Here is a 72089-nt window from a genome sequence, read left to right on the forward strand (position 1 = left end):
TGATCACTGGATTTTGTAAAGGTCCCTCTATTAATCCACCCGCAGTGATAACCTAAGGCCCTCTCAGCTATGGCATAGAAATAACATCACCGAATCGGTCAGTTCTAACTCTGCAATTCTCAGACCCACGTATTTTTCGGGTTTCCTGAAGTAAGTGAGAACCGGCTCCCAGCCTCGCTGTGCTCGCTTCTGGCAGACCTTCGGAAGAGGTACTTCTGCCCGCTACTGTCCTGTTTGTACCAGTATTTGTCGTAACCTGTATCTTCAGTCGAGAAAGTCCAGTCCAGTGTGACAGATTCACCTTGTACCCCGGTCAACTGTCCTTGTCTTTGAGTGACACTGTTCTTGGTACTCGGTACTTAAGCCTGCAAATGAAAAAAAAAAAGTAAATGCAAATACACTATAAAAATTAGCACCGCTGTGTCTGCTGTCAACTGAGGATCTCAAAGGGTTTTCCAATAGATATGATCTATCTATCTATCATCTATCTATCTATCTATCTATCTATCTATCCTTCCCCGCTCTGCAATATATAAGTATTTGTCTCTCTAAGGGGCTGTATTATTTCTCATTCATTTTTAGAAAGGCTCAAGCGGAGATTTTCAAAGCTGCCCACGAGATGCAGATGTTTTAAAATTAATGGGATCTGGCTGTCCAAATCCAATACGCAGCTCTGAAAATCCTAGCCCTAATACAGAATGGCATTTTTTCTTAATATTAAACGGTGTGTCCAAACATTCCCATAAATTGATAATTTATAATATTTTAAAATTATATATATTATATTATAAATATTATAAACTGTATAAATTGATATAACATTTTAGTCCCTTTTTAGTACAAAATGTGTTTGTTTGTTTCTTTTAACTCATCAAACCCCTATATGGCCTTTGGAAGCTGATTTAAACAGATTACTTGTATAGCCTAATAGCTTTCTTTAATGGGGAATACAAGTATTGTAGATGGGGGAAAGTGGTAGACATGGTATATCTTGACTTTTGTAAGGTTTTGGCTACTGTCTTGCAAGACCTTCTTGTTAACAAAGGAGAGCAAAGGAGCATAGATGGAGCTACTATAAGGTGGGTGCGTAACTGGTTGGAAAACCATTCCCAGAGAATAGTTATCAGTTGTTCACAGTCATGCTGGAAGGGCCTAACCAGAGGGGTCCCACAGGGATCAGTTCTGGGTTCTGTTCTTTTCAATGTCTTCATCAATGATTTAGATAATGACATAGGTCAGTGCTCTTCATTATTTTTGAAGTGGAGGGCACTTTGGCAAAAAAAACTTCTATCTGAGAGCCAATGTTTGGGATGCGGGGGATAAGGGCTGTGGGATGGGGCCAGGAATGAGGAGTTTGGGATGCAGGCAGGCTGCCCTGGGGCTGGGGCTGGAGGACTCCCCCCAGCCCTCTCCCTGCCAGCTGCATGGATCTATCCTTCCATGGGAAAGGGTCTCTCCAGGGAAAGGGTCTCCAGCTCCAGGGAAAGGGTCTCTCTCTTTCCCTGCTGCCAGGCAGCAGGGAGTTCCGGGGGAGAGGGGAACTTAGGGAGCAGCACTTAGGGTAGACAGTAGCCACCACTGGCTTGAGGGCCTTGCAAGGAATAACACTGGCATAGAGATCACACTTATAAAGTTTGTGGATGACACCAAGCTCAGAGGGGTTGTGAGTGCTTTGGAGAATAAGATTCAAATTCAAAATGATCTGGGAAAACTGGAGAAATGGTATGAAGTAAATAGGGTGAAATTCAATAAAGAGAACTGCAAAGTACTCCACTTAGTAAGGAACAATCAGTTGCACACATATAAAATGGGACGTGACTGTCCAGGAAGGATGTGGTAAATGAGGGGTGGGAGGAGCACCCTTTTATGGACACCTAGCCACTCAGTTAGCTATAAAAGTCCTTCTTAGTAGTGGTATTCTGCTTGTCTTACCTTTCAAGGGTTAAGAAGGCTCACTGAAATACTTAGGTAAGAGGAAGTGAGTTGGCACTTGGCCAAAAAAGCCAATGGGAAGACTAGACACTTTCATATTGGAAAAAAAATTCCCCTCTGTGGTCTGTTTGTTTTTGTTCTCTCCACTGGAGAGCCAGAGCCAGCAGGTATACTGTAAGAAGCTTGGGCCATGTATGTAAATTTCTCAGCATTCATACCTAGAATTACTCATTTGGAACTACAGATATGAAAGTAGGACAGGAAATGTTTAGTTAGCCATGATCAGGTTCATTTCTTTATTTTGAGCTTGTGGATGCTTCTGTGCTAAACACAGGTACTTTTTTTCTCTTTTGTAACCTTTAAGCTGGACCCCAGGGAAGCCATTCCTGGTGTTTAATCCTTTTCAGTTGCTCTTCTGATATCTAGCAACAACCTGATTTTCCACATGCGTTTTCTTTCTTTCTTTTTTTAATAAAAATTACCTTTTTAAAGAACACGACAGGATTGCTGTGTCTTAGGAGGTAAAAAGAACATAAGAATGGTGATACTGGCTCAGACCAAAGGTCCATCCAGACCAGTGTCCTATCAACTGACCGTGGCCACTGCCAGGTGCCCCAGCGGGAGTGAACCTAATAGGTAATGATCTAGTGATCTCTCTCCTGCCATCCATCTCCTCCCTCAGACAAACAGAGGCTAGGGACACCATTCCTTACCCATCCTGGCTAATAGCCATTAATGGACTTAACCTCCATGAATTTATCCAGTTCTCTTTTAAACCCTGTTATAGTCCTAGCCTTCACAACCTCATCAGGCAAGGAGTTCCACAGGTTTACTGTGTGCTGCATGAAGAAGAATGTCCTTTTATTTGTTTTAAACCTGCTACCCATTAATTTCATTTGGTGGCCCCTTCTTATACTTCTTATATTATGGGAACAAGTAAATAACTTTTCCTTATTCACTTTCTCAACACCACTCATGATTTGATAGACCTCTATCATATACCCACCTTAGTCTCCTCTTTTCCAAGCTGAAAAGTCCTAGCCTCTTTAATCTCTCCTCATATGGGACCCTATTCATTTTAGTTGCCCTTGTCTGAACCTTTTCTAATGCCAGTATATCTTTTTTGAGATGAGGGGACCACATCTGTATGCAGTATTCAAGATGTGGGAGTACCATGGATTTATATAAGGGGAATAAGATATTCTCAGTCTTATTCTCTATCCCTTTTTTAATGATTCCTAACATCCCATTTGCTTTTTTGACTGCCGCTGCACACTGCGTGGACGTCTTCAGAGAACTATCCATGATGACTCCAAGATCTTTCTCCTGATTAGTTGTAGCTAAATTAGCCCCCATATTATTGTATGTAAAATTGGGGTTATTTTTTCCAATGTGCATTACTTTACATTTATCCACATTCAATTTCATTTGCCAATTTGTTGCCCTATCGCTTAGTTTTGTGAGATCTTTTTGAAGTTCTTCACAGTCTGCTTTGGTCTTGACTATCTTGAGCAATTTAGTATCATCTGCAAACTTTGCCACCTCACTGTTTACCCCTTTCTCCAGATCATTTATGAATAGGTTGAATAGGATTGGTCCTAGGACTGACCCTTGGGGAACACTACTAGTTACCCCTCTCCATTCTCAAAATTTAGCATTTATTCCTACCCTTTGTTCCCTGTCTTTTAACCAGTTCTCAATCCATGAAACGATCTTCCCTTTTATTCCATGACTACTTAACTTATGTAAGAGCCTTTGGTGAGGGACCTTGTCAAAGGCTTTCTGGAAATCTAAGCACACTATGTCCACTGGATCCCCCTTGTCCATATGTTTGCTGACCCCCTCAAAGAACTCTATTAGATTAGTGAGGCATGATCTCCCTTTACAGAAACCATGTTTACTTTTGCACAACAATTTATGTTCTTCTATGTGTCTGACAATTTTATTCTTTATTGTTGTATCAATTAATTTGCCTGGCACTGATGTTAGACTTACCGGTCTGTAATTGCCAGGATCATCTCTAGAGCCTTTCTTAAATATTGGTGTTACATTAGCTATCTTCCAGTCGTTGGTACAGGAGCTGATTTAAAGGACAGGTTACAAACCATAGTTAATAGTTCCACAATTTCACATTTAAGTTCTTTCAGGACACTTGGGTGAATGCCATCTGGTCCCGGTGACCTGTTACTGTTAAATTTCTCAATTAATTCCAAAACCTCCTCTAGTGACACTTCAATATGTGACAATTCCTCAGATTTGTCACCTACAAAAGATGGCTCAGGTTTGGGAATCACCCTAACATCCTCAGCTGTGAAGACTGAAACAAAGAATTCATTTAGCTTCTCCGTGATGACTTTATCATCTTTAAGTGCTCCTTTTGTATCTCAATCATCCAGGGGCCCCACTAGTTGTTTAGCAGGCTTCCTGCTTCTCAAGTACTTAAAAAACCTTTTGTTATTACCTTCTGAGTTTTTGGCTAGCTGTTCTTCAAACTTATTTTTGGCTTTTCTTATTACATTTCTACACTTAATTTGGCAGTGTTTATGCTCCTTTCTACTTACCTCACTAGGATTTGACTTCCATTTTTTAAAAGATGCCTTTTTATCTCTCATTGCTTCTTTTACATGGTTGTAAAGCCACGGTGGTTCTTTTTTAGTTCTTTTACTGTGTTTTTTAATTTGGGATATACATTTCAGTTGAGCCTGTATTATGGTGTCTTTGAAAAGTGCCATGTAGCTTGCAGGGATTTCACTCTAGTCATTGTACCTTTTAATTTCTGTTTAACTAACCTCCTCATTTTTGCATAGTTCCCCTTTCTGAAATTAAATGCCACAGTGTTGGGCTATTGAGGTGTTTGTCCCACCACAGGAATGTTAAATGTTATTATATTATGGTCACTGTTTCTAAGTGATCCTGTTACAGTTATCTCCTGGACCAGATCCTGTGCTCCACTCATGACTAAATTGAGAGTTGCCTCTCCCCTTGTGGGTTCCTTTGTGAGCTGCTCCAAGAAGCAGTCATTTAAAGTATTCAGAAATTTTGTCTCTGCATTTAGTCCTGAGGTGACATGTACCCAGTCAATATAGGGATAATTGAAATCCCCCACGATTACTGAGTTTTTTTATTTTATAGCCCCTCTAATCTCCCTTAGCATTTCATTGTCACTATCACTGTCCTGGTCAGGTGGTCGATAATAGATCCCTACTGTTTGTTATATTCTTATTAGAGCATGGAATTACTATCCATAGAGATTCTATGGAGCATGTAGATTCATTTATGATTTTTATTTCATTTGATTCTACATTTTCTTTCACATATAGTGCCACTCCCCCCCCCCATGACCTGTTCTGTCCTTTCGATATAATTTGTACCCCGGAATGATTGTGTCCCATTGATTTTGCTCACTCCACCAGGTTTCTGTAATGCCTATTATACCAATATCCTCCTTTAACACAAGGCACTCCAGTTCACCCATCTTATTACCCATCTTATTGCACATGTTATTCAGTTAGCTACTTAGAGGAAAAAAGGGTTCCAGGTTCAGCTGGTGGCAACAGTTGATTTCTTTTTTCTCTTTTCTTTCTTGGCTTTTCCCCGGAGGAGGGTTGAAAGAGCGTGAGGTTACCCCACAGGAAGGAATTCCCAAATGTGCCTTCCTGGGCTCTCAAGGTGTTCTGCATTTGGGTGGTGTCAGCAGGAGCTGTAACCTTGGGAGTTTAATGTAAGCCCGGAGTGGCAAGTATTTTTAAGGTGTTTGTGGGCCCCCATCTTCTGCACTCGAAGTGCCTGAATGGGGAATCAGCCTTGACAAAGGAGTACTTCAGAAAGAGACCTACTGGTTGTAATGGATCACAGACTAAAGCTATGAGTCAACAGTGTAATACTGTTGCAAAAAAAAAAAAAGCAAACATCATTCTGGGATGTATTAGCAGGAGTGTTGTAAGTAAGACCAGCAGTAATTATTCTGTTCTACTGCAAGGCCTCAACTGGAGTATTGTGTCCAGTTCTGGGCACCACATTTCAGGAAGAATGTGGACAATTTGAAGAAAGTCCAGAGAAGAACAACAAAAACGATTAAAGGTCTAGAAAACATGACATATGAGGCAAGATTGAAAAAATTGGGTTTGTTTAGTCAGGAGAAGAGAAGACTGAGAGGAGACATGAGAACAGTTTTCAAGTACTAGAAAGATTGCTTTAAGGAGAAAAGTGAAAAATCGTTCCTATGATCCTCTGAGGATAGGACAAGAAAGCAACTGGCTTAAATTGCAGCAAGATTGCAGTTTAGGTTGAACATTAAAGGAAAAGTCCTTGTCAGGGTCATTAAACACTGGAATAACTTGCCTGAGGAGGTTGTGGAATCTCCCTTATTGGAGGTTTTTAAGGGAGGTTAAGCAAACAACTGTCAGGGATGGTCTAGAAGATAACACAGGGCCTTCCAGTCCTACAATTCTGTGATTCTCTAGGGGTGTCGTTTTAATGGAGCTGCTTTAACAACTTAATCACGCCAAAATCGCTGTTTTTAGTGATCACTCTCCTCAGGAGCACTGTTGGGCAGCTTCAATGTCTGCAACCTCCAGCGCTGTAGGGAAGGGAGGGTTTTGTGCAGGTCTCCTGTGTGGGTCTGTCACTGTGCTCTCTGCAGGGCGCAGTAATACACCGCGGTGTCTGCCAGCTCCAGGGCTGTGATGTTCAGAACTGTGGAGCTGTCATCGGCCTGGGAAGAAAACCTCCCCTGGGCGAAATCTGCGGTATTACTCCAAGTGAATCCCCTCGCTCCTCTGCGGAGAACGTACTGCACGGCTTGGTTGGGATAATGGCCGTACCCGTAAAGACAGACACGGGTATCGCTGGTATTGTAAGAACAACTGAGAGTCACTGAGGAGTTTCCTTCTATTCGAGACACGTAGAGTTCCCTAGGCTGGACCCAGTCTCCCAGCACTGCGCCTGCAACAAGACAATCACATCCAAGGACATCACCTCAACTGTACTTGATACACATGTAAATGACTCCAAGTGCATTGCACTTTAAGTCTGGGGATTGCAAAGAAGTCGAGGAGATTCGGATGCGTTGCTCCAAAGGAAATTAAGTTGGCATTAAGGTTAATTTTAGGATTAAGATCAAGTTAACTCCAATTATTTGGGTTAGGATTAGAGATGGGAGGTGGGCGTTGAGCAGGGCTAGGATGAGGTTTTCAATGTATTGGGAGCTGGTCGCCTAAATCTCTTCAGATCCTTTAAACATCTCAACCTGTTTACCTAAGAGATTGAACATCCAAATGCTGAAAATGAAAGAGTTCTCCATGATTTCTTTTATAGCAGCCAGGTTTGACTCGTCCCAGAAGATGCTGCGAAAAGAATCTTCAGTTACAACTTAGGAACACAGATGAGAATCCAGGCTGGGGGAAAGGGAGGAGTTTGGGTGGGGAACTCTTAATAGACATAAGAAATAGACCGGGTTCAGCTTAGTCTGCAGCTGACGTTAGTGGTGATGAGAGGGAGGGAAGAAGGATGGAGTTGTGGTGAAGAAGGCTGAGTTCTGGGACACCAGAGGTCTCAGTTTCCCATTTCTGCCACAGACTCCCTTAGCGAATCTGGGTAATTGACTCAGTTTCTCTGTGCCTTAGCTCCCCCTCTGTACAGAGGAGTGATAATATTTCTCTACCTGACCATGGGGATTCTGGGGATAAATCCTTTTCCATCACTCAGATATTAAAGTGATGAGGATCATGTAGTATTGACTAGTAATATAGACTGGGATTTAGTCGGGCTCCTAACACGCCTCCTAACTCTCTCCAGTTTTCATGAAAATCCCAGGAGAGATTCTTGGGAGGAATTGTTTAAAATTATTAGTGTGTTTCTTCCACAGCCTTTATTGTCATTCCGGCTGCAATGGGAGAACATTTAAATTCTGTAGAGCAGTGAAAGGGGTTTCAACTCGCAACACGTATCGATCCCATTCACTAGCAGATGGCGCTGCTCCGGCATCGTTCGCCACCCCCCACTCCTAGAAAGCATCGCTGCTATCGTGTGGGAATTGCGCTTTTTAAAAAACAGTAATACGAAGGCATGTCAGTTACCGAACCAATCAGCCCATCATATGAGTGTTTCTTCCCTTTGAATACTCAGGTCCCTTTGGCGGCGTGGTGCGCTGTAGCTTCTCCCCATCACACGCAGCCCAACATATGGAAAAAACAACGAGGAGTCCGGTAGCACCTTAAAGACTAACCGATTTATTTGGGCATAAACTTTCGTTGTTTTTGTGCATACAGACTAACATGGCTACCCCTCTGATACTGGCCAACATACGTATTTTCACCTTATTTTTAAAAATATTTCACCCATATTTTTTCCACAAATGGGATTTTAAACAGTATTTTTTCCATATTTGACTCACTCATTTTCACCCTAATTTTACCAGAAATAAGGATTTCGATTGTATTTGTTATCTGGATTTTTATCCGCACATTTGCACGCAGCAGTTTAGTACAAATGAGCTGTTGTTTATTTTTGTTGTTGTTGTTGTTTTTTTGTTGGGTTTTTTCTTTTTTCTTTTTCGTTTTGGTCCCACACTACACACGGAGAGGCCCGCTGGAGAACTGTGGAGAAAAATGTCTAAGATGTTTCATGATTTAAGCTCGTGCCCTTTACATTCTCCAAGTGTGACACTTGAATGTAGCACTTTAAATAAGTACTTGACTCTTGGGAGGAGCTAGAACAAATAAATTGATGTCCCCTAGTCATCCCAAAATATGCGGTTGTACAGAGTGGAAGGAGTCCCCTCCGGAGATCTGCAAACAGGATTAATCTCTGAAAATCTAGTGTAGCGGGGAAGGGAGGGTTTTTGTGCGGCTCTCCTATGTGACTCTGTCACTGTGCCACACGCAGGGCGCAGTAATACACCGCCGTGTCTGCCAGCTCCAGGGCTGTGATGCTCAGAGCTGTGGAGCTGTCATCCGCCTGGGAAGAAAATCTCTTCTTGGCGAAATCTGCGGTATCACTCTCACCTCTGGCCTGCTTCGCTCCTCTCCAGAGAATGTACCGCGGGGCTTGGTTGGGAAACTGACGGTACCAGAAGAGATAGACGTAGCCGGTAGAGCTGGTATCATAAGAACAAATGAGGGTCACAGCGTCGCCTTCTCCTCCGGAGAGATGGGGTTCCCTGGACTGGACCGAGTCCCCCAGCACAGCACCTGAAACAAAACAATCCAATTTAAGGGCATCATTTCACCTATACCTGACCCGCAGAGGTGCATTGCAGGTGTAAGACTGGCCATTTCTAAGAATCTTAAGGGGTTTATGCGCCCGATGGCGTTTAAAATAAGGTTAGGGCTAGAGTAAAGGCAGGTATGTGGCACTGCCGTTCGATGTGGGGTTCGGTTTAGGGTTTAAGGGTCAGGGGGAGAGTCAGGTTCCAGCTAAGGTTGACTGGACTTTTAACTTCCTTCGACTATCTCAGAAACCCCAGCCTGTTTACCTAGGTGATTAAATAGCCAAATGCTAAATATATAATACGTCTCCATGATTTTTTTCCTATTGTGACGAAGTGGGACGCTCCAGATACCGCGGATAAGAGGAATCTAAACTTCACTGCTCTTGAGGCAGCTACAACTGACTGGGTGGTGGGCGAGGTTCATGAGAAACCGACAAGGTGAAGGAGGGAGGGTTTTGGGGGGAAACTCTTAACAGACACAGGAAACGCGGTGAGTTGTGCTCAGTCTGCAGCTGACAAAGGGGTGACAGTGAGGTAAGAAGAGTGGGCTGATGGCTAAAGCTCTGGGCTGGGATAGAAGAACCCTGGCTTCGATTCCCAGCTCTGCTACAGAGCCCCCTCTCTGACCTTGGGCAGGCCAGTTGACATCTTTCTGCTGCTGCCTTTCCCTACCTGTACAAGACTGGAATAGCACCATCTTTCCCGCACGGCTCCATCGTGAAGCTGGATAATTTGAGGCGCTCGGATATCATTCAGAAGCCCATACAAGTAAATAGATTTTTTTTAGCAAGGAAGTCTGGAATGTTCAAAGAGAAATTAAGAGCTAGGTGCCTAATTCATCTGGGTTTCTTTGAACTTCCTAGCAGTATTTTTAGAACAATTATTTTAATTCTTGTCTCTTTCTATAGCTCTGTGTGTGGGGGTGTGTGTGTGTCCTCCTGGTTAAAATAATTTTTGCCATAGTTTTCGATTATCAAACCTCTGTTTGCCCCCAACATACATACCAACATTGCTTTAATTTAGGTTATTATTTAAAAGTAGTGCAAGGAAACACTAATATTCTAACAAACCACGCTAACATACACGTTTTCTTTTATGTTACCCAGCAAAACTAAGTCTGACAGAGGATGGTGTTCCTGGAACCTGTTTGTCAGAAGTTGGAAATGGGCAACATGGGATGGATCACTTGATGATTACCTGTTCTGTTCATTCCCTCTGGAGCACCTGGCATTAGCCACTATCGGATACTGTCCTAGACGGACCATTGGTCTGATCCAGTATGGCCCTTCTTATGTTTGCACAGGGATTTGCTTGTGGGAGGAATCGGAAGATACACCTTGAAACCACCAAAACTACTCTAAATGCTGAATTTCTTCACAGTATAACAAATCTGCCAAGGGCCCCTGCTTACAGCCTCAGTGTGCCTAACCGCAGCTGCAATAAGGCTGGAAGGGGTTTTGTACAGCTCTGCCATAAGGCTCTGTCACTGTGCCCTCTGCAGGGCGCAGTAATACATCGCTGTATCTGTCGGCTCCAGGACTGTGATGTTCAGAATTGTGGAGTTGTCAGCAGCCTGGGAAGAAAACCTCTCCTGGGCGAAATCTCAGTATGATCAAAAGTGTTTCCCTTGGCGCCTCTCTACAGAATATATTGCGGGGCTTGGTTGGGATACTGGCGGTACCACTAGAGAGAGAGGGAACCGGGATAGCTAGTGTAGGAGCAACTGAGGGTCACAGAGCCTCCTTCTGTTCCAGACATTTGGGGGTCCTTGGACTGGACCGAGTCACCCAGCACTACGACTGCAACACAAAGATTAACCTAATGGCATCAATTCAATTGTGCTTGGCGCACGGAAAGAGTTTCGGGTGTTACACTTTAGGCGGGCACTTCAAACGCGTTTAAGGGGTTTAGGCGTCCGACACCAGTGAATTGAGGGTAGGGCGAGGGGTAGAGTTGAGAGGTAGGGTAGAGGTTTAGAGTTAGCTTTTGGGTTAGGAAAAGCTCTAGAATTAGAGTTGGGTGAGCTTTGGGCGCCTGGTTTCCTTAGGATGCTCTAAAGAGCCCGAGACACCTTACCCAGGTGAATAAACAGACAAATGCTGATAATGAAACGTGCCTCCATAGTTTGTCCTCTAGCAAACCGAATCTGAGGTTCTCAGCTGTTGCTACTCACAGGAAAATTAACTTCACGCCTCTTAAAGCAGATGTAGAAGGTTCATCAGAAACCAGCCCAAAGGAAGAGGGAGTTGTTCTGGACTTGAAACACTCTGGGTTCAGATGGTCTGTAGCTGACGGCCAGCTAGCGAGGGAAGGTTGGGTTTGTGGTTAGAACGCTGGTTGGAGACCTGGTTTCCAGCTACTCCACAGAGTCTCTGCATGACTTTAGACAAGTCTTTCAATAGCTCTGTGCTTCATTTTCCCTGCAAGGTGATCGTCATATTTCTCTAGATCATTTTGATATTGTGAGTATAAATATCTCGAGTCACTCCAATTCTATTGTAATTGGGGGTCACATTAGCACACATAGATCTAGTAGGAATGAAGTCTGGGGTTCTCAAAGGAGAAATTTAATGGGATTTTCGTGCCTAACTTCCTTAGTCTCCTTTGAGATTCCCAGACAAAATTCTTGGAAGAATTGTTTTAAATTGCTTTTGTTTACTTCTGATTTAAAACTGAAAATAAGGGTGTATGGAAGGATTTCACATTACAATGCGTATTTATACTTCTCACCACTAGATGGAAGAGAGACAGAAGCTTGCCTTAGTTATATTTTTCAACATTGAGGGCAATTAGCCAGTGGAACAATTTACAAAGTGTTGTAACTTTTCAATCAAGGTTGGATTCCCCCCCCCCCGGCCCCCGAAAAGATGCGTTGTTAAACAGACAGGAATTAATTCATTGAAGTACCATGTCCTGTGTTGTGACAAATATGATGAATTATTTCAATACCCTTGAAAAATATTACTGGATTCAGTTTAAGTATCTTCTGGGATCCAATGTATTAAATGCAAATTTTACGAATTATTGTGGACGAGGATTGTATGTAACCCTCTCTAGGGGAGAGATGTGATGTGGGAACGAGTGTTCAAAGGTCTCTATGGAACAAAATGCCAGACCAAAAAGGACTTTGGGAACAAAAAATGTCGAGTGTTTGCCTGGGGAACATCTAGGGGGAGGTGAATGCAAGTTCCCCAGCAGACACCCAGCCTCTTGACGCTCTGGCCTGAGGAGTCAGCCTGTGTGTGATGAGCTGTGAGCCAGGCTGGGCGGGGAGGGGGCCCCTAGCCGCTGTTGGCCAGAAGCCGGGAATGGGCGACAGGGGACGGATCACTGGGCGATTCCCTGTTCTGTTCATTCCCTCTGGGGCACCGGGCATTGGCCACTGTCGGCAGACAAGACCCTGGGCTAGAAGTACCTTTGTTCTGACCCAGTCTGGCCGTTCTTATGTTCTCATTACATGCGGGTAAGATTAAAGGCCCAAGCTATATAAAGGAAAGACTAAATTATTTGTTCTGGATCTGTGGCAGTTATGACCCATCTGGAAAAACCCAGTGGTTGTGGGTTTAGAAGGACTGACATTTAGGCTGGAATCAGGGGCTGCTCGTGAGAAGCCTTTTAGCATGTGGGTGGGTTGTTTGTTCAAATGTTTTTTTGTTTGTTTGTTTTTCCTGTAATGCTTTCACCCTAGAAATACTTGTGCTGTTTTAGAAACAGCTGCCTGGTAACTTGTAACTGTGGCAATTGCGCTGTTCGTTACCTCTGGAGAGAAAGCAAGGTACAGGAGGCTGGCCTCTTGCGCTGTCTGGCTTGCTGGGGGTAACATAGTCTAGGCAGGGAATTGAACCACTCGATCAGGCAGAGAAGAGAGAGGTGGATGTAGGTGATCAGTGTGGTCCCTTCTGGCTTTATAATCTATGTCTTATGATTTCTGTTTGTGGGTTTTATGGAAGGAGTCACACAAAACCAACACAATTGGCCCCCTCCTCAAAAAAGTCTGCTGAAATGTTGTGACGTCCTGAGGGCAGCGGCTTTGCGCTTCAGGGCGCGCCTAACCTCCGTTGCGGCTGCGCCTGGGGAAGGTTAGTCAGAAACCCGCCGAGTGGGAGAGGGAGAAGTTTGGGGGCCTCTTAACAGACACAGGAAACAAGCTGTGTTCAGGTGAGTGTGCAGTTTAATTCGCGGGTGGTGCAGGGAAGAAAACTGGATTTGTAATAAATCGGTTTCTGCTCGGAGACTGAAGATACGAGGGTTCGCTTCTTAACTCTTTACCACCGACTTCCAGTTTGCTCTGGGACAAGCCAGGAAATGGTTCTGTGCCTCAATTTTCGTATATGTGAAATAGAGATTGTAACATTTCTCCTTCTGCCAGAGGGAATAGGAGGATAAATAGGTTGGGGCGCTTAGTAGTGACTGGGAAGGAGGTTACATAGCTACAGAGGTTGTTTTTAATTGAATGAAACCTGAAATTCTCCAAGGAGCAGTGCGAGCAACTAAAGTCTCCTTTCAATGTTTCAGACTAAATTCTTGAAATAATTATTTCCCTTTGTTTGGCCTGTTCTTCTACAACCGTTGTTGTCTCCCTCGCTAGACATTAAAGGAAAGAAGGATTTCAAATGATAATAAACCTTCATAATTTGTCAGCAGTCCATGCAGTCCATCACAGTCCTTTTCCCCATACACGTGGAAGGCATCGTGTTAATCCTATAGGGACTGTTGAGATTTCTCCACGCACCCATGTATCGTTGGGATGGGGCATGAACATGTTTATCAGCAATCAATGTCTGGGGCTATCATAAAAAATGTAACGGGATGAGGAGCCCAACTCCTTCACCCTCCTTTGAAACGCCCGGCCAGAACTCCTGAAAGAATTATTGTAAATTATTTTCGTCTTTCATCTGCTGCCTTTGCCCTCAGCCTCAGTTAAAAGGGAGATCTATAGAGCAGGGAACCAAGTATCAGAGGGGTAGCCTAGGGTTAGTCTGTATCTATAATTGTGTAGACCTCTATCATATCCCCCATAGTCTTCTCTTTTCCAAACTGAAAAGTCCCATCTCTTCTCGTATGGAAGCCACAATGCAGCTATTTGAATAAGAATTTGGGTTTTGGAGAGGTTAGGAAGGATTAATCTGACAGCACCACATCCGAGACAGAATATGTGTTTTTAACCGTGCAGCGAAACTCCGGAGGGGCTCCGCTTCCAACCTCAATGTGCACAACGTTATCTGCAGCTGGGAAAGGAGGGTTTGTGTTCGGCTCCCCTATGTGGCTCTGTCACTGTGCTCTCTGCAGGGCGCAGTAATACACCGCGCTGTCTGCCAGCTCCAGGGCTCTGATATTCAGAACTGTGGCGCTGTCATTAGCCTGGGAAGAAAACCTCTTCTGGGCAAAGTCTGCGGTATCACTGAGCTGGCTGGCGGACTTCGCTCCTCTCCAGAGAATGTACTGCGGGGCTTGATTCGGATACTGACGGTACCAATAGAGATAGACATAGCTATCGCTGGTGGTGTAAGAACAGGCGAGTGTCACAGAACCTCCAACTGATCCAGACACTTCGGGTTCGTTGGACTGGACAGAGTCACCGAATGCAGCACCTGCAAAAAGACAAACACATTCGAGGTAATTTCACCTGTAGTTGAGCCTGGAGATGATTCCACCTGCATTGCAGTTTAAGGGAATTTCAAAGGTGTCTAAGGGATTTAGGCGCTTAACTCCACAGGAATTAATGTTATGAGCAGGAGAAGGGTTAGGGTTTAACGTTGGGATTAAGGCGAGGATATGAATAAGGGTTTGTTTGGGTTTAGGGTTATAGTGTGAGTGAACTGTTAAATTGTAGCATTCGTGTTTTGGTTACAGTCTAGGGCAAGGGTTAAGTATGGGGTTAGGTTTACGGTTCAATGGGAATTGAGTCTAGTTCCCTTAGGGTTCTTTGATATCCCAACTCAGTTACCTAGGAGGCTGAATATCCAAATGCTGAGAATAAAACACGTCTCCATAGTAACTTCTGTTTATATCGACCAAGTTTCAAACGCCCAGCTATTGCCGCTGCCTTAGAGGAACATAAACGTCACATCTTAAGGGCAGCTACACAACTGTGGAAAATTTATTAGAAACCGACGGAGAGGAAGAGGGAGGAGTTTGGGGGGCTCACCGCAGATCTAGTGGGTTCCGGTCAGCTGCAGCTGACATATCAGTGTGCTTAAGGGGAGGGGGAAGGGCTTGTGGCTTCCTCTGGGACACAGAGACCTGTTCTGCCATAGACTCTGTGTGAGGATGAGGAATCCTCTGTGCCTCATTTTCGCTAGCTGTGAAAAAGAGAAGGATTTTTTTCCAATTCACATAGGGACTGTTCCTATTTCTTGGTTCACTCAGGTATCCTAGGGATTGGTCATGAATATGTTTACCAACAGAAATATCCGGGATTATCCCAAGAAAAATGTAATGGGATGAGGCGCCCAACTCCGTTAGCCACCTTTGAAACGCCCGGCCAGAACTCTTGAAAGAATTGTTTTAAATTATTTTTGTCTTTCCCTCTGCTGCCTTTCCCGTCTGCCTGAGTTAAACCGAATATCTAAAAGGATTTCAAATGACAAGCTGAGTTTATACTTTTCACCAGCAGACGACGACGCTTTGTCATGTTACACTTCTCGGCTCTCAACATATATTCCTGGGGAAAGGGTCTTGCAATTTAGTTTCCAAACAAATCTACCTAAAATGTAAATGTCTCTACAACAGGAGTATTGCTTTGACTCTGGGAGAGTTGGTAACTGCAGCTTTACCCCACCACTCAAAGCCGGGTATTTCCAACAAATTTCCCCTCATTTTAACTCGCCTATTTTACCCCCATTTCATCCTACATAAGTAATTAAACAGCCTATTCTCGGTTTTAAAGGACATGTTAATTCCCATTTTATCTCAGTTTTATTTGCAGCAGTAATGTCTATATATAGTCATTTTGTCTATATTTTACCCAAAATTTTAACCCTTATTTTTACTATAAATGATTACCCCCCACACCGATACAGGTCAGCTCCTAAGCTAGGAAAGCGGTATGAATAGCTTTCTAACTAAAGATCATGCCCATTATCTCATCCAAGGGCGATGTTTAAATTAGCTCTTTAAATAAATATTTAACTGATAAGGGGAGATGTATTTTTAAGCAGCGTCAGCACTCTCAAGGCGCTGCTGCCCGTTTTAATGCCTGTACCATCCCCTGCAGCAGGGCTGGGAGGGTTTTTGTGCAGCTCTCCTATGTGGCTCTGTCACTGTGCCAGACTCAGGGCGCAGAGATACACCGCTGTGTCTGCCAGCTCCAGGGCTGTGATGTTCAAAACTGTGGCGCTGTCATCAGCCTGCGAAGAAAACCTCTTCTTGGCGAAACCTGCGGTATCACTGAACGTGCTCCCTTTTGCTCCCCTCCGCAGGATGTACTGCGGGGCTCGGTTCGGATACTGACGGTACCAGTAGAGATAGACACTAGCAGTGTAGCTAGTTTCATAAGAACAGGTGAGGGTCACGGAGCCACCTTCTGACCTGGACACCTCGGGTTCATGGGACCGGACCGAGTCACCCAGCACCGCACCTGCAACAAGACACTCACGTTCAAGGACAGCCAGGTGCATTCGCAGGACTAGGCTGGGAATTTTAAAAGAGCCCAAGGAGTTTATTCACCTAATTAAGAACAAATTCAGGTTAGCGCAAAAATTAAGGTTAAGGATAGCAGGGGCGCTCGGATCTGGGTCAGGGTTAGGATCTGGGTTCGGGTTCTGGGTAGAACTGGAGTTGGGATCCTAATTCCATGACGCTTCCTCCAAAAACCCAGAGCCCGGTTACCTAGTTGGTTAAAGACCCAAAGGCTGAGAATGAAACTTGTCTCCATGGTGCCTCAGACAGCGGCAGCCGGACAAGCTGAGAGGTCTCTGCGAAGAATCTTAAAGGCAACTTCTCGGAACAAGGACTGGGAGAGGTTAATGCGAGCCCCGCCGAGCAGAAGAGGGCGGGGTTCGGGAAATGAGTCACAGACACAGGAAACGTGCTGGGTTCAGATTAGTCGGCCGCTGAAGCGCAGATGAGAACTTGTGCGACAAATTTCTTCCACTGCACTTCCTGGAAGGTCGGTTTCTGACTTTCTGTGTTTTTTTCTTATTCATTTTCCTTTTTATTGTCCTTCTTGTTGCTACTTGGTGAGAACTGAATTAAAGACATTGTGGAAGACTTAAAAGCTCTGGGTTTCGTGTCCTGGTTTTGTGGGTGTGGGTGTCTTTCTGTCTCTATGTTTGTGTTTGCACGTGCGTGTGTGTCTGCATGCTTCTGTGTGTTGTGCCTTTGTGTATCTATCCCACTGGCCCCATGCTGGTTTACTCCATCTAGGGGAATTCAGCCCCAATGGAAGTACAGCTGATTGATACCTGTGATGGACCTGGCCCAGTTGACCCCATCTGGCTCACAGTGATTCATCTCAGTTGAGGAGCAGACCCACTGTGGGTAAATTGAGGTTAATGTGGGGTAACTCAATGGTGAATGCGGCCCAGAAGGCTTCATAGCTTCAGGCCCTGTGATTCATACCAGCCCCTCCATCTGGTTTAACCATCTGTCTGGGCCTGGGGATTCTACTCTACAGTTGTGTTTGTCATGGTGAGAAAGCCGAGGGGGTGGGTTTTTGTACAGTGCTCCCTATTAAAGGGCTCACGGTGTCTTCCCACAGAGCACAGAAATACATCGCCGAGTCCATCAGCTTTAGCTCTTTAATGGTTAAACTGAAGAATTTTGAGGATTTCCTGAATTGTGCAGAAAACCTTCTCCCGGCTCCATTCTTTTCAGCCTTACTCTCATCTATTCGGAAGAGGAAATCCATCGTCCCTGATCGTTGCTGTCTGTACCAAAATAAGTAATAATTCTGGTATCCAGTGGAGAAAGTACACTCCAGGGTGATAGTCTGACCCCCTCCCCCGCCCCGCAACTTTTCCAGCTGCCCTTGTGTTTGCGTGACACTGCCTTGTCCCTGCTGAAACCTACAGGGAAGGAAAGAGATGCGGGAAAAGTTCACTCTAAAGCATGTAAACCTGTCGCACATCTACAGCCGTTCTCGTGTGAGGAGAACAGAGCCCCTTTAGGACTCACGGCCTCCCAGAAATGGGAAGATTGTTTTTAGGTATCTTGTACAGAGAGAATGACGCAGGCACAGAATGTGGGATGGGTTTTCTCAGCTTCTAGTAAGGCAGGGGTGAAGTTGGGAATAGAACCCAGGAGTCCTGAATCCTAATCGTCCATGCTCTACCCGCTGCAGCATGATCCCCAGTCAGCGCTGGGCATAGGACCCAGGAGTCCTGATTCTCAGTCTAATTGCTCTCAACCACTAGACTCTCCTCCTCTCCCAGAAGTGGGACTAGAAACCAGGAGGCCAGACCCCCTCCTTTAACCCACTAGACCCCTGCTGCCTTCTGTGAGCTGTGAGAAGAACCCAGAGATCTTGGCTTCTAATTCCACCCCCTGCTCAAACCCATTACGTAACAGAAACTCTAATGTTCATTTTTCCCCTTTAGCAGACACTTAATCAAAGATAGAAATGCTGTTACTGTCCAAAGAAGAATTTCTGGAGCACTCATGCTTATATATATTGTTTCCAGATCTCCAGGAGGCCCAAGCCTCCACAATGATGGGTGAATTCAGGTACCTGGACAGAATAGAATCTTATGGTGAAGTTTCTCTCACAGAAGCAAATCAGAGACATTAAATCTGTGGCAAGACCATTTAGCCCTCTCCTATAGACCCCAGTTGAAGGCTGCTTCCCTCACCATGTAACAGCTAATACCCCCGGTAGCGTTTACCCCGCCTGCTGTGGCTTTGGCTTCTTCCTGTCAAGTGGCACCGTTGTTCTGGTTGTTCTCTTTAGCAGCTCAGTGGGAGCAACTTAGTTCTCTTCCATCTTAGGAGCCGATAGTTCAGCAAGAGACACAAGGGGCTGAGCGGGTTTCAAAGGCTATTCAAAGACCTTCCCTGCTGACAGCCCAGATAAAAAATTCTGCCCGGGGTTATTTCTCCAGAGTGAAGCAAAGTTAAGCCCATTGACTCACGACCTGGGGATCTGTCCCATGGACTCCAATGGAGCAAGGGAGATTTACTCCACCTGGGGTCTGGCCCATTGACTCCAATGTGGAACCCCTGATATACATCAGGTGATATACACTTTGGCCAGTTTACACTAGTGGAGCGTAGTCTGAGTCCTACTTGCTGGAGTCTGACCCCCAAAAAGCAGGCGGAACTATTCATCGGAATTGTGGTGTGACAGGTATTGACATCTGGCTCATGCGGTTCTGCGTATTTTGGGGAAGGTGGGGGGACGGTTCCTGGAAGAGGGTAACATTTCCACACAGTTAGGGCCCGTGCGGTTTCAGTCACACCTGCACCGTTTGATTCAAACTCCTGCTTGTGGATTGTTGTGTCTTTTTACACTGATTTCTTTTTGCCCCAGTTTTGTCTCAGAGTCAAGAGAAAACTGATCACTGGATTTTGTAAAGGCCCCTCTATTAACCCACCCGCAGTGGTAACCTAAGGCCCTCTCAGGTATAGCATAGAAAAATATCGCCGAATCGCTCGGTCCTAACTCAGCAATTTTCAGACCGATGTATGTTTCGGCTTGTCTGAAGTCCAGTGAGAACCGGCTTCCAGCCCCGTTGTGCTCGCTTCCGGCACACCTTTGGAAGAGGTATTTCGTCTAGCCGCTGCTGTCCAGTTTATACCAATATATGTCATAACCTGTATCTTCAGTAGATAAAGTACAGTCCAGTCTGACAGATTCACTTTGTACCCAGGTTAGCTGTCCTTGTCTTTGGGTGACACTGTTTGTCTCTGTGTATGTCAGCTGAGGATGTCTAAGAGTTTTCCAATAAATGTGATCTATCTATCCATCCCCATACACCCCCCTCTCTGTCTATCTACCTATCCCCACATACCCTTTTTACCTATCTGTCCTTCCCAGCTCTGTAATATATAACTATTTGTCTGTCTATCTCTGTATTTTCTCATTCATTTTTAGAAAGGCGCCAGCTGAGATCTTCAAAGGTGCCCAAGAGATGCGGATACTTTAAAATTGATGGGAACTGGCTGCCCAGATCGGTTAGCAGCTCTGCAAATCCCAGCCCGAATACAGAATAACGTATTTTCTCAATTTTAAACAGCGTGTGTCTTTGTAAAAGAATAAGTTTCTTCCCTAAACACCACGCGATTTTCAATGTCACAGTTCATTGATTTTATTTTTCGCCTGGAATATGTTAACAGCGAGAGCTCCCTGGCCCTTACAAACACATTTCGACTTTCACAATTTTACACATTCATAATGAACATCACAAAAGTTGACCTCACCGGACAACAACAGTAGAATATAGATCTGTACTAGTAGACACCGCATGCTCGCTGCAGCTTCAATTAATCTCGAGCTCACTTGGTGTCTGCAACAGCAAGACAAGATTTCTCCTGCTTGTGTTAATTTATTTGTTGTTTCTTTTATCTATTTTGAATGATTGTGCATGATGTAAAAATGAGCCCTGCTTTTTCTGTAAGCCCCTCTTCAATTTCCTTACCGCCTTGTTAAAGCTGTTGTACTGCACGTAGCAACAAAATACAAAGTCAAAGGTGGTTAATATGCAGATCTGCATCGCCCCCTAGCAGTGCTGTGCCTCACCCCAGACGTGCATCAGGTTGTGATCCCACCACGCAGTGCTTGTTTCCCAAGCCCAAAAGCGGCGTTCCATGGTAGTGAGCATGTCCCTGAATGCCACAAGCAATCTCATGTCGAAGCTACTACATGTGCTACTACATGGCACTCCTCTTGCCTTTGTAGTTTAAGGAATAACTCCACGGCCACTCCTGAAGTGTTGGCCAGTGCAAGCAGCATCCTGGTCAACAGCTCGGGATCCATTCCTGCAGCGAGAAAGAAGCAGGGGGTGCAGCACACAAACTTGTTGAAAGATGGCACCAAATGGGGACGAAAGGACAGGGATTGAAGGGATGTGAAGCAATACACACCGGGCATTGGGACAGGACCCAGAATGCCCCGCGGCCCCCTCCGCCTTCTCATAAGTCTTAGCAGCAAAAGAGAAAGAGGTGCTCTATGGGATAGCTGCCCAAAGTGCACCGTCCTGAAAAGCGCCGCAAATGCTGCAAGTGTGAACACGCTGTGGTGCAGGCAGCTGTCAGTGTGAACACACAACAGCAGTTTTTCTTCTGCGCTCTCTGTGCAGCGCTGTAACTGCCGGTTACTTTGCAAGATTCTAGTCCCTGCTCTACCGAAGACTATCTGTGTGACCTTGGGTGGGTGACTTGTTAGTTCTCTGTGCTTCAGGACCTCATCCCTAAAATGAAGATCCTGGTGCTGCCTTATATCACAGAAACGATGTGAAAATAAATACATTAGAGGCTGTGAGGTGCTCAGAAAACGGTAAATTTGTCTACACTTATCATTTTATAGCGCTTTAACTTGCTCTAACTCCTGAAAAATCACCCCCCCCCCCCACACACACACACCCAGAGCAACAAGTCTGAGCGCGCGCCACCACACTCACACATCAAAGCGCTGCCACGGGAGCGCTTTGCAATTCTGTAGCGTTCCATTTTCAAAAGGCATTTTTGAAAATATTTTCCTGAAAACAGGAATTGTGAGATGACATACTCTGACCTGTGCTATGCAGGAGTCAGACTCGATCAGATCGGTGCCTTCTGTTTTTAAAAATCTGTCAATCTATTATATCAGTCCCTGTTCATTTTTAATGGGAATCTGCTGTTCAAAACCTGAAATCAGCTTAAAGCGCTGAGACCAAGTATTTCCTAGCACACAGTTGGAAATTGATGGTCATCGTGATGGCACCTGGAGGTTAAAACTGAGATCTGGGCTGGCCCTGTCAGGCAGGGAGCTGCACAGACACCTAATGAGAAACAGCTCCTGCGTCAAAGATGTTTCAAACTCAATAGCCAAGACAGATGGGGAAGAATTCATGTGAGGGATGTGGGAGGGTTTTTGTGCAGCTGTCTCCGGGGACTCTCGCACTGTGTCTCATTCAAGGCACAATAATACACAGCTCCGTCCGCCAGCTCCAGGCCTGTGATGATCAGAACTGTAGCAGTGGCGTTAGCGTCAGAAGTGAACCTCCTCCGGGCAAAATCTGCGTGGTCACTGATGGTGCTTCCCTTCGCGCCTCTCCGGAGAATGTATTGCGGGGCTTGGCTGGGATTCTGGCGGTACCAGTGGAGAGAGACACCGCTATAGCTGGTGCTGTAGGAGCAGCTGAGTGCCACAGCGTCTCCTTCTATGACAGACACGTCGGGTTCAATGGATTGGATTGAATTGTCCGACACAGCACCTGCAACAAAACGAAACACACCAGATAGATGGGGGGACTGTGGATGGGGCTTGACAGAGGGGATGTATAGACAGAAAGAGGGGGTGTGTGGGGATATACAGATAGATAGAGAGGGTGTAAGGGGAGGGAGAGATTAGATTAGATTAGATTAGATTAGATTAGATTAGATAATCTGAGCGCACTCTTCTGAGAGAGAGAGAAAGAGAGACGGACAGACAGAGAGAAAGGCGGAGTGAGGGAAAGAAAGAGACAGGTGGTAGAAAGATAATTAAGGATGCAACTTGGTATGAGACAGATTCATAAGCAAAAAGAAAAGGAGGACTTGTGGCACCTTAGAGACTAACAAATTTATTTGAGCATAAGCTTTCGTGAGCTACAGCTCACATAAGCAGTGAGGCAAGTTGCCCAAACAAAGCTAAAACAACAATTACCTGGACACCGAGTCCCTAGGAATAGGCTCAGAAGCAAACACTTGTTCATTGTCTGAGATAAGAGGCACCCGGTAGTTCCACTGAGAGGCGTTCAAACTCCACACTGCAGAAAAAGCCTCGAATGTTAAAACCTGACCCAGATTCTGCCTTACCCCTCTCTGGGGCGGATCTGGACACACAGCTTCCCAGGAAGCAAAGGGTGGGGTTTGCGGCTGACCTCACTGAACATCATGTTTACTTCCTTCTCCTAATTCATCTGGGGATCTCCCCCCACAGCGCACTTCTAGAAAAGTTCTGGTTTGTTTTTGTTGTTGTTTGTTTGTTTGTAATTGTCAGGGTATAGGAAAGAGACGGAGTTCTCTGGTGACCTCAGGTGCATTTAGTCAGCGCTCTGTTTTCTCGTTAATAGGTAACTGAAAGAAAGAAAGAAAGAAAGAAAGAAAGAAAGAAAGAAAGAAAGAAAGAAAGAAAGAAAGAAAGAAAGAAAGAAAGAAAGAAAGAAAGAAAGAAAGAAAATCAGGACTGGCAGCAGATCCAGTGTCTGGGAATCCTAAAGAGCACAGCTGGCCTGCAGTGGGCTGCCTCGAAGACAACACACCCGGATTGGCTGGAAGATTCAGCAGACCAGCTCTTAAACCCAGCAACAGCAACAGTTCAGGAGTTGCCCAAATCCTTTGCCAGGGCTGCTACTTTAGCTTCTGGGCTGGCTTGTTCCAGCCCTGCTCCTACCTTGGCCCTCAGCTCCACGCCTCACTTTGGCTTTGCCCCTTGGCTCTGTCTTCTGGATGCTCACTCCGTCTCTAACCCCTGGGCTGCCTGCCCACATCCTGCTCACAGACAGACAGACATTGGCTTTGCTAGAACTACAATGCCTTTCACTAGATGAGGATCTGGAGCACTGGAGTTGTCTCAGGCTTCCGTTGCTGTAAAAGAGACCAGAATTTGACCCAGTGATTTTTAGCAGGTGTTTCCAAATTCAGAACATTTTGTAACCAATTTCTGAAGGAAAATTTTTGCAAAGGCAACAAATATGGTATTAAAACATTACAAATTTCTGAAAGTAACTACTCTTGTAAATATCATTGAGATAATAAGTCGCCATGCTTGGTCAAGAGGAGCTTGATGGTATAATATTATACAGGGATAGAGACTGAAAATATTAAATAATCATTTATATCTTTAGCGTTTTAAACTAAAATCCTGAACCAGAGAAGCCCTTAAACACATTTAATTTTTTAAGCAATGTGTGTGTAGCCCATTTATTTCTGCAAGACTAAAGAAGGCGCCTATGTGTTTTCCCGGATTGGGTCCAAGAATCTAGGAGCAGGTAGAGTAGTAAACAATGAGCAACACATTAAGCGATAGGAGGAAGAAATATGATTGAAAGTGAAAATACTATTACACCCTTCTTATAGTATTTAAGGGCTTCAATCATTCAAATGGCAAAAGTATCTTAATTTAAATAAAAAGCAAACATTAACAGTGCAAATATGCAAGATCCAACTGGGGTGGGAAGCCTGAATGGAACCAAACTTAGACAAAGACGTTGTCAAGCGGAAAAACACAGTGCCTTCCACACTATGTTGCCCTGAGAAACCGTTACCTTTTTGTACAGGTACAGATATTACCCTACGCCACAGTGGGGTCTGATAACTCAGTAGTTCACGGAGGAGTCCTGGAGAGACACCTCTTCAATTTCCAAGGTCAGACGCATCTTATTAATAAAAGAATCGTTATCCTCCAAGTACAAAACTGCTGAGAATTTCCCAGGGACAAACTTGGTCTCATCAGCAGACCTGAAAGCTGTCAGTAAGTGCTGGGGAGGTTGGCTCGGATACCAAAACAGATGGGGCTTCTGTCTGCGTGGAGATGTACATTGTAATGTTGCATTGTGTCCAGCGGAGTTTCTCAGCTCCGGAGGTGACTGGGACACAGAATAACTTTCAACAATACCTGCAAAGGGGGAAAAGGTCTTGAAACACATTTTTATCCATCCTTTTTTTCTGTAATATCTATCTATCTATCATTCAAGGCATATAAGTTGAGCGAAAACTTGATTTTTAATACAATTCCAGTGCTTGCCAAAAATAATTACATAAAATCCCCATATGTTTTCGGTTTTGTTTTTTTAGAGATTGCATTTTACTTGCCAAATATTACAAAAGTTGAGGTTCTGAAGTATGTATACAGCTGCTTCACAATGAAAATGGCTCTCACTTGACAGCAAGAGAATAAGATGGAGATGTAGAATCAAGCAGAGCATTTTGTAACTTCAGATTATCTTCACCAATTACTTACAAAGGATTTCTGCCTGCTGCTTCTCATTTAACCGTTGGTATTATAAATATGGAACCTGCTCTTTCTGCGACCTCTTTGTGGCCGTCTTGTCACCTCCTGGGATTAAAGTAACATTGTAAAACCAAGAAACTACTATGGGATGCGCTCTGGAGCGCCTCTGTAGAAAAGTGGAGGGGGAGCAAGAAAAGCATTCTATGCCCACTGATGGGGAGAAATAACTTATTTTCTGCTGGCGTGTCTCATGGATGGTGTCTTCCCAGAGAAGCAGTGCATGCAGCCTAGAGATGTTTCATGAAAGCCATTTCAGAGCTAAGGGACTTGGATGACATTAATAATGTAGCACTTCTTAAAACATTTTTCTCGCCATGGTTCATAGTGATCTTTCAAAACCTGCCTGCTGCAAAATCTTCAGTTGGACTGTAGTGCCTGACGCTCTTAGGCCACTTTGTGGGTCCTAAGGTATACTTCTAAGAGAGGACGGATGGTCCAGTGGTCACAGTTCTGGGCAACTGCACCTATATTCTCCCTCCATGTTCCAGGCACCCCTCTCCAGCTTCTGGTTCCACAGCTGTTCCTTGGAGAGAAAAGTGTGTGTGTTTCTCTCCTCACCAGGGTATTTCCAGGCTGTGCAGCTCCCTGCTTACACTGTGATGTCTCCAGTTAGGCAAACTGCCCAAACAGGCCAGCACCTCTGCTTTGCTTTCTCTTCTAAGGTAATTTCCCACAGTTTTAAATTACCACATCACTTTTTTCTAAGCAAGCACATTTTATTCTTAAGGTAAAATCATTGCTGAGAAAATGTATTAACAGTAACTAAGGAGCCTACACACAAGCTAATAAGTTTACCAGTGATAGTGATCTCTCTCTCTCTCTCTCTCTTTCACACACACACACACACACACACACACACCCCTACAAGGGCTATGGCAAGTCATTCTGTCTAATCCTCCCCTAAGGAGTGGTACTCCCCATTGGACAGAAGGGGCCTGTCTGTTTGCTTGATCAGGAAAAAAGGCCCTGAGTCAGTTTTAATCTCAGGATGTTTACTAAAAATCCATTCGCTGTGGGCTGGGGTGTACTGCATCCAACTTGAACCAGTACCTGCAAGTCTCCCCAGGGGATGGTGCATACTGAGATGTGTTAGAAGCTGAGGGAATTTGCCTCATTGTTCTCATGTCCCAAGGGAGCTGTCATCTTCCTACCCACAGTGAGTTACATACAATCCCTGGCCCGCAGTGAGGCATACATTTAATACAGTAAGATCTCCCAAAAATGCAAGAAATTGTCATATATCTCACAGAGTGCACTAGCCTGGGACAGTGGAAATCTGGGTTAAGTTCCCTGTTTTACCACAGATTCCCCATTTGACCTTGGACAAGTCATTTAAGGTCAGATTTTCAAAGGCTTTTAGGCACCTAAAAATACAACCAGGTTCGTAAGTGGGGCTTTTAAAGGTGCCTAACAAACATTGCCTTAGGCTCCCTTTAAACATTTTTTCCACAATTATTTCAGTTTTTGAGGATCACAATGGCTAGGGACAGGGTCTGCTTCTCCATGAGGTTTATAATTTTCTTCCAGGGTCTTCTTCCTAGAATCTCTTACAAACTTCATCCAAGCTGAGAGAGTTTAACTTTCTCACTTCTATGGCATAGACAGATTTCCAAGGTGGATTTCCCAGCATTTCTCTTCCTTACCTGTTCCTAGCTCCTGGTAAGTTAGATATCTCCTGACATGTCTTCTCTGTAAAACAGTCACACACACACGCACACTGAAGGATCCTATTACTGAGTAGGAGGAAGTGTAGAACCCTTCAGTCATGGACCAACACCCCATGATGCCAGGCGCTGTACAAATATAAAACAAAAGAGTCCCTGCCCCAAGATCTCACAATCTGAGTATAAGACAAGAGATAACAGGAGGAGACAGATGGGGGGAGAGTGGGGCCCCATTGTACTAAGTCCTGTGCACTCTATTAATGCTACCCCTGCCTCAAAAAGTTTGCAGAAGAGAGAGAAAAGGTACAGGGGACAATTTAATGTGAGGAAAGGGAGGGATTTTTGCAGAGCTCTGGGATGAGGCTCTGTCATTGGGTCCTCTGCAGGGCGCAGTAATACATGGCTGTGTCTGCCAACTCCAGGGCTGTGATAGTCACAACTGTAGAGGTGTCATCAGCCTGGGGAGTAAATCTCTTCTTGGCAAACTCTGCAAAATCACCGACAGACCTGCATGCCTTGGCACCGGTTCGGAGAATGTACTGAGGGCCTTGGTCAGGAAATTGATGGTACCAGTGGAGAGAGATATCAGAATAGCTGGTATTATAAGAACAGCTACATGCCACATTGTTCCCTTCTCCTCTAGGCACTCTGGGTTTATTGGACTAGATCGATCCACCCCCCACAGCACCTGCCACAAGAAATATACCAGTTATATACCATCAGACTGCCTAACCTAAATACAGAGAGAGAGAGAGTATGGAAGGAAAGAATGGTGAGAGACGGGGATAAAAATGCAGATACACAGTAAAGGAGAGAGTACTGTTCGGGTAAAAATATTCTGTATTGTTAATAAGTATTGTATGCCCATAAGGAACCTGGATGCCCAACTCTCTTAGACTCTTTTGAAATCCTACCCTATAATAAAAGGAGTTCTGTTGCTTATAAGTAACATAAATACTAAATTCAGTCAAAGTACAGATTTCTCACCTGAGTAAACTAGCAGAAGATAGAGCGGTAAAGCCAAGTAGTAAAGCATTTTGCAGCATAAATTTATCGTCTTTCTTTTTAGGAGTCTTTGGTTAATTATAAAATAATTCTTCCTTTAATTTGTTTAAATGTTAATTCCGGTTTTAAATGTTAGATCGGCTCTTTCTGAGGCCACCTCCTCTCTTCGCCGCCCGTCTTATGATGCTGAAGTCACAAGGGGACTTCTGTCAGTCAGTCTGACTCAGATATTGTTATAGAACGAAGTATCTAATGTAACGTGAAACGTCACTATGTGTAAGTCAGGGGCGCCCACCAGTGGCTGTAAGAAACCATGAAAGAAAATATCAAAAGCCAGCAAGAAAGACATTTCAGAAACATTTCTGAGACCAAAAACGTCTTATTGTTAAATGGAATTTCTCATGCTCCTCCACTTCAACCACAAAGTATGGGCTTCAAGTGGGAATCGTTGGGTAACAGTCTCTTCCAGGTCTTATGAAGGAGATCAGACTACATGGTCACAGTGGTCCCTTCTGCCCTTAAAATCTGTATGTTTATCCATATGGCACTTAGCTCACGCAGAGAGAGCCCCCTTTCCGCTTTAAATTGAGATGATTCCTACCTGCCAGTGCTGATTGACGAGCTTTGGGGAAAAGGTTTGTTTGTAAAGAAGCTATCAACCACCTTCTCACTATTCTTCTCCACATAGAATTTGCCTGCTCTGAGCTCATGATTATGATTGATCATTGACACAACAGCCCCTGTCCCGGACCAGGACCCCTTATACTAGGCACTGTCCATTAAGTGCATTCTAGGATCCTTGATTTTAGCGCAAGACTTCAGAACGCCAGGCGCTGTACAAACACAGAATTTTAAAAGTATCACTGCCCTAAAGACCTCTCAGCTGTCTCCATGAATTATTGGTTTTGGCAGGTAATTGTAATCATGATTACATAAGCGCCTGCTGTGAATTTAATTATCAGTGACCTTTGTTTAGGAAAGCACCATTAGTCACTCCCTGAGACTTAACCAGCGGCTTAGATGAATTCCTGGTTATAGGGCCAGAAGGGATTTTTAAGTGTTTATGATGGCTATTGATATGTTATTGTTATAGCTTACTATAGCACTTAGGATGGGAAGCCAAGGGGAATTAGGCATCTAACCTGGCCAGTCACTCTTGAAAGTCCCACAAACAAGCAGAATTTTAGTGATATTTAGGTGCCTAAACAAGTATATAGCAACCTTCTGCTATTTAAAGTGCTCAAGCACCTTTAAAAATCTGACCATAGGTGCCTTTAAAAATTTCACTAGGGCAGTGGTTCTCAACTGGGGTACGCAGTGGTCTTCCAGGGGCTACATCAACTCATCTAGACATTTGCCTAGTTTAAGAACAGGCTACATCAGAAGCACTAGCTACGTCAGTACAAACTAAAACTTCTTATAGACAAAATGAGAGAGAAAGCAATTTTGCAGTAATATTATGGCTGTGGCACGCTTGTATTTTATGTCTGATTTTTTTTCACAAGTACTTTTTAATTGAGGTAAAATCTGGGGAACACAAGGCAATTCAGGCTCCTGAAAGGGGTACAGTAGTCTGGAAAGGTGGAGAGCCACTGCACTAGGGGACAGATCTTAAAGGTATTTAGGCACGTAGTGAGATTTTTCAAAAGCACCTAGGTGTCTAATTCTCATTGATTTCAATGGGTGTTAGGCTCCTTAGGTACTTTTGAAAATCCCAGGAGGCACTTAAATACCTTTTTAAAATCCAGCCCTATGTGCCTCTCTGCATCTTTAAGCAGCCTTTAAAATGTATCCCCAAGTCATTTGCCCAAGTCTCTATGGGTGAAACAGAATTTAACCATACTTCTCAGCCGGAAGCCATCCTGCGAGCGAGATGTGGGGCTGGGACAGCCTCTGTCAGTAATGTGTTCTCACCAAGAGCGGAGATCTGTCTATCACTGTGACTGGGCGGAGACTGTGAGGCTTTGAGGACGTCTGTCTCTGGTCTCTCTCCAATGCAGGGCCGGTGAATGGGAAGAAAGGGAGAAGGTTTTGCACAGCTCTGCTCCCTGGTTCTGTCACTGTGCCAGCTGAAGGGCGCAGTAATACACCGCGGTGTCTGCCAGCTCCAGGGCTGTGATATTAAGAACTGTGGAGCTGTCATCAGCATGGCAAGAAAACCTCCCCTGGGCGAAATCCGCATTTTCGCTGTCAGAAGCGTATAGTTTCGTTCCTCTCCGCAGAATGTACTGCGGGGCTCGGTTAGGAGACTGTCGGTACCAGGAGAGAGAGACGCCAGAAGAATCGCTGGTATTGTAGGAACAGCTGAACGTTACTGAGCCTCCTTCTCCTCCAGACATTTGGGATTCCTTGGACTGGACCGAATCACCCAGCACAGCACCTGCGACAAGAAATAAATCAATACAATATACGATCAGTTCCACACAAGCTGAGTGCCACCGAGAGAGGGGAAGAGATTGTGGAAGGGGAGGAATAAAACTGGGTATGTAGGTAGGTAGACTGAAAAGCAGGGAGTGCTGCAAAGAAACGGAGACAGCTGATGGATTGGTTCTTGTTTTGAGAGGAGAAAGAAAGAGTTTAATTAGCAGTGAGCCAGGCTGCATGAACGAGGCTAACAGCTCAATTACCTGGACACAGAATGAGTCTAAAAAGTGTTAGAATATAAAAAGGTTTAGAACTCATGGCCTTTGTTTAGCAGACTCTGCTCTTACAGTCACAAAGAGGGGGTGAAAACACAACAGGAAATGGCTGATAGACCGACCCACATTTCTCCCTGAGAAGTCGAGAGGGCGGATCTGACCCCAATGCCCAAACCCAGAGGAAACTAAGGCAGGGGAGTGGTGTTTGCTAACGATTTCTATGTGAAAATGTCTCTGCTGGCTCTTTCATCCACCCCCAGATTTCAAAAAGGGTGGTTTGTTCGTAGCTGTGACTATCTCTATGAATAGACATACTTGTATAAGAAGCTGAGCGAACAGAAAAGCTGGAGGACAGAAAGAGAGAGCTGGACGGATGAATGTTGATTTCAGGGGAGCTGAAATGCTTTACATCAACTAAGAATCTAAGAACTAGGTTACATCAGCTAAGAACCTGGCCCGATAGACATAGACCAGACTTGCAGTGATAGGACAGAGATCAAAACCTCTCCCAGTGTCTCTTATAGCATTTTTCCAGCTGCAGGAAATCATGTTACGATTTTCCGGTGGGTGAGGGGTGGATTTGTTTTACTGACAACAAATATTTTCATTGAAAGGTTGTAAATTCATACATATATTAATTCACATAAATATAACTGCGATAATAACGCATCAGGCTCGATTTGCATAGCATGGTGGCTATAACACTACACAGGGATAGAAACGGAAAGATCCTCCCAGACATGGGAAGAGCAGAAGGAACTGAACTTATGTGATGCTGGGCTAGAAAGGGTTAAGCAATAGGCAGGCTATATGACCCAAATTCATCCTTTAAGACATATTAGGAAAGTATATAAATGGCAATTAAGTCCATAAATGACTAATAAAATCTCTTTAGGTAGTCTAGAGCTTTGAAATGTAAACCTGTACCATTAGAGAATTAGAAGAAAATAGTGATTGTGGTAGTCTATGTTTACCTGTATCTTGTTAGTAGTTAACAATTTGACCAAACGGTTCCTATCAATACTCTGTTGATTCAGAGACCAAAAGGGGGATACTAACATATAGATAGAACTTGGTTGTAATAATATCATTGTCTATATTTCTCTTTGAATTTTGTAATAAACTGTCTATAAACTGCTTAAGGGATAATTACCTTATGCTGATTAATGCAACTAGATACCCAGATGCACACATAGGAAATAGGAAGTTTTACTTCAAAGCCACAGTGCTTCTTCACCCAAGGAATAGTCGCTGTCAAGAGGCTGCCGGAGAACTATAAAACGACCTCTTGGGCCCTAATCCTGTCATCTCATATCTGCTTAAACTTCGTCAATCGCAACACTAAGGTGTCCAGCTCAAGTCTGGATCACCCTGACTTGGATATTGGACTATAACCTATGGAACCAATTCAGAAACAACTCTTTGCAACTCTAAAGCTCACCATCTCTACTAGGAAACTGACCTAAGAATTGTATTCATGTCTGTATGTATAATGATCTTTTAAACCAATACTCTTTTCTTTTTTTAATACATTTTATTTTAGTTAATAAGAATTGGCAGTAAGCGTGTATTTGGGTAGGATATGAAATATTCATTGACCTGGTGGGTAATGTGTCCGATCCCAATTTGGGATTGGTAGGACTTTTGACATGATGAAGGAGATTTTCAGCAATCAATCCTCATCATATTTGACTTGGCTGAGTGGGAGCCCAAGACTGAATTGTATTAAGGGAACTGTGTTTTTGGCTTTGTAGGTATCGTAGAAGCTGTTTTATTCCTGGTTTGGTGACTCTAAGAATTAAAAATGACCTCCAGTTTGGGGGATCATCCACCCCATTCTTTGCAGTTTGTCCAAACTGAGCAATTTCAGCGTGCTCCTACCCCCGTCCCCCCAGAACTTCCGGTCACAACTTGGCAGAGACGTATCATTAAAAAAGGGTCAGGTAGGAAAACAGCCTCTGACAACATCAGTGTGCTTGAGCACCCACGATCACTTCTTGTACTGCTGGAGATGCCGCTCTGCCCCAGTGTGGGTCTCAGAGCACAGTGAAACACGGCTCTGTCTTGGAGGGACACAGCTTCAATCTTCAAGGGAACCGTCTTATTAGAGTCGAACAAAACGGTTGAGAACTTTCCAGAGGTGAAGGTGTTCTTCTCAGCAGCAGATTTATAGGCTGCCAGGATATGCTGGGGTGCTTGGTCCGGATACTGGCGGTACCAGAAAAGATTCGGGGTGTTAGAAATGGTGGTAAAATTACACTGTAATAATACATCGTGTCCCTCTGAGACTGTCACCTCCAGAGGAGACTGAAACACAGAATCACCTTCAACAAATCCTGTAAAGGGAATAAAAGGTCATTAAAGAACTCTCTTTTCCTTTTCCTTTCTGCTCTATGTCTATAATTTGAGTACTAGCATGTATACAAACTGGTTTCCGTTGTTAAACCAAGCTTTGTTTTCCAAGAGAGGGCAAAGCCTTCTTCCAGAAAAACTGGATGAAGTTTGTTTTTCTGGTTAAAATATTCTGTTAATAAGTATTGTGTGCCCATAAGGAAGCTGGGTGCCCAACTCTCTTAGGGTCTTTTGAAAACCTACCCTGTAATAATAACAGGTTTCAGAGTAGCAGCTGTGTTAGTCTGTATTCGCAAAAAGGAGCTCACGAAAGCTTATGCTCAAATAAATTTGTTAGTCTCTAAGGTGCCACAAGTACTCCTTTTCTTTTTCCTGTAATAATAGGAATTATGTAGCTTTCAAGTAACATAAATACTAAATTCGGTCAAAGTAAACATTTCTCACCTGAGTAAAAAAGTAGAAGATAGAGCGGTAAAGCCAAGTAGTAAAGCATTTTGCAGCATAAATTTATCTTGTTTTAGGAGTCTTTAGTTAATTGTAAAATAATTCTTCCTTTAATTTGTTTAAATGTTAATTCCAGCTTTAAACGTTAGATCTGCTCTTTCTGAGGGCTCGTCCTCTCTTCCCCGCCCGTCTTATCATGCTAACGTCACAATCACAAGGGAACTTCTGTCAGTCAGTTTGACTCAGATATTGTTATAGAACGAAATATCTAATATAATGTGAAACGTCACTATGTGTAGTCAGGGGCGCCCGCTAGTGGCTGTAAGAAACCAAGAAAGAAAATATCAAAAGCCAGCAAGAAAGCCACTTAAGAAACCTTTCTGGGACTAAAAAGTCTTATTGTTAAATGGGATTTCTCATGCTGCTCTAGTTCAACCACAAAGTATGGGCTGCAAGTAGGATCGTAGAGTGACATTCTCTCGCCTGCTTTATACAGGAGATCAGACTACATGATCACAGTGCTCCCTTCTGCCCTTAAAATCTGGACCAGGACCCCATCATGTTAGGCTCTGTACACTAAGTGTATTCCACGTGCCCCTAGAAGACCTAGTCTTAGACCAGGACTCCATTGTGATGGGCACTGAGAAAACACAGAATTATAAAAGGATCATTGCCCTAAAGACTATCAACTGTCTTAATGAGTTATTGCTGCTATGTTTTTGGCAGGTAATTTTAATTATCATTACATAAGTACCGTTTGCGCAGTTAATTATCAGTGATCTTCATGCAGGAAAGCGCCATTAGTCACTCCCTACGACTTAAACACCTGCTTTGGCAGATTAAATTTCATGTTGATAAATGCAAAGTAATACACATTGGAAAACATAATCCCAACTATACATATCAAATGATGGGGTCTAAATTAGCTGTTCACTCAGGAAAGAGATCTTGCAATCATTGTGTCGAAAAAGCAAGCAGAATGCTGGGAATAATTAAGGTTTCAGAGTATCAGCCGTGTTAGTCTGTATTCGCAAAAAGAAAAGGAGTACTTGTGGCACCTTAGAGACTAACAAATTTATTGGAGCATAAGCTTTCGTGAGCTACAGCTCACTTCATCGGATCGGATGAAGTGAGCTGTAGCTCATGAAAGCTTATGCTCCAATAAATTTGTTAGTCTCTAAGGCGCCACAAGTATTCCTTTTCTTTCTGGGAATAATTAAGAAAGTGATAGATAATAGAACAGAAAATATCATATTGCGTGTATATAAATCCATGGTATGCTCATATCTTGAATACTGTGTGCAGAGGTGGTTGCCCCATCTGAAAAAAAAGATATATTGGCATTGGAAAAGGTTCAGAAAACAGTAACAAAAATGATTAGGGGTATGGAACAGCTTCAGTATGAGGAGAGATTAATAAAACGGGGACTTTTCAGCTTGGAAAAGAGACAGCTAAGGGGAGATATGATTGAGGTCTATAAAATCATGACTATTGTCAAGAAAGTAGATAAGGAAGTGTTGTTTACTACATTTCATAACACAAGAACTAGAGGTCACCAAAAGAAATTAGGCAGCAGGTTTAAAACAATAAAAGGAAGTATTTCTTCACACAACCCACAGTCAACCTGTGTAACTCCTTGCCAGAGGATGTTGTGAAGGCCCAGACCATAACAGGGTTCAAAAAAGAGCTAGATAAATTCATGGAGGATAGGTGCATCAATGGGCCATTAACCAGGATGGGCAGGAATGGTGTCTATAGCCTCTGTTTTCCAGAAACTGGGAATGAGTGACAGGGGATGGATCACTTGATGATTACCTGTTCTGTTCATTCCCTCTGAGCCACCTGGCACTGGTTGCTGGTCACATGGAAGACAGGAAACTAGGCTAGATGGACCTTTGGTCTGACTCAGTATGGTGTTCTTATGTTCTTATACTTATTTGATTTCCTGAGTGGTGGGGAGGAAGGAGTTTTTTAAGTGTTTGTGATGGTTGATGGCATGGTATTGTTATAACTTATAGAATTTAGGCACTCCAAGGGAAATCCAGGGGGAGTTAGGCACCTAACCTGGTCAGTCACTCTTGAAATTCTCACCAAAGAGAAGATTTTAGTGGTGTTTGGATGCCTAAAGAAGTAGATAGCAATTGTATGCTTCTTAACGTGCTTAAAAATTTGCACAAAGTGCTTTCAAAAATCTCAAACGGGCATTGGTTCTCAACCAGAGTTGCACAGAGATCTTCCAAAGGGTACATCAACTCATCTAGACATTTGTCTAGTTTTAGAACAGGCTACATAAAAAGCACTGGCAAAGTCAGTACAAACTAAAACGTCATACAGACAAAATGTGAAATCAAACATGTTTTTTTCAGTAATAGTCTGGGTGTGCCATTTTTGTATTTTTAAATCTGTTTTTTTTTAAAGTGAGTAGTTTTAAAGTGAATTGACACTTGGGGTGTGCAAGAGGAATCAGACTTCTGAAAGGGATGGAGTAGTCTGGAAAGAGGCAAGTCACTGCGCTACGGGGCAGATCCCAAAGGCGTTTAGACACTTAGTGAGATTTTGTCAAAAACACGTAGATGTCTCAATCTCCTTGATTTCAATGGATGTTAGGTGCCTAGGTCCTTTGAAAATCCCAGTAGGCACTTAAATACCTTTTTAAAATCCGGTCCTAGGTGCCTCTCTGCATGTTTAAGCACCTAAATACCTTTAAAATCTCGCCCCTAGTCATTTGCCCAAGTCTCTATGGGTGAAACATAATTTAAACACACTCCTCAGCCTGAAGCCTTCCAGCCAGCGAGCAGGATGTGGGGCCGGGACAGCTCCTGTTGGTAATTTCCAGTTACCGAGAGCAGAGCTGTATCTGGTCTCTCTCCAGTGCAGGGCCGGCGAAGGGGAAGGGAAGGAGGGTTTTTGTACAGCTCTGCTGTGTGGCTCTGCCACTGTGCCAGCTGAAGGGCGCAGTAATACACCGCGGTGTCTGCCAGCTCCAGGGCTCTGATATTCAGAACTGTGGAGTTGTCATCAGCATGGGAAGAAAACCTCCCCTGGGCGAAATCCGCATTTTCGCTATAAGCAGCGTATGCCTTTGTCCCTCTCCGCAGAATGTACTGCGGGGCTCGGTTAGGAGACTGTCGGTACCAGGAGAGATAGACGCCCGAAAAATCGCTGGTATTGTAGGAACAGCTGAATGTTATTGAGTTTCCTTCTACTCCAGACACTTGGGATTCCTTGGACTGGACCGAATCACCCAGCACAGCACCTGTGACAAGAAATAAATCATTACAATGTACCAGTTACAGACAAGCAGAGTACCCAACCGAGAGAGGGATTGTGGAAAGGGGAAAAGGGAATAAAACTTGGCAGACAGTGAGGGACATATATAAAACAGCAGATAGACTGAAATGGAGAAAGTGCTGGAAAGGAATGGACAAAACTGGTGGACTGGTTCTCGTTCTGGGAGGAGAGAGAGAGAGAGAGAGAGAGTAATTAGCAGTGGGCCAGGCTGCATGAGCAAAGCTAACAGCTCAATTACCTGGACATAGAGTGAGTATAAAAAGGCTTAGAACAAAACACATGGCCATTGTTTAGCGGACTCTGCTCTGAGTCACAAAGAGGCGGTGAAAACTCAACAGGGAAGCAAGGGGGTTGTTGGCTGAATGCTATAAACCGACACACATGCCTCCTTGAAAAGTCGAGAGGGGCGGATCTGACCCCAATGCCCAAACCCAGAGGAAACTAGGAGAGGGGAGTGGTGTTTGCTAATGATTTCTATGTGAAACCGTCTCTGTTTGGTGGCTCTTCCACCCACTCCACCTTTCAAAAAGGTTTGTTTGTAGCTGTCACTATCTCTATGCAGTAGATAGATTCATAGATACTAAGGTCAGAAGGGACCATTCTGATCATCTAGTCTGACCTTCTGCGCAACGCAGGCCACAGAATCTCACCCACCCACTCCTACGAAAAACCTCACCTATGTCTGAGCTATTGAAGTCCTCAAATCATGGTTTAAAGACGTCAAGGAGCAGAATGTTTAGACATGAAGTGGACTTCTTTGCCTCATCAGGGAACCAGAGAGACTTACTTGTATAAGTAAAATGGGTGAACAGAAAGACTGAAGGACAGAAAGAGAGAGCTGGGTGGATGGATGTTGATTTCAGTGGAGCTGAAACGCTTCACAGCAACTAAGAACCTACTGCCCCAATTAGTTAGACCCAGAGTTGCGATGATGGAACAGAGATCTGAACCTCGCCCAGTTTCTTTTACAGCTGCAGGAGATCCCGTTACCATTTTCCAAATTTTGTGGGGTGATTTGTTTTATTGACAACAAATATTTTCATTGAAAGGTTGCAAATTCATACATATATTAATTCACATAAATATAACTTTGATAATAACGCGTCGGGCTCGGTTTGCACAGCATGGTGGCTCTAACACAACACAGGGCTAGAAACGGAAAGATCCTCCCAGACATGGGAAGAACAGAAGGAACTGAACTCAGCAGAGAATGTGATAAAAAAGGGTCAGGTACAAAAACAGTTTCTGTCAGCATCGTCGTGCCTGAGCATCATCGATCACTTCTTGTATTGCCGGAGATGAAGCTCTGCCCTACTGCGGACCTCAGAGCACAGTGATACACGGCTCTATCTTGCAGGGACACAGCCTCAATCTTCAAGGGAACCGTCTTATTATCGTCGAACGAAACTGATGAGAATGTTCCAGAGGTGACTGTGTTCTTCTCAGCAGGAGGTTGTTGCGCTGCTAATAAATGCTGGGGTGGTTGGTTGGGATACTGACGGAACCAGAAGAGATTTGGGCTCGTGAAGGCGGCGGTGAAATTACACTGCAAAGTTGCGTGTTGCCCCTCTGAGATTTGCATTTCTACAGGAAACTGAAACACAGAATTACTTTGAACAAGACCTGTTGAAAGACAAAACAAGAAGTAATGAAAGTATATTTATTCATTCATAGTTTTAGAAAAAAGTATCTGATGATTCTATGTAGAAACTGGTTTCCATTTTAAATTAAAGTATCAGGAAAGGAAAGTTGTTTCCATAAAACCATACAGTTTTGTGGTTCCGATAATCTAGCTTCTTTTTTTTAAATTAAGTGGGATTTTCAAAATATCGTTAGGAAACTGGATTCCTAATTCCCTTAGGCCTCTTTGGAAACCTGAGCCTGTTATAACAGGACTTGTGTAGCTCTTAAGAAACGCAATAAATTCAATAAAAATGAATATTTAGCTCACCTGACTTCACAAGTAGAAGAAAGATCTGTAGAGTAAGGCAGAAGACCATTTTGCTGCTTCAAATTCTCCTCCTTTTTACTGGGCTCTTTATGGAGTTATCAATTTTTTTTCTCCTGATTTGTGCATTAAAAGACGTGTATGCTGTAAAAGTGCCCTCTCTGTGACTTCCCCCTCTTCCTTCTCCTCTTTATGACTTCAGAGTTGCGAAAGAAATGTTGTCCAGGGGGTTGCCTGATTCAATTACACCTTAAAGAAATAAAATACACTGTAAAATGTAATTACCGGAAAGTCAGGAATGCCAACTAGTGAACATAATAAACCATGCACGCAAATTTGAAAAACGAGCAAGAAAATGTAAGAATGATCTGGCCTCGTATGGCTTCTTCACAGAGCATGAACAGAACAGGGCAATCATCGACTGTCCGTCCCCTGTCGTCCAGTCCCAGCATCTGGCAGTCAGAGGTTTAGGGTCACCAAGAGCATGGGGCTGCATCCTTTAACATCTTGGCTAGTAGCTATGGATGGAGCTATCCCCCAGGAGCCATTCAGATATTTCTCTGGAGTGGGGGAAAAGGATTATTTTCACATGGAATTTCTCATGCTTCTCTAGGTCCATAATAAGTTATGGGTTTGGTGCAGGAGTCATTGGGAGAAATTCGCTGTCCCTTGTTATGCAAGGGGTCAAACTTTAAAATCTTTGTATATGTATCTCTGTGTTACTTATCTCCAGAAGAGATTATTTCAAAGATTATTCCTACCAGCCATTCCTTATTTACAGGAGTTTGGGGAAAATGTTCAGTTGCTTCTTAAGAAAAAAAAAGATCTTCTCCCTAGACTTCTGTCATAAAAATAAAGGGAAGGGTAAACACCTTTAAAATCCCTCCTGGCCAGAGGAAAAACCCTTTCACCTGTAAAGTGTTAAGAAGCTAGGATAACCTCGCTGGCACCTGACCAAAATGACCAATGAGGAGACAAGATACTTTCAAAGCTGGAGGGGGGGAGAAACAAAGGGTCGGTCGGTCTGTCTGTGTGTGTGTGTGATGCTTTTGCCGGGGACAGAACAGGAATGGAGTCTAAGAACTTAATAAGTAATCTAGCTAGATATGAGTTAGATTATGATTTCTTTAAATGGCTGAGAAATTAGACTGTGCTGAATAGAATGAATATTCTTGTCTTTGTGTCTTTCTTGTAACTTAAGGTTTTGCCTAGAGGGATTCTCTATGTTTTGAATCTAATTACCCTGTAAGGTATTTACCATCCTGATTTTACAGAGGTGATTCTTTTTACCTTTTCTTATATTAAAATTCTTCTTGTAAGAAATTGAATGCTTTTTTCATTGTTCTTAAGATCCAAGAGTTTGGGTCTGTGTTTATCTATGCAAATTGATGAGGATTTTTATCAAGCCTTCCCCAGGCAGGGGGGTGTAAGGTTTTGAGGAGGATTTTGAGGGGAAAGACGTTTCCAAACAACACTTTCCCAAAAATAAACCCAGACGTTTGGTGGTGGCAGTGGAAGTCCAAGGGCAAAAGGTAAAATAGTTTGTACCTTGGGAAAGTTTTAACCTAAGCTGGTAAAAGTAAGCTTAGGAGGTTTTCATGCAGGTCCCCACATCTGTACCCTAGAGTTCAGAGTGTGGAAGGAACCTTGACAACTCCCCCGTTTAAAACCTGCTTAGTGGCTAGTATTAGTGGTTGTAACTCTGCCAGTCCCAAGCCTGACTGAAAAAGCAGGAGAGCTGATATCAGGCTAGCATCCAGTCATAAAACTTTGCTAAATGAATCCATGAAATGAGCATCCTCTATATGCTCTATATATAGGCTTGGGGGGGATTAGATTTCTAGCAGTAAAAGTCAATAAATGGGGATTTCAACACACACACACACAGACCAGGTAAAAATATTTCCACTGATAATCCTTTGACTAGCTGTAAAACTCAGTAAAGAACAATATTGCTTGAAAACTTATTGAGGTTTGATATAAGTCTGTTTACTTTGACATATGAATTGTCAACTTCATGTCTTAGTGGTCACATAGCTTTGACTTTTGGGATCTCTGTGGCTTCTGTCATTAAGTAATTGTGTAAATCGCCCACGTTCTGCGATGAGAGCAGGACATGAGGATGAGGATGCAGAGAGGTTTAGGGACAACAAGCGCATGGGATTGCATCCCTGACCATCTTGGCTAATAGCTGTTGATGGACCTCTCGTCCATGAGCCATTCAGTTATTTCTCTACATGGGGGGAGGCTTATTTTCACATGGAATTTCTCATGTTTCTCTAGAGGAATCATCAGCTATTGGTTTGGTGCAGGAGTCATTGAAAGAAATTCTTTGGCCCCTGTTATGGAGGAGGTCAAACTGCATGTGCATAATACTTCCTTTTGATCTAGAAAATCTGTGTAACTCTGTGTTACTTGTCTCCAGAAGAGATTATATTAAAGATTAGATTATTCCTACAAGCCATTCCTTAGTTTCAGGATTCTGAGGAAAGCGTTTCATTGCTTCCTAAGGAAAAAAATCTTCTCACTAGAATTCGCCATTTAAAACCTGCTTAGTACAAATTACTGTGAGTATTAGTGGTTATAACTCTGCCATAGCCAGTCCCAAGCTGGGCTGGAAAATCAATCAGGCTGGCAGCCAGCCAACCATAAAACTTTGCCAAATAAATCCATGAAATTAGTCCTCTGTAAGTCTTATATGTAGGCTTGGAAGGATTAGATTTTTAGCAGTAAAAGTAAAAAAATGTGGATTTCACCATATGCCAAACAAACCCAGGTGCAAGTACTTCCCTTGACAACCCTTTGCCTAGCTGTAAATTTCAATAAAGAAAAATGCTGCTTGAGAACTTATTTGGAGTTTGATTTGCGGCTATTTACTTTGCATGTCACATGCAAATTGGCAACATCACGTTTGAATGGTCACAGAGCTTTAACTTTTTGGATCTCAGAGTCTTCTGTCATTAAGTAACTGTGTAAATCGCCCAAGTTCTGTGATGAGTGAGGGGCATGAGGAGGAGGATGTAGGGCCCTGTGGGTAAGTCTATCCTCAGCTGACATCAAGGCCCCATTGTGCTGGGTCCTGCACAGACACTGACAAAGACAGACCCTGCTGTGAAGCGTCAGAACATTTAGGCTGGGATTTAAGAGCCGTGAAGAAGGAAGGAAGGCATCCATGCATTTACATGTATTTATGTATGCATGTATCTGTTTGTTTTGATGGGTGGCATCTTCAAGAGACCCTATAGGAATTATGCAGTGTGTGTGTGTGTGTGTGTGTGTGTGTGTGTGTGTGTGTGTGTACATTCTGTAATGTATCAGCGAGATGTTGACAGGGAGGACAGCACCTGTGTGTCTGAGCTGTGGCCCAGCGCTGCATCCCTCACTGGGGCGAATGCTGGGTCATGGGGATGTTCTCTCTGGTCCCTCTTCCATGCAGGGCCCCTGAAGGGAAGGGGAGGGTTTTTGTACAGCTCTGCTGTGAGGCTCTGTCACTGTGCCCGCTGCAGGGCACAGTAATACACCGCTTTGTCTGCCAGCTCCAGGGCTGTGATGTTCAGAACTGTGGAGCTGCCATTAGCCTGGGAAGAAAACCTCTCCTGGGCAAAGTTTGTGGTATCACTGAGCCCTGGTCTACACTAGGCATAGAGGTCGAAATTAGCAGCGTTAAATCGATTTAACCCTGCACCTTTCCACATGACGAAGCCCTTTTTTTTGACTTAAAGGGCTCTTAAAATTGATTTCCTTACTCCACCCCTGACAAGGGGATTAGTGCTGAAATCGGTTTTGCTGGGTCAAATTTGGGGTACTGTGGACGCAATTAGATGGTATTGGCCTCCGGAAGCTATCCAGAATGCTCCATTGTGACCGCTCTGGACAGCACTCTCAACTCAGATAAACTGACCAGGTAGACAGGAAAAGGCCCGCGAACTTTTGAATTTCAGTTTCCTGTTTGGCCAGTGTGGTAAGCTGCAGGTGACCATGCAGAGCTCATCAACAGAGGTGACCATGCAGAGCTCATCAGCAGAGGTGACCATGATGGAGTCCCAGAATTGCAAAAGAGCTCCAGCATGGACTGAATGGGAGGTATGGGATCTGATCGTTGTATGGGGAGAGGAATCCGTGCTATCAGAACTACGTTCCAGTTTTCAAAATGCCAAAACATTTGTCAAAATCTCCCAGGGCATGAAGGACAGAGGCCATAACAGGGACCCAAAACAGTGCCATGTGAAACTTAAAAAGCTGAGGCAAGCCTAACAGAAAACCAGAGCAGTGAACGGCCGCTCCGGGTCAGAGCCCCAAACATGCCACTTCTATGATGAGCTGCATGCCATTTTAGAGGGTTCAGCCACCACTACCCCAGCCGTGTTTTTGACTCCTTCAATGGAGACGGAGGCAACGCAGAAGCAGGTTTTGGGGACGAGGAAGACGATGATGATGAGGTTGTAGATAGCTCACAGCAAACAAGCAGAGAAACCAGTTTTTCTGACAGCCAAGAACTGTTTCTCACCCTGGATCTGGAGCCAGTACCCCCCAGACCCACCCAAGGCTGCCTCCCGGACCCGCCAGGCAGAGAAGGGACCTCTGGCGAGTGTACCTTTTAAAATACTATACATGGTTTAGAAGCCAGCATGTTTAATGATTAATTTGCCCTGGCATTTGTGGCTCTCCTGGATATACTCCCAAAGCCTTTGCAAAAGGTTTCTGGGGAGGGCAGCCTTATTCCATCCACCACTTTACCACTCCAGACCAGTAGCACATACTCAGGAATAATTGTAGAACAAAGCATTGCAGTGTATGTTTGCTGACATTCAAACAACATCCGTTCTTTATTTCTCTGTGTTATCCTCAGGAGAGTGATATCATTCATGGTCACCTGGTTGAAATAGGGTGCTTTTCTTAAGGGGACATTCAGAGGTGCCTGTTCCTGCTGGGCTGTTTGCCTATGGCTGAACAGAAATGTTCCCGCTGTTAGCCACGTGCTGGGGGGAGGCAAAATGCAACCTTGGAATGAAAGCACATGTGCTATGTGTGTACTGTTAACAGCAAGGTTTACCGTGAAAGAGTGTACCCATTGTTCTATAAAATGTGTCTTTTTAAATACCACTGTCCCTTTTTTTTCTCCACCAGCTGCATATATTTCAAGGATCACAGGATCTTCTCCTTCCCAGACGCTAGCGAAGATTAGAAGGCGAAAAAACACACTCGTGATGAAATGTTCTCTGAGCTCATGCTGTCCTCCCACACTGACAGAGCACAGATGAATGCATGGAGGCAGACAATGTCAGAGTGCAGGAAAGCACAAAATGACCGGGAGGAGAGGTGATGGGCTGAAGAGAGTAAGTGGTGGGCTAAAGAGAGGGCTGAAGCTGAAAGGTGGCGGCAGCGTGATGAGAGGAGGCAGGATTCAATGCTGAGGCTGTTGCAGGATCAAACTAATATGCTCCAGTGTATGGTTGAGCTGCAGGAAAGGTAGCAGGAGCACAGACCACCACTACAGCCCCTGTGTAACCAACCACCCTCCTCCCCAAGTTCCATAGCCTCCTCACCAAGACGCCCAAGAACGCGGTGGGGGGGCCTCCGGCCACCCAGCCACTCCACCCCAGAAGATTGGCCAAGAAACAGAAGGCTGGCATTCAATAAATTTTAAAGTTTTAAATTTTTAAAGTGCTGTGTGGCCTTGTCCTTCCCTCCTCCACCACCCTTCCTGGGCTACCCTGGTAATTATCCCCCTATTTGTGTGATGAATTAATAAAGAATGCATGAATGTGAAGCAACAATGACTTTATTGCCTCTGCAAATGGTGATTGAAGGGAGGTGGGGAGGGTGGTTAGCTTACAGAGAAGTAGAGTGAACCAAGGGGCGGGGGGTTTCATCAAGGAGAAACAAACTGAACTTTCACACTGTAGCCTGGCCAGTCATGAAACTGGTTTTCAAAGCTTCTCTGATGTGCACCGCACCCTCCTGTGCTCTTCTAAGCACCCTGGTGTCTGGCTGTGCGTAACCAGCAGCCAGGTGATTTGCCTCAACCTCCCACCCCACCATAAACATCTCCCCCTTACTTTCACAGATATTGTGGAGCACACAGCAAGCAGTAACAACAGTGGGAATATTGGTTTCGCTGAGGTCTAATTGAGTCAGTAAACTGCACCAGCGCGCTTTTAAACGTCCATATGCACATTCTACCACCATTTTGCACTTGCTCAGCCTGCAGTTGAACAGCTCCTGACTACTCTCCAGGCTGCCTATGTATGGCTTCATGAGCAATGGCATTAAGGGGAAGGCTGGGTCCCCAAGGATAACTATAAGTATTTCAACATCCCCAACGGTTATTTTCTGGTCTGAGAAGAAAGTCCCTCCCTGCAGCTTTTGAAACAGACCAGAGTTCCTGAAGATGCGAGCGTCATGTACCTTTCCCGGCCATCCCACGTTGATGTTGGTGAAACGTCCTTTGTGATCCACCAGTGCTTGCAGCACTATTGAAAAGTACCCGTTGCGGTTTATGTACTCACTGGCTTGGTGCTCCGGTGCCAAGATAGCGATATGGGTTCCGTCTATGGCCCCACCACACTTAGGGAATCCCATTGCAGGAAAGCCAGCCAATATGACCTGCACATTTCCCAGGGTCACTACCCTTGATATCAGCAGATCTTTGATTGCGTTGGCTACTTGCATCACAGCAGCCCCACAGTATATTTGCCCACTCCAAATTGATTCCTGACTGACCGGTAGCTCTCTGGCGTTGCAAGCTTCCACAGGGCTATTGCCACTCGGTTCTCAACTATGAGGGCTGCTCTCATCTTGGTATTCTTGCGCCTCAAGGCAGGGGAAAGCAAGTCACAAAGTTCCCTGAAAGTGCCCTTATGCATGTGAAAGTTTCGCAGCCACTGGGAATCATCCCAGACCTGCAACACTCTGCAGTCCCACCAGTCTTGTTTCCCAGGCCAGAATCGGTGTTCCACTGCATGAGCCTGCCCCATTAGCACCATGATGCCCTCATTGCCAGGGCCCGTGCTTTGAGAGAAGTCTGTGTCCATGTCCTCATCACTCTCGTAACCGCGCTGATGTCGCTTACTTGCCCGGTTTTGCTTTGCCAGGTTCTGGTGCTGCATATACTGCTGGATAATGCATGTGGTGTTTAATGTGCTCCTAATTGCAAAAGTGATCTGAGTGGGCTCCATGCTTGCCCTGGTATGGCGTCTGCACAGAAAAAAGGGGCGGAATGATTGTCTGCTGTTGCCCTGTTGGAGGGAGGGGTGACTGATGACATGGCTTACAGGGAATTAAAATCAACAAAGGGGGTGGCTTTGTGAGAAACTGAATGGCCACCTCAAGGATAGAACTCAAAACTGGGTTTAGCAGGCTGTTGATTTCACAGAGGGAGGGAAGAAGAAAATGAATACAAAACAAATCTGATCTATTTCTTGTTTTGAGCCACTTCATCTAACTTTATACATCTTGCTGGCAGTAGACTGTGCAGTACGACCTCCTGGGTGCTCAGCAGAAGGTGGTGCAGTATGATTGCTGGCCATCATCTTCTGCTGGCTGCAGATTAAAAGACAGTGCACTGCCAGTAGAACTCAATCGCCATGAGATAAAACAAGGGAAATGACCTGGCTGAGTCACTCCCATGTTTGCTCAGGTGCCAGGTTAAAAGAGCACCCAGGACTATATCAAGTACCAATCATACTGCACTGTCTGCTGCCAAAAGGCAATAAACTGCTGCTGTGTAGCAATGCAGTACCATGTCTGCCAGCACCCAGGAGACATACGGTGATGGTTAGCTGAGCGGGCTCCATGCTTGGCATGGTATGGAGTCTGCACAGGTAATTCAAGAAAAAAGGGGCAAAACGATTGTCTGCCATTGCTTTTATGGAGGGAGGGAGGGAACGGGAGGGAATGGGGGCCTGATGATATGTACCCAGAACCACCCGCGACAATGTTTTAGCCCCATCAGGCACAGGGATTTCTACCCAGAATTCAAATGGGCGATGGAGACTGCGGGAACTGTGGGATAGCTACCCACAGTGCAAAGCTGCAGAAGTCGACTGTTGCCTCCGTACTGTGGACACACTCTGCCGACTACATGCACTTAGAGCATTTGTGTGGGGACACACACACTTGACTGTATAAAAATGCTTTCTACAAAACCGACTTCTATAAATTCGACCTAATTTCGTAGTGTAGACATACCCTAACAGAGCTGACTTCCTTCCTTCCTCTCCACAGGATGTACTGCAGAGTTTGGTTCGGATACTGACTGCACCAGTAGAGATAGACACCAGAAGTGTAGCTGGTTTCAGAAGAACAGCTGAGGGTCACAGAGCTGCCTTCATCTCCAAACATCTGGGATTCCCTGGGCTGGACCTAGTCACGGTCACCCAGCACAGCACCTGTAACAAGAAATGGAGAGAGAAAATATAGCAGTTGTGTTCATTCTGAGTGCTCACTTCTATACCTTAGTAGATTGAGAGAGAGAGGACTATGGTGGCAGAGGGAGATACACACACTGCAAAGGGGGAGAGAAAGGTGTGTTTCAGAGTAGCAGCCGTGTTAGTCTGTATTCGCAAAAAGAAAAGGAGTACTTGTGGCACCTTAGAGATTAACAAATTTATTAGAGCATAAGCTTTCGTGAGCTACAGCTCACTTCATCGGATGCATTTGGTGGAAAAAACAGAGGAGAGATTTATATACACACACACAGAGAACATGAAACAATGGGTTTATCATACACACTGTAAGGAGAGTGATCACTTAAGATAAGCCATCACCAGCAGCAGGGGGGGAAAAGGAGGAAAATCTTTCATGGTGACAAGCAGGTAGGCTAATTCCAGCAGTTAACAAGAATATCAGAGGAACAGTGGGGGGTGGGGGGGAGAAATACCATGGGGAAATAGTTTTACTTTGTGTAATGACTCATCCATTCCCAGTCTCTATTCAAGCCTAAGTTAATTGTATCCAGTTTGCAAATTAATTCCAATTCAGCAGTCTCTCGTTGGAGTCTGTTTTTGAAGCTTTTTTGTTGAAGGATAGCCACTCTTAGGTCTGTGATCGAGTGACCAGAGAGATTGAAGTGTTCTCCAACTGGTTTTTGAATGTTATAATTCTTGACGTCTGATTTGTGTCCATTCATTCTTTTACGTAGAGACTGTCCAGTTTGGCCAATGTACATGGCAGAGGGGCATTGCTGGCACATGATGGCATATATCACATTGGTAGATGCGCAGGTGAACGAGCCTCTGATAGTGTGGCTGATGTCATATCAGAGGTTTTTTGTTTTTGGTTTTTTTTTTTTCCCACCAAATGCATCCGATGAAGTGAGCTGTAGCTCATGAAAGCTTATGCTCTAATAAATTTGTTAGTTTCTAAGGTGCCACCGGTACTCCTTTTCTTTTTGCGAATACAGACTAACAGGGATGCTACTCTGAAACCTGTGATTATTTCCCCATGGTATTTCTCCCTCCCACCCCACCCCCCACTGTTCCTCTGATATTCTTGTTAACTGCTGGAATTAGCCTACCTGCTTGTCACCATGAAAGGTTTTCCTCCTTCCCCCCCCTGCTGTTGGTGATGGCTTATCTTAAGTGATCACTCTCCTTACAGTGTGTATGATAAACCCATTGTTTCATGTTCTCTGTGTGTGTGTATATAAATCTCTCCTCTGTTTTTTCCACCAAATGCATCCGATGAAGTGAGCTGTAGCTCACGAAAGCTTATGCTCTAATAAATTTGTTAGTCTCTAAGGTGCCACAAGTACTCCTTTTCTTTTTGAGAAAGGTGTGTGTATGTGTAAAAGCGAAAGAGAGAGATTTGGGAATAATCAGCATAACTCTACGACCAAGTACCTGGATATAGAGTAAAAATAAAAAGGCTGAACATCACACGTTTGCTCATTGTGTTAAGCAAAGCGGATCAGGTTTCAATTCCACCCTGAACTCTTCAGCCCTGAAGAAACAGCTTCCTCAGCTGAATGTGATAAACTCGCCCTATTTCTTCAGCCCCTGGCCTATTAAAGGGCGTATGTGGAAGTGAGAGCCCTTCCTAATTCACGGGAAACGAACAGAGGTTGGTTCCGCTTCTGAACGGCTTTCTCAGACTTTCTTTAACGTGTCTTGATTTGCTGGTAAGTGCGACTTTCTCTGTAGGCATTTACATTAAGTAGGAAACACAGTGATTTGTGGTACATAGACTAAATTATATGACGGCGAAATTTAGGACTCCCACCTCCTTACAACCAATTTCTCAAGGATTTTTGTTCACCGGTTCACAGTGAGTGTGGAGTCCCATGGATTTTTCCCCCCAAAAAGAATTTGGCTTCAGTGTTCCTGAAATATCAGATATTTCAAAAACACTGAAGCCAAATTATTTTAGAAATATATTATGTATATTTAATACTCACAAATATCACATTTAAATATTCAAGTCGAATACTTCGCAAAAGACCCTCTGGAGGATAAGTTATACCCTGGTGTGCTCATGGACCTCATTCAGGAAAAGTCGGGGTTAATGCACACAGGCTTCGAAGGATTCCCTGAATTTCTGAGTATTGAGTTTTGCGGGATCAGACTGGAAAAGGAATTCCCGTTCTGAGAGTTCTTTGCACCCACCCCTGAGCTGTAAACTTTTAGGACTGTTAAAAACAGTGGGGTCTGTTTTCAACTGAGATTAGGCACAGAGGGGGACAGAGAGGTGGATGGCAGTGGAAAATAATAGTGCAACCTTTTGCCATTCATTAAAATTATTTAAAGGGCTTCAGTCTTGCTGAGAAAATGTTCCATTTTCATTTGTTTGGAGCTTTTGCCTGTGTTTTTTGTTTGGATTCTGTTGCATTGAATTTGACTGGGTTGGGTTTCTTAGAGTTTGTTTTTTGGGGGGACAGGGGTTGGAATGGATTGAGTTGAACTGAGTTTCCATGGGTTTGGATTCGGTTGGTTTGGGTTGTAATCACCCGAGTTGGGTTTGGGATTGAATTAGGTTGCACTGCTTTAGGTTGGGCTTGATTGGATTGTGCTGGGATCTGTTCAGCTGGATATAGGGTTCAGCCAGGCTGGTTTGATTTGATTAAAATTGGCTTGGATTAAACTGGACTCAGGTGTATTGGATTTCATGGGCGGGGCAGGGCGTGAAAGCATGGTCACTCCTCTTGTTGGGGATGTAAACACATTTTAGCTTATCGGTTACACGTTTATTGATAACAAGAAAAGGAGTACTTGTGGCACCTTAGAGATTAACAAATTTATTTGAGCATAAGCTTTCGTGAGCTACAGCTCACTTCATCGGATGCATGCAGTGGAAAATACAGTGGGGAGATTATATACACACACAGAGAACATGAAACAATGGGTGTAACCATACCCATTGTAAGGAGAGTGATCTCTTAAGGTGAGCCATCACCAACAGGAGCGGTGCGGGGGAGGGGAGAACCTTGTGTAGTGATAATCAAGGTGGACCATTTCCAGCAGTTGACAAGAATGTCTGGGGGGGGGGGGCGGAATAAGCATGGGGAAATACATTTACTTTGTGTAATGACCCATCCACTCCCAGTCTTTATTCAAGCCTAAATTAATTGTATCCAATTTGCAAATTAATTCCAATTCAGCAGTCTCTCATTGGAGTCTGTTTTTGAAGCTTTTTTGTTGAAGGATAGCCACCCTTAGGTCTGTAATCGAGTGACCAGAGAGATTGAAGTGTTCTCCAACTGGTTTTTGAATGCTCTAATTCTTGACGTCTGATTTGTGTCCATTCATTCCTTTACATAAAGACTGTCCAGTTTGGCCAATGTACATGGCAGAAGGGCATTGCTGGCACATGATGGCATATATCACATTGGTAGATGCGCAGGTGAAGGAGCCTCTGATAGTGTGGCTGATGTGATTAGGCCCTATGATAGTGTCCCCTGAATAGATATGTGGACAGAGTTGGCAACGGGCTTTGTTGCAAGGCTAGGTTCCTGGGTTAGTGGTTCTGTTGTGTGGTGTGTGGTTGCTGGTGAGTATTTGCTTAGGATTGGGGGGCTGTCTGTAAGCAAGGACTGGTCTGTCTCCCAAGATCTGTGAGAGTGATGGGTCGTCCTTCAGGATAGGTTGTAGATCCTTGATGATGCGTTGGAGAGGTTTTAGTTGGGGGCCGAAGGTGATGGCTAGTGGCGTTCTGTTGTTTTCTTTGTTGGGCCTGTCCTGTAGTAGGTGACTTCTGGGTACTCTTCTGGCTCTGTCAATCTGTTTCTTCACTTCAGCAGGTGGGTATTGTAGTTGTAGGAATGCATGATAGAGATCTTGTAGGTGTTTGTCTCTGTCTGAGGGGTTGGAGCAAATGCAGTTATATCGTAGAGCTTGGCTGTAGACAATGGATCATGTGGTATGATCTGGATGAAAGCTAGAGGCATGTAGGTAGGAATAGCGGTCAGTAGGTTTCCGATATAGGGTGGTGTTTGTGACCATCGCTTATTAGCACCGTAGTGTCCAGGAAGTGGATCTCTTGTGTGGACTGGTCCAGGCTGAGGTTGATGGTGGGATGGAAATTGTTGAAATCCTGGTGGAATTCCTCAAGGGCTTCTTTTCCATGGGTCCAGATGATGAAGATGTCATCAATGTAGCGCAAGTAGAGATGGTCACATAAACACCACCCTATATCGGAAACCTACTGACCGCTTTTCCTACCTACATGCCTCTAGCTTTCATCCAGATCATACCACACGATCCATTGTCTACAGCCAAGCTCTACCATATAACCGCATTTGCTCCAACCCCTCAGACAGAGACAAACACCTACAAGATCTCTATCATGCATTCCTACAACTACAATTCCCACCTGCTGAAGTGAAGAAACAGATTGACAGAGCCAGAAGAGTACCCAGAAGTCACCTACTACAGGACAGGCCCAACAAAGAAAATAACAGAACGCCACTAGCCATCACCTTCAGCTCCCAACTAAAATCTCTCCAACGCATCATCAAGGATCTACAACCTATCCTGAAGGACGACCCATCACTCTCACAGATCTTGAGAGACAGGCCAGTCCTTGCTTACAGACAGCCCCACAATCTGAAGCAAATACTCACCAGCAACCACACACCACACAACAGAACCACTAACCCAGGAACCTAGCCTTGCAACAAAGCCCGTTGCCAACTCTGTCCACATATCTATTCAGGGGACACTATCATAGGGCCTAATCACATCAGCCACACTATCAGAGGCTCGTTCACCTGCGCATCTACCAATGTGATATATGCCATCATGTGCCAGCAATGCCCCTCTGCCATGTACATTGGTCAAACTGGACAGTCTCTACGTAAAAGAATGAATGGACACAAATCAGACGTCAAGAATTATAACATTCAAAAACCAGTCGGAGAACACTTCAATCTCTCTGGTCACTCGATTACAGACCTAAGGGTGGCTATCCTTCAACAAAAAAGCTTCAAAAATAGACTCCAATGAGAGACTGCTGAATTGGAATTAATTTGCAAACTGGATACAATTAACTTAGGCTTGAATAGAGCCTGGGAATGGATGAGTCATTACACAAAGTAAAACTATTTCCCAATGTTATTTCTCCCACCCCCCCACCCCACCCCCCACTGTTCCTCAGATATTCTTGTTAACTGCTGGAATTAGCCTACCTGCTTGTCACCATGAAAGGTTTTCCTCCTTCCCCCCCCTGCTGTTGGTGATGGCTTATCTTAAGTGATCACTCTCCTTACAGTGTGTATGATAAACCCATTGTTTCATGTTCTCTGTGTGTGTGTATATAAATCTCTCCTCTGTTTTTTCCACCAAATGCATCCGATGAAGTGAGCTGTAGCTCACGAAAGCTTATGCTCTAATAAATTTGTTAGTCTCTAAGGTGCCACAAGTACTCCTTTTCTTTTTGAGAAAGGTGTGTGTATGTGTAAAAGCGAAAGAGAGAGATTTGGGAATAATCAGCATAACTCTACGACCAAGTACCTGGATATAGAGTAAAAATAAAAAGGCTGAACATCACACGTTTGCTCATTGTGTTAAGCAAAGCGGATCAGGTTTCAATTCCACCCTGAACTCTTCAGCCCTGAAGAAACAGCTTCCTCAGCTGAATGTGATAAACTCGCCCTATTTCTTCAGCCCCTGGCCTATTAAAGGGCGTATGTGGAAGTGAGAGCCCTTCCTAATTCACGGGAAACGAACAGAGGTTGGTTCCGCTTCTGAACGGCTTTCTCAGACTTTCTTTAACGTGTCTTGATTTGCTGGTAAGTGCGACTTTCTCTGTAGGCATTTACATTAAGTAGGAAACACAGTGATTTGTGGTACATAGACTAAATTATATGACGGCGAAATTTAGGACTCCCACCTCCTTACAACCAATTTCTCAAGGATTTTTGTTCACCGGTTCACAGTGAGTGTGGAGTCCCATGGATTTTTCCCCCCAAAAAGAATTTGGCTTCAGTGTTCCTGAAATATCAGATATTTCAAAAACACTGAAGCCAAATTATTTTAGAAATATATTATGTATATTTAATACTCACAAATATCACATTTAAATATTCAAGTCGAATACTTCGCAAAAGACCCTCTGGAGGATAAGTTATACCCTGGTGTGCTCATGGACCTCATTCAGGAAAAGTCGGGGTTAATGCACACAGGCTTCGAAGGATTCCCTGAATTTCTGAGTATTGAGTTTTGCGGGATCAGACTGGAAAAGGAATTCCCGTTCTGAGAGTTCTTTGCACCCACCCCTGAGCTGTAAACTTTTAGGACTGTTAAAAACAGTGGGGTCTGTTTTCAACTGAGATTAGGCACAGAGGGGGACAGAGAGGTGGATGGCAGTGGAAAATAATAGTGCAACCTTTTGCCATTCATTAAAATTATTTAAAGGGCTTCAGTCTTGCTGAGAAAATGTTCCATTTTCATTTGTTTGGAGCTTTTGCCTGTGTTTTTTGTTTGGATTCTGTTGCATTGAATTTGACTGGGTTGGGTTTCTTAGAGTTTGTTTTTTGGGGGGACAGGGGTTGGAATGGATTGAGTTGAACTGAGTTTCCATGGGTTTGGATTCGGTTGGTTTGGGTTGTAATCACCCGAGTTGGGTTTGGGATTGAATTAGGTTGCACTGCTTTAGGTTGGGCTTGATTGGATTGTGCTGGGATCTGTTCAGCTGGATATAGGGTTCAGCCAGGCTGGTTTGATTTGATTAAAATTGGCTTGGATTAAACTGGACTCAGGTGTATTGGATTTCATGGGCGGGGCAGGGCGTGAAAGCATGGTCACTCCTCTTGTTGGGGATGTAAACACATTTTAGCTTATCGGTTACACGTTTATTGATAACAAGAAAAGGAGTACTTGTGGCACCTTAGAGATTAACAAATTTATTTGAGCATAAGCTTTCGTGAGCTACAGCTCACTTCATCGGATGCATGCAGTGGAAAATACAGTGGGGAGATTATATACACACACAGAGAACATGAAACAATGGGTGTAACCATACCCATTGTAAGGAGAGTGATCTCTTAAGGTGAGCCATCACCAACAGGAGCGGTGCGGGGGAGGGGAGAACCTTGTGTAGTGATAATCAAGGTGGACCATTTCCAGCAGTTGACAAGAATGTCTGGGGGGGGGGGGGCGGAATAAGCATGGGGAAATACATTTACTTTGTGTAATGACCCATCCACTCCCAGTCTTTATTCAAGCCTAAATTAATTGTATCCAATTTGCAAATTAATTCCAATTCAGCAGTCTCTCATTGGAGTCTGTTTTTGAAGCTTTTTTGTTGAAGGATAGCCACCCTTAGGTCTGTAATCGAGTGACCAGAGAGATTGAAGTGTTCTCCAACTGGTTTTTGAATGCTCTAATTCTTGACGTCTGATTTGTGTCCATTCATTCCTTTACATAAAGACTGTCCAGTTTGGCCAATGTACATGGCAGAAGGGCATTGCTGGTACATGATGGCATATATCACATTGGTAGATGCGCAGGTGAACGAGCCTCTGATAGTGTGGCTGATGCGATTAGGCCCTATGATGGTATCCCCTGAATAGATATGTGGACAGAGTTGGCAACGGGCTTTGTTGCAAGGCTAGGTTCCTGGGTTAGTGGTTCTGTTGTGTGGTGTGTGGTTGCTGGTGAGTATTTGCTTAGGATTGGGGGGCTGTCTGTAAGCAAGGACTGGTCTGTCTCCCAAGATCTGTGAGAGTGATGGGTCGTCCTTCAGGATAGGTTGTAGATCCTTGATGATGCGTTGGAGAGGTTTTAGTTGGGGGCCGAAGGTGATGGCTAGTGGCGTTCTGTTGTTTTCTTTGTTGGGCCTGTCCTGTAGTAGGTGACTTCTGGGTACTCTTCTGGCTCTGTCAATCTGTTTCTTCACTTCAGCAGGTGGGTATTGTAGTTGTAGGAATGCATGATAGAGATCTTGTAGGTGTTTGTCTCTGTCTGAGGGGTTGGAGCAAATGCAGTTATATCGTAGAGCTTGGCTGTAGACAATGGATCATGTGGTATGATCTGGATGAAAGCTAGAGGCATGTAGGTAGGAATAGCGGTCAGTAGGTTTCCGATATAGGGTGGTGTTTGTGACCATCGCTTATTAGCACCGTAGTGTCCAGGAAGTGGATCTCTTGTGTGGACTGGTCCAGGCTGAGGTTGATGGTGGGATGGAAATTGTTGAAATCCTGGTGGAATTCCTCAAGGGCTTCTTTTCCATGGGTCCAGATGATGAAGATGTCATCAATGTAGCGCAAGTAGAGATGGTCACATAAACACCACCCTATATCGGAAACCTACTGACCGCTTTTCCTACCTACATGCCTCTAGCTTTCATCCAGATCATACCACACGATCCATTGTCTACAGCCAAGCTCTACCATATAACCGCATTTGCTCCAACCCCTCAGACAGAGACAAACACCTACAAGATCTCTATCATGCATTCCTACAACTACAATTCCCACCTGCTGAAGTGAAGAAACAGATTGACAGAGCCAGAAGAGTACCCAGAAGTCACCTACTACAGGACAGGCCCAACAAAGAAAATAACAGAACGCCACTAGCCATCACCTTCAGCTCCCAACTAAAATCTCTCCAACGCATCATCAAGGATCTACAACCTATCCTGAAGGACGACCCATCACTCTCACAGATCTTGAGAGACAGGCCAGTCCTTGCTTACAGACAGCCCCACAATCTGAAGCAAATACTCACCAGCAACCACACACCACACAACAGAACCACTAACCCAGGAACCTAGCCTTGCAACAAAGCCCGTTGCCAACTCTGTCCACATATCTATTCAGGGGACACTATCATAGGGCCTAATCACATCAGCCACACTATCAGAGGCTCGTTCACCTGCGCATCTACCAATGTGATATATGCCATCATGTGCCAGCAATGCCCCTCTGCCATGTACATTGGTCAAACTGGACAGTCTCTACGTAAAAGAATGAATGGACACAAATCAGACGTCAAGAATTATAACATTCAAAAACCAGTCGGAGAACACTTCAATCTCTCTGGTCACTCGATTACAGACCTAAGGGTGGCTATCCTTCAACAAAAAAGCTTCAAAAATAGACTCCAATGAGAGACTGCTGAATTGGAATTAATTTGCAAACTGGATACAATTAACTTAGGCTTGAATAGAGCCTGGGAATGGATGAGTCATTACACAAAGTAAAACTATTTCCCAATGTTATTTCTCCCACCCCCCCACCCCACCCCCCACTGTTCCTCAGATATTCTTGTTAACTGCTGGAAATAGCCTACCTTGCTTGTCACCATGAAAGGTTTTCCTCCTCCCCCCCCCCCGGCTGCTGGTGATGGCTTATCTTAAGTGATCACTCTCCTTACAGTGTGTATGATAAACCCATTGTTTCATGTTCTCTGTGTGTGTGTATATCAATCTCTCCTCTGTTTTTTCCACCAAATGCATCCGATGAAGTGAGCTGTAGCTCACGAAAGCTTATGCTCTAATAAATTTGTTAATCTCTAAGGTGCCACAAGTTCTCCTTTTCTTTTTGCAAATACAGACTAACACGGCTGCTACTCTGATACCATGCCCTTAGGTAGAGAAAACTCCTGATCACAAAAGACAATTCTCTTTTGTCTCTGCTCTGGTCCCCAAGCAGAGACCAAAAAATCTCTCTAACTACTTTGAGCTTAAAACGTGCTTTCCAACAGCCCAAAGGAAAACAATTTTTCCTTTTAAAATCTGTGCTTCTGGTTCAAAAAAATCTCAGAATGATTTCAAGTTAATCCCACCATTCTGCCATCATGTCAAGGTTCCTTCCCCACTCCAGGGTACAGTTGTGGGGACCTGCATGAAAAACCCCCTTAGCTTATTTTTACCATCTTAGGTTAAAACTTCCCCAAGGTACAAACTATTTTCCTTTTGTCCCTGGACTCTATTGCTGCCACCACCAACCGTCTAACAATTATAACAGGGAAAGAGCCCACTTGGAAACGTCTTTCCCCAAAAAAATCCCCCCAAGCCCTACACCCCCTTTCCTGAGGAAGGCTTGATATAAATCCTCACCAATTTGCATAGGTGGACACAGACCCAAACCCTTCGATCTTAAGAACAATGAAAAAGCAGTCTGGTTCTTAAAAGAAGAATTTTAAGTGAAGAAAAAGTAAAAAGAATCACCTCCGTAAAATCAGGATGGTAAATATCTTACAGGGTAATCAGATTCAAAACATAGAAAATCCCTCTAGGCAAAACCTTAAGTTACAAAAAGACACAAAAACAGAAATATCCATTCCATTCAGCACAACTTATTTTATCAGCCATTTAAACAAAACAGAATCTAACGCATATCTAACTAGATTGCTTATAAACTCTTTAGAGGAGTTCTGACCTGCATTCCTGCTCTGGTCCCGGCAAAAGAAACCCAGACAGAGAACCCTTTGTCCCCTCCCCCCTTGAAATATCTCGTCTCCTCATTGGTCATGTTGGCCAGATGCCAGCGAGGTTATCCTAGCTTCTTAACCCTTTACAGGTGAAAGGGTTTTTCCTCTGGCCAGAAGGGATTTAAAGGTGTTTATCCTTCCCTTTATATTTGACATCCCCCCGCCCACCCGCGCTGTTGCCTGATTGTATACACCCGGTTCCAAATGAGGTATGTGGTTGACTGGTCAGTTCTTAACTCTGGTATTCCTAACTATTCTAATCTCGATAGACTAACCTCACACTTGGTAAGACAATTCATATCTTTTCATGTATTTATACCTGCTCCTGTATTTTCCACTCCATGCATCTGATGAAGTGGGTTCTAGCCCACAAAATCTTATGCCCAAATAAATTTGTTAGTCTCTAAGATGCCACAAGGACTCCTCGTTGTTCCTGCTTTAGAGGGTTTCGTGTGTTCCTCTGTATCATTGTTTGCCCACTTTCAGTAAGAGGAGACTGTTCTGAACCTGGTTGATCTAGGCAGGGAACACCTGTGTTTCTAAAGGGCAGTGGGATGACAAACATTGTGAATAGATTTTTGTGCTACGTGCATATCACTCTCTGGGCTCATGGCGCAGTAAGAGACACCGGAATCGCTCAGTTGGGCGGAAAGCTTGCTGAAGTGGTAGGTTCGGTTCTTGTGATAGGCAGAAAAGTCTTTCCTATTGCCTTCCTCCGGGTCAGCGGAACCATCTCTCAGAAAAAGCCTGGGCTCCTGGTTGGTTCCCATACCGCACTACCAGAAGAGAGTTGGGTAGCCGGTGGTCTCATAGCTACAACTCAGAAGCACCAGTTCCCCTTCGATACCGTCCCCTGCCTTCGGTCTGTGTGACAGAATTGCCATTTGCACCTTAAATGTAAAAGATGGTTAGGGTTAGGATCTGAAAAGGATCCTAAAGGATTTAGGGACTAAAATCCTCTCGGAATGTAGTAAAATTGGAATACTCCACTCCCACAGTTTCTTAGGAAACATCGGATTATGAATCACTGCCACTGACAGAGATTTGGGGACAGATGCTGGTGCATGTAAAATGGGTTACAGCCAGAGCTATTTGGGGTATTTTTTGGTTTTGTGTGTGGTTTGGTTTTTAATAATTGGGCAGTTGTTTCATTCTTGTGAATAATTTCTATGAACCCCGCAATTTTTCATCAAACATTTTCTTTAAAAGCTTTTTCAGTTTAAAAAAAAACTTGGAAAATCAAGCTCCCCTCAATTACAGGTTGTTTTATACCCTGCAGCAACACATCTTGTTTTCCCTTCCAAACTTCCCCGGTAAAGGAGGAGAGGGAAGGGTTACAGCACATGGTAAGGTGAGGAAGAAAGTGAGTAGTTGGTTTAAATCCTAGAATTCTAGTGATTTATATGAAGCTAACCTGATTTACACCCCCGAGGATCTTGAGGAATAGATCTGAACTTTGACTCACTGAGAATGGGAACTATCGCAATAACCGAGACACGTAGGAAGAACATTTTCAGGGGATGAAGTGCGGTAAAACCTTCTCCACCACACCCAGGAATGAAGTTTCTTCCTGGTGGGAAGGAATGGCTCTTCTGGGCGACGCCTTTAACTATATCTTACTGGAGCTGGTATCCTCTGCTGAATGACTAGGGTGGTAACCACACAGCAGCCTGATGTTGCCTTTGATGTAGGCTCCCGGGCTTCAACACGGTGTTTGAGGGGAAGGGGAGATTTCAGGGGGAATCGGAGACCAAATTAACGAGGATGTTTTCTGACTGCCCGGTGTGAACCGTGAGTTGTTGGTGAAAAAGGGCTACCTTGTGGGAAGAGGAAAATTTGCAAAGCAGCTAAGAAGTTCTCTCCCATGTTTAGCAGCTGCAAAACCTGCCTGATTTTATGGAAAGGGATTTAGAACCACTTCCTCATTATTTTCTGATGGGAGTGGTGTGGAGGAACCAAGTGGGATAGAAATGAGATCTTGGAAACCTGCAAAACTCTCAGTGACTGTGTTGTTGAGATGTGCCAGAGGCCATGGGTACCTAGAATGGTCACAGACACTTGTCTCAATTTTAAGTGTCTTGTCTCTTTGTGTTTCTGGGTGGATTTCCTGAGGAATCTGAAATCACTGGGGAATAATTAATGCCCAGTTTCAACACCCCCAGCTTCTGAAATTTTGTCCCCCCGGGGAAAGGGGCAACTTCTGATTTTACCTGTTTCAGGAGGCCTGGGGAACAGAGGCCACAAACTGTGTGAAGTGTCAACCTGAACTAACTCAAGGTTTGGCCCTCACTTGATTCATCCTCTTCTTGATATGGCTTATGTAAATGTAGAGCAACAACTACAATTTGACATTTAGATGGTGAAGTCGGATAACTGCGTCTGGACAAGCAGAGTGTCTGGCTGTGATGCCTCCTTCCTATGTGTGAATCGGGCATTGAGTTGTTATATTTATTCCTTGGAGAATTCTGCCCCCCAAAATTCTTCGTTCATGCTACTGGCTGTTCTGGTGCCACAGCAGCCTCCCGTGGGCGAAAGGAGGAACTGCAGCATTTCTGGGGCATTTTCGGCGGGGGTGGGGGCAATTCTGCACCACTGAGCACATGCAGAATCCCCCCCGACACCCCCCACCCCCCAGGAGTATTGTATATTCCATGGTTTGTTCTGGTTGGGTCTTTAATTTTCCATTTGTGCAGCATGACTTGACCTGAGATTTTAACCAAGAAGACAAATCCTTACTGCAGGTGTTTGAAGGTGTGGAAGATGGTGACACCTGGCAAGCTTTGCTATGTGGGTGGTTTATTGTCTTATTGTTTGTCTTATCTGTAATGTTTTTGTGCTAAACAATGTATTGTACTTTGTGAAAGCTGGCTGGTCACTGGCTGATGCTGTCATACCGCTGGGGAGATAACGCAACGCCTGCTATTCTGCTAAATTCAACCCCCTTAGGGTGCCCACATTCAGTTGCAAGGGAACTGCAAACCTAATCCTCTTGTGTGGAAGGAAAGGTAGGTGATGGGTGTCTTAAGTGGGCAACTGACTCACTGCTGCCAATGAAGCGACACCGACACACATCAGCTGAACGGCAGGACTTTTGTCTTCCTCCCCGTATGAAAAACAAACACTTATCAGATCAGCCACTCAGTGGGTTTTTGTACAGCTCCCCTGTGGGTGTCAGTCTCTGTGTCACTCAAGCCACAGAAATAGTCAGCAGAGTCGCTCACTTGGCTGGAGTTTTTGTTTAAATGGAAGGATACTGGGTTTCTCTAGTGTTTGGCAGAAAAGCCTCTCCTGCGCTTTCTCTCCTCCTCGGCTGTTGCTTCGTATGCTGCCAGCAAGAGGCGAGGGGCTTCGTGTGGATACTGCACGTACCAGAATTTCACTGGAGACCCAGACGTTTTATAAGTGCAATTCTGAAGCACCCGTTTTCCTTCAGGGACAGTAACGCTGCCTTCAGTTTGTCACCGAATTTCCATAGGTCTGTTCTGTGAATGGAAAAAAAAAGTTGATTTGTGGATGGGACTTTCTTGGGATCTTAAAGGAATTAGGCACTCGGAAGCCATCTTGGCACCAATTCCCGAGTCTCCTTTGTAAAATAGAATACAGCACAACTATCTCTAATATATTATAATTAACATATACCTCTCAGCTGAACCTTATTGAGGACATTATTCGTTCTATTCCCAAATTTACTTATGATAATTAAAACTTTGTCCCCTCGTTGTTGACATTTATTTAGATCAGAAGTAAAAAGCCTTCAAACTAAGGATAAATGGAGAGCTATTAAACGTGAGGAAGCAATATCCTTTTCAATTTTCTGTATCTATATTTTTGACCCTAACTTTACACCTTTTCTAATGTACCATTCCACATCTCGGGACCAAAAGGTGTGTAGAACAGAATGTCTTCATCACTGTACAAAAATACAGTTTATAAAATGGCAAATGATAGAATATATCAACTGGCCAAATGAAGCTATGCTATACTTGAACCAAGGCTTATCACGACCACGAAGGAGAGAGACAAATGCATGATCCTTTTAATAATTAGGGTGGTTAATAATCCTGCAGATCTGTCCCTCTCTATATCCACAGCTGTATACTTTTCTTTTCCTGATGCACAGAAAAGCAAAAACTGATTTTTTTTCCTTTGGATGTGGTGCCTTTAAAATATGTCTTTGCTTTTGCAATAATTTAGCAGCTATGCTAGCGGTATGGTCGTGTCTCTTTTCTGTCTGCGAGTGCCCTTGACACTTTCTAACAATATCTGAGGAGAAAAAGGAGTTTGCAGCTGCAGAGATGATGAAAGGACAGGTTGTGAAATACGCTTTATGTCGCAGATAAATGGAGCAGATGATTTTACAGGGCCCTCTTGTGTGCGAATCTTCTTAACGGGGGGAATATTTCCGAGGGCAGCTTGTATATTTTGCTCTATCTGGACTGCACTTTTGATGTAGTAGATGGGGTGGGGAGGATTGCTGTTAACGTTTTACCCCCCCCCCCCAACTGAAAAGACATTGAAGTAATAAATTTAAGTGTTTAAAGGATGTAAACGACATATTCCAGGGTATAAACTAACTCTAGTTGAGCAGGAGAGGGAGAAGGAATTTTTCTCTAAGGTAAGGTTATCGTATATCCACCCAGAGCCGGGTTCTTTGTACTTTCCTTTGAGGCATCTCCTACTGTGGAGAAAGAATACTGGACTAGATGAAGCCTGATCCACTGTGGTCCTGGTTTCCTTTTAAACTTGTGAGCAACCTTTAGTGCTAAACCCTAATCTTAAACCCTAACTCAAAATGCTAATGCTAAACCTAGCCCCTAACCTGAATATTAGCTCTGAACTTTTATCCTTAACCCAAACTCTAACTTCCACATCATCATAAGCTAATCCCTTACCCCAGCCCTGCTCATAAACCTAAATCTGAACCTAAACGTCACCCCAACCTTAACCTTCACCCAACATACCACCAATCCTAACTCTAACCTAACCCTAATCAATAAAATGAACACTAAACTCCTATCTCTATCCTAAACACTAACCCCAATTTCCCCTAACACCCTCCCTAATATTATCCTTTACCCCTAAAGCTAAACCCTAATTTACCACTATAGTTTATCTAACCCTAAACATAAACATAAGAATGGCCCTACTGGGTCAGACCAAAGGTCCATCTAGCCCAGTATCCTGTCTTCCAACAGTGGCCAGTGCCAGGTGGCCCAGAGGGAATGAACAGAACAGGTAATCATCAAGTGATCTATCCCGTTGCTGATACCCAGCTTCTGGAAAACAGCGGCTAGGGACACCATCCCCACCCATCCTGGCTAATAGCCATTTATGAACCTATCCTACATGAATATATTGAATTCATTTTTGAGCCCTGTTATGGTCTTGGCCTTCACAACATCTTCTGGCAAGGAGTTACACAGGTTGACTGTGTGTTGTGTGAAGAAATACTTCCTTTTATTTGTTTTAAACCTGCTGCCTATTAATTTCATTTGGTTTCCCCTAGTTCTTGTGTTATGAGAAGTAATAAACAACACTTCCATATCTCCTTTCTCTACACCAGTCATGATTTTATAGACCTCAATCATATCCCCCTTTAGCCGTCTCTTTTCCAAGATGAAAAGTCTTATTAGTATCTTCTCATATGGAAGCCATTCCATACCCCTAATCATTTTTGTTGTCCTTTTCTGAACCTTTTCCAATTCATATATATCTTTTGAGATGGGGTGATCTGCTTGGGTCTTAACTATCTTTAGTAATTTTGTATCATCTGAAAATTTTGCCACCTCACTGTTTACCCCTTTTTCCAGATCATTTATGAATATGTTAAATAGGACTGGTCCCAGAACAGATCTTTGGAAGACACCATTATTTACCTCTCTCCATTCTGAAAACTGACCATTTATACCTACCCTTTGTTTCATATCTATTAACCGGTTACCAAACCATGAGAGCATCTTCCCTCTTATCCCATAGCAGCTTACTTTTTGTAAGAGCCTTTGGTGAGGGATCTTGTCAAGGCTTTCTGAAAATCTAAGTACACTATTTCCACTGGATCCCCTTGGTCCACATGCTTGTTGACTCTCTCAAAGAATTCTAGTAGATTGGTGAGGCATGATTTCCCTTTACTAAAACCATGTTGACTCTTCCTCAATAAATTATGTTCTTCTGTATGTCTGACAATATTGTTCTTTATTATAGTTTCAACCAGTTTTCCCAGTACTGAAGTCAGGCTTACAGGCCTGTAATTGCTGAAATCGCCTCTGGAGCCCTTTTTAAAAATTGGTGTCACATTAGCTATCCTCCAGTCATCTGGCACAGAAGCTGTTTTAAATTATAGGTTACAGACTACAGTTAGTAGTTCTGCAATTTCACATTTGAGTTCCTTCAGAACTCTTGGGTGAATACCATCTGGTCCTGGTGACTTACTACTGTTTTATTTATCAATTTGTTCCAAAATCTCCTCTCATGATACCTCAATCTGGAACAGTTCCTCAGATCTGTCACCTGAAAAGAATGACTCGGGTTTGGAAATCTCCCTCATGTCCTCAGCCATGAATACCAATGCAAAGAATTCATTTAGTTTCTCTGAAATGTCTTTTTTTTTTTTTTGTCCTTGAGTGCTCCTTTAGCAGCTTGATCGTCCAGTGGCCCCACTGGTTGTTTAGCAGGCTTCCTGCTTCTGATGCATTTTTTTTTAAAAAAGTACTATTACTTTTTGAGTCTTTGGCTGACTGTTCCTCAAATTCTTTTTTGGCCTTCCTAATTGTATTTTTACACTTCATTTGCCAGAGTTTATCCCCCTTTCTATTTTTCTCACTGGGATTTAACTTCCATTTTTTTAAAGGATGCCTTTTTGCCTCTCACTGCTTCTTTTACTTTGTTTAGCCTTGATAGCTCTTTTTTTGGTTCTCTTATTTGTTTTTTAATTTGGGGTATACATTTAAATTGAGCCTCTATTGTGGTGTTTTTAAAAATTTTCATGCAGCTTGCAGAGATTTCACTTTTAGTGCTGTACCCTTTAATTCCTGTTTGACTAACCTCCTCATTTCTGTGTAATTCCCCTTTCTGAAATTAAATGCTACAGTGTTTGGCCGCTGTGGTGTTTTTCCTACCACAGGGATGTTAAATTTAATTATATTATGGTCACTATTACCAAGCGGTCCAGCTATATTCACCTCTTGAACCAGCTCTCGTGTTCCACTTAAGACTAAATCAAGAATTGCCTCTCCTCTGGTGGGTTCCAGGACCAGCTTCTCCGAGAAGCAGTCATTTAAGGTGTCAAACTTCATCTCTGCATCCTGTCCTGAGGTGACGTGTACCCAGTCAATATGGGGATAATTGAAATCCCCCATTATTATTGTATTTTTTTTATTTTAGTATCCTCTCTAATCTCCCTGAGCATTTCACAGTAACTATCACCATCCTGGTTAGGTGGTAGGTAATATATCCCTACTGGTATATTCTTATTATTAGAACATGGAATTTCTATCCATAGAGATTCTATGGCACAGTTTGATTCATTTACGATTTTTACTTCATTTTATTCTACACTTTCTTTCATATTTAATGCCACTCCCCCACCAGCACAACCTGTTCTGTCCTTCTGATATATTTTGTACCCTGGTATTACTGTATCACATTGCATATCCTCATTCCACCAAGTTTCTGTGATGCCTATTATATCAATATCCTCATTTAATAGGAGGCACTCTAGTTCACCCATTTTATTATTTAGACTTCTAGCATTGGTATATAAGCACTTTAAAAACTTGTCTCCTTTTAGCTTTCTGCCATTACACAATGTAAATAAATGGGACTTTTTTTTTATTTGACTGTTCCTGATTAGACCCTGCCTGTATTTCATGATTTTCCATCCTCTCGTCCTCACTAGGACATAGAGCTTCTCTATTAATAGATCCTCCCCTAAGGGATGTCCGAACCACATGCTTCTCCGTACCTGTGGCTTTCCCCCAGACCTTAGTTTAAAAACTGCTCTGACCTTCTTAAGTGCCAGCAATCTGGATCCATTTTGGTAACAAAATGGTATCCCCAAATATAATCCTATTCGAACCTAGTTCTAAAATTTAGCCCCAACACCAATCCTGAACCCTAAACTTAAGCACTAACCCTAAAAATAGACTTAAACTCAATTTTCTCCCTTTAGCTTCCAACCATGCCCCAACTCTAAGGCATTCACCCTAATCTTTAAATATCATAAACTCCATCTTTAATCCTCACCTATTAACAAAACTAATTTTAACCCTAAATTCTAACCAGTTGCCATATACAGGACCCTACCCCTAAACTGGACTAGAGTAAAGCATGGGGATTAAAGCATGACAGAGTTATTGAAAGTGTTAAAGAACAGGGATCTGCTTTCTCTGGGTCCAGTCATGAACATTCAACCACTTTTTTTGAGTTCTTGAGGCCCACGCAGTCTCAGCTATTTCAGTCCTTTTTCTCATCCAGTGGGGTTTTTGTGCAGCTCCCCTGGTGGCTTTGCTCTCCGTGTCTCTCAAGTCGCAGTGATAGACAGCAGAGTCGCTCACTTCGCTGGAGTTTTCCTCCAGGTGGAAGGATTTGGAGTCTTTCTCGAGCTTAGCAGAGAACTCTCGTCTGCGTCTCTTCTCCTCCTCGTCCGAGGCTTCGTACTGTGACAGCATCAGGCGAGGGGCTTCATGAGGATACTGCTCGTACTAGTAGAAATCTGGAACCCCAGAGTAATCGAAAGTGCAGCGGCTAAGCACGGGTTTTCCTTTGTGGACGGGAACGGTGCCTTCTGGCTGAGTTACTGGGTCTGCACAGGTGCTTTCTGCAACAGAAAACAAAATTGCTAATTGATTAGGGTTGGGGTTTCCTAAGGGAGGTGCAACCCCAAATTTAATTGTAGCCGATTTCCTCACTGCCTTGCCTCTCAAATTTACATAATTTCAAAAAATCTCATCTAACTCAATTTATTCCCACAATTACCTGTCTTCTCCATGCCCCCAGGAAAAAAGAAGTGTCCTGTTTCCTTTTTATACCTGAAAACTATTTACATCAGAAATCAAGAACTTTCTCAAAAGGAAGGGAAGCCCACCTCTTTCATTTCCCCACATTAATACTTTTCTGTGCCCCTCATTTTGGATCTTTCTCAACTATCGAGTTTAACATTTGGGAGTTGGCAGATTGAGAAGTAGGGGGAATGGAACAGAATATAGGATATCATAATAGGATAAAATAGAATTGCATATTATAGAATGAAAAAACTATAATATTTAAAGTGGCAGAATTGAATCACTCAAAACGAAAACCACTGCTACCCACAAAGCAAAAATCAAAGGCATTTTCATTGCAATAATTGTTAAAATTACACCTCTCTTCCTCCCCTGATCATAATCACAAAGAGGAAATTGCGTCCTCTTTCTTTGCCAGATGAAATAAAAAAGCACAAAGAGAAAATATTGTCTTGGGGGTGATGCCTTTAAAATCTATATTGCATCCCTTGTGCTTCTGTTCTCTGCTAGCCCTTCTCCGGGTGTCTTTCTTCTGTGCCCTTGCCCAAGAATTCTTTGAGTCTCTCTGAAAGGAAGAAGGAGATGGGGATTGGACAAGGCAGCGTTCCTGAGCATATAGGGTTTTAGAAACTCTGTTACTGATAGATGAGATTGCAAATGCAATACTGCTACCACTTGATGGGAGAAGTTTTCTCTTCACTATCACTGGTATAAGGATGTTTCCCAGATGAAATCGTACCACCAAAATGAGGAGAGATTTGGTCTGGTGTTATCTTTTTCTTTCTTTAGTGTTTTTGTAAATTAATTTATTTTTATTTTGGAATGTACTAAACTCTTCTTTCAGAGTATGAGCCTACTTTTAGCTGTCAGGAGTTTAGGGAAAAATCCCCTATAGACAGGCTATCCTGCAAGTTTACTACTTCTTCTAAATCACTCTTTGAGATAGGAGATTGGGGCATATTAAACACCTGATGCAGTATGGTCCTGTATTTCTTGATTTAAATAAAATTCTGTGTCATAATCTTTAACTCTCTAACCTAATCCCATCTCCAATGATCTTTACCCTCAAAACACTAATACTTAACCCCAAACCTTCATCACTAAGTGTGGCATAATCATAAACCATAACACTATCCCAAAACCAGAACCATACATCTTAATCTTAACCTTAGGCATAATCATGAATCATTACCCCTGGTTCTTAATGCTAACTCTAATGATGCCTACACTCCTAATCCTACCCATAACGATCAGCACTAACCTTAATGATGACCCCGATTATAACCTATATCTAATCCTGACCCTAAAATGAAACCTTGACCCCTTAAAAGTTTACCCTAATGCTGACCTTTACCATTAACACTAACCAGGACTAGGATAAACAAAGCAATTGGAGCATGATAGAGTTATTTAAAGTATTAAAGAAAACAGATTTTTATTGTGCATAATATAGAATGAAAAAATATAATATTTAAAGTGGCAGAATTGACTCACTCACTTAAAACAAAAACCACTGCTACCCACAAAGCAAAAATCAGAGGCATTTTAACTGTAATTGTTAAAATTAGTGTGTCCTGTTATTAACTTAATTTGTAATAAGTTTTTGCGTGATCCAGATCTCAGATGCATCAGTTCTTTGTGTTCCTAAACACTGATATGGCAGGGAAGCCTGTGTATTCATAGCATAGGATCCTTTATTATATACAGTGAGAGGCTGTTTTAGGGCTTGGCTACACTTGCAGAAGTAGAGCGCTGGGAGCTAAACCAGCCCTCAGACAGCAGCAGCAGGGAAAGTGCTGCCCTGTGTTCACACTGTCAGCTGCAAGCACAGTGGTGTGGCCACATTTGTGGCACTTGCAGCAGTGGCATTTGGAGCGGTGCATTATGGACAGCTATCCCACAGAGCACCTCTTCCCATTCTGGCGCTGAGGCTTGTGGGAAGGGGGAGGCGGGGATCCCAGCAATCCTTGTGGTTCTGTCCATATTTGGTGCAATCTTTCAATGTTTTTTGTACTGGGCGCTCGGTCTTCCCTTTTGGTCCACGGGAATGGATCCCAAAGTGCTTAGGAACATGCTGATGGGACTAGCTAAAACATCACAAATGGCAGTCGAGTTACTTCTTATGCTACAAACTGACAGTGAGGAGTCCGACAATGTCAACTCGCATAATGTATATGACACGAGATTGCTTGCGGCATTCATAGATACTAAGGTCAGAAGGGACCATTCTGATCATCTAGTCCGACCTCCTGCACAGCGCAGGCCACAGAATGTCACCCACCCACTCCTATGAAAAACCTCACCCATGTCTGAGCTATTGAAGTCCTTAAATCATGGTTCAAAACTTCAAGGAGCAGAGAAGCCTCCCTCCAGTCAACCATGCCCCATGCTACAGAGGAAGGCAAAAAAACCTCCAGGGCCTCTCCAATCTGCCCTGGAGGAAAATTCCTTCCCGACCCCAAATATGGCAATCAGCTAAACCCTGAGCACATGGGCAAGATTCACCAGCCAAATACCCAGGAAAGAATTTTCTATAGTAAATCAGATACCATCCATCTAATATCCCATCTCAGGGGATTTGGCCTATTTACCCTGAATATTTAAAGATCAATTACTTACCAAAATCCCATTATCCCATCATACCATCTCCTCCATAAACTTATCGAGTAGAATCTTAAAACCAGAGAGATCTTTTGCCCCCACTGCTTCCCTTGGAAGGCTATTCCAAAACTTCACTCCTCTGATGGTTAAAAACCTTCGTCTGATTTCAAGTCTAAACTTCCTGGTGGCCAGTTTATACCCATTTGTTCTTGTGTCCACATTGGTGCTGAGCTTAAATAATTCCTCTCTCTCTCCTATATTTATCCCTCTGATATCTTTATAGAGAGCAATCATATCTCCCCTCAACCTTCTTTTAGTTAGGCTAAACAAGCCAAGCTCCTTAAGTCTCCTTTCATAAGACAAGTTTTCCATTCCTCGGATCATCCTAGTAGCCCTTCTCTGTACCTGCTCCAGTTTGAATTCATCCTTTTTAAACATGGGAGACCAGAACTGCACACAGTATTCTAGGTGAGGTCTCACCAGTGCCTTGTATAACGGTACTAAAACCTCCTTATCCCTACTGGAAATGCCTCTCCTGATGCATCCCAAAACCGCATTAGCTTTTTTCACAGCCATATCACATTGGCAGCTCATAGTCATCCTATGATCAACCAATACTCCAAGGTCCTTCTCCTCTTCCGTTACTTCTAATTGATGCGTCCTCAACTTATAACTAAAATTCTTGTTATTAATCCCTAAATGCATAACCTTACACTTCTCACTATTAAATTTCATCTTATTACTATTACTCCAGTTTACAAGGTCATCCAGATCCTCCTGTATAATATCCCGATCCTTCTCCGAATTGGCAATACCTCCCAGCTTTGTATCATCTGCAAACTTTATTAGCACACTCCCACTTTTTGTGCCAAGGTCAGTAATAAAAAGATTAAATAAGATTGGTCCCAAAACCGATCCCTGAGGAACTCCACTGGTAACCTCCCTCCAACCTGACAGTTCGCCTTTCAATAGGACCCGTTGCAGTCTCCCCTTTAATCAATTCCTTATCCACCTTTTGATGTTCATATTGATCCCCATCTTCTCCAATTTAACTAATAATTCCTCATGTGGCACGGTATCAAATGCCTTACTGAAATCTAGGTAAATTAGATCCACTGCATTTCCTTTATCTAAAAAATCTGTTACTTTTTCAAAAAAGGAGATTAGGTTGGTTTGGCACGATCTACCTTTTGTAAAACCATGTTGTATTTTGTCCCATTTACCATTGACTTCAATGTCCTTAACTAATTTCTCCTTCAAAATTTTTTCCAGGACCTTGCATACTACAGATGTCAAACTAACTGGCCTGTAGTTACCCGGATCACTTTTTTTTCCTTTCTTAAAAATAGGAACTATATTAGCAATTCTCCAATCATTCGGTACTATTCCTGAGTTTACAGATTTATTAAAAATTCTTGCTAATGGGCTTGCAATTTCAGGTGCCAATTCCTTTAATATTCTTGGATGAAGATTATCTGGGCCCCCCGATTTAGTCCCATTAAGCTGTTTCAGTTTCGCTTCTACCTCTGATATGGTAGTATCTACCTCTATATCCTCCTTCCCATTTGTCATGCTACCATTATCCCCAAGATCCTCTTTAGCCTTATTAAAGACTGAGGCAAAGTATTTGTTTAGATATTGGGCCATGCCTAGATTATCCTTAACCTCCACTTCATCCTCAGTGTTTAGCGGTCCCACTTCTTCTTTCTTTCTTTTCTTCTTATTTATATGGCTATAGAACCTTTTACTATTGGTTTTAATTCCCTTTGCAAGGTCCAACTCTACTCGACTTTTAGCCTCTCTCACTTTATCCCTACATGTTCTGACCTCAATAAGGTAGCTTTCCTTGCTGATCCCTCCCATTTTCCACTCCCTGTATGCTTTCTGCTTCTTCATAATCACCTCTCTAAGATGCTTGCTCATCCAGCTTGGTCTACAACTCCTTCCTATGAATTTTTTCCCCTTTCTTGGGATACAGGCTTCCGATAGCTTCTGCAGTTTTGATTTAAAGTAATCCCAGGCCTCCTCTACCTTTAGATCCATAAGTTCTTCAGTCCAATCCACTTCCCTAACTAATTTCCTTAATTTTTGAAAGTCAGCCCTTTTGAAATCAAAAACCCTAGTTGCAGATTTATTTTTGTTAATCCTTCCATTTAGTTTGAACTGAATTAGCTCATGATCACTTGAGCCAAGATTGTCCCCTACAACCATTTCTTCTATGAGGTCCTCGCTACTCACCAAAATTAAATCTAAAATGGCATCCCCTCTAATCGGTTCAGCAACTACTTGATGAAGGAATCTATCAGCTATCGCATCTAGGAAAATCTGAGCCCTATTATTACTAGCACAGGTCCTCCAGTCTATATCTGGGAAGTTAAAGTCTCCCATGATCACGCAGTTTCCATTAGTATTTACTTGATTAAAGACATTAAAAAGGGCTCTATCCATATCCAAATTAGATCCCGGAGGTCTATAGCACACCCCAAGCACTATCGTAGGAGAGGCTTTACTAGTTTTCTTCCCCAATGTAATTTTTGCCCAGACGGACTCTGTCTTATCCATTGCATCGCTTCTTATTTCTTTACATTCTACCTCATCATTGATATACAATGCTACTCCACCCCCTTTACCTTTGTTTCTGTCTTTCCTAAACAGCACATACCCTTCAATACCTGTAGTCCAGTCATGACTACTATTCCACCATGTTTCTGTTATCCCTATAATATCTGGTTTCACTTCCTGCACCAGTAGCTCTAGTTCCTCCATTTTGTTACCTAGACTCCTCGCATTGGTGTACAAACATCTTAATTTTTGCTGTTTGGACTCGCTCACATTTTGTACCCTATTAGGCACAGTCATTCTACAGCCAGTATAACCTATTAGACTAGTATCCACACCGCCCTCGCTCCTTATATACATTCTCCTACCCATGGCTGTATCCTTTCTTACTTCATCTTCTTCCCTCTCAATGCTAAAATCTGGCGTGGAGATTTTCTGGACATC

The 72089-nt window shown here is 43.6% G+C and overlaps 5 gene segments (V, D, J or C); all 5 read right to left on the minus strand.

The window, feature by feature from the left end:
- Window positions 1–6277: 6277 nt before the first annotated feature.
- On the minus strand, window positions 6278–37193 carry LOC122456470. The segment is given in 3 exon segments: window positions 6278–6659; window positions 36415–36634; window positions 36908–37193. Coding segments are annotated over 3 exon segments (372 nt in total).
- LOC119842066 lies at window positions 8452–11432 on the minus strand. The segment is given in 2 exon segments: window positions 8452–9122; window positions 11219–11432. Coding segments are annotated over 2 exon segments (369 nt in total).
- Window positions 14410–15228, minus strand: LOC122456471. The segment is given in 2 exon segments: window positions 14410–14733; window positions 15090–15228. Coding segments are annotated over 2 exon segments (366 nt in total).
- LOC122456473 lies at window positions 16302–17095 on the minus strand. The segment is given in 2 exon segments: window positions 16302–16721; window positions 16973–17095. Coding segments are annotated over 2 exon segments (366 nt in total).
- Window positions 19584–28193, minus strand: LOC119842064. The segment is given in 2 exon segments: window positions 19584–22494; window positions 27926–28193. Coding segments are annotated over 2 exon segments (417 nt in total).
- Window positions 37194–72089: the final 34896 nt, after the last annotated feature.

Source organism: Dermochelys coriacea, chromosome 13 (genome assembly GCF_009764565.3).
Source record: "Dermochelys coriacea isolate rDerCor1 chromosome 13, rDerCor1.pri.v4, whole genome shotgun sequence".
Lineage (NCBI taxonomy): Eukaryota > Metazoa > Chordata > Testudines > Dermochelyidae > Dermochelys > Dermochelys coriacea.